Source organism: Empidonax traillii, unplaced genomic scaffold, assembly GCF_003031625.1.
Source record: "Empidonax traillii isolate 1590-97213 ecotype Southwest subspecies unplaced genomic scaffold, ASM303162v1 scaffold325:size649781, whole genome shotgun sequence".
Lineage (NCBI taxonomy): Eukaryota > Metazoa > Chordata > Aves > Passeriformes > Tyrannidae > Empidonax > Empidonax traillii.
The window spans coordinates 118,726-181,268 of NW_020955518.1; the positions used below are offsets into that span (position 1 = coordinate 118,726).

At 43.4% G+C, this 62,543-nt stretch overlaps 2 protein-coding genes across 2 annotated transcripts; both read left to right on the forward strand.

Annotated features, from left to right (window-relative positions):
• The first annotated feature begins 3,194 nt into the window (after window positions 1–3,194).
• On the forward strand, window positions 3,195–27,828 carry ANXA13 (annexin A13). The gene is made up of 11 exons (XM_027891678.1): window positions 3,195–3,300; window positions 16,808–16,886; window positions 19,127–19,221; window positions 20,792–20,962; window positions 21,527–21,560; window positions 21,642–21,721; window positions 22,954–23,022; window positions 23,241–23,342; window positions 25,271–25,346; window positions 26,190–26,302; window positions 27,495–27,828. The coding sequence occupies exons 1-11, from the start codon at window positions 3,286–3,288 to the stop codon at window positions 27,612–27,614; spliced, it is 954 nt and encodes a 317-aa protein (XP_027747479.1). The 5' UTR covers window positions 3,195–3,285; the 3' UTR covers window positions 27,615–27,828.
• A 6,713-nt stretch (window positions 27,829–34,541) lies between these two features.
• On the forward strand, window positions 34,542–41,545 carry KLHL38 (kelch like family member 38). The gene is made up of 4 exons (XM_027891679.1): window positions 34,542–34,696; window positions 35,247–36,722; window positions 38,100–38,205; window positions 39,697–41,545. The coding sequence occupies exons 2-4, from the start codon at window positions 35,376–35,378 to the stop codon at window positions 39,981–39,983; spliced, it is 1,740 nt and encodes a 579-aa protein (XP_027747480.1). The 5' UTR covers window positions 34,542–34,696; window positions 35,247–35,375; the 3' UTR covers window positions 39,984–41,545.
• The last annotated feature ends 20,998 nt before the right edge of the window (window positions 41,546–62,543 follow it).

Here is a 62,543-nt window from a genome sequence, read left to right on the forward strand (position 1 = left end):
TTTGCTTCCAGTTGCTCTCAGCAGCCTTCTTGAACGTCTTGAAATCACCTTATCAAAAAACATTACCTTTTTGCTCACTGACTTTTCAAAAGTCTGCTTTTTTCCTTATTCCAGGTCTTTTGTGCTTTTTCCTTGCAACAAGTTAACTCTGTGTGTCTTCACCACTTTCAAACAAACTGCCTTCCCTTTCTGGATTTTCAACCAGTTCCTCCTTGTTTAAAAACAACAGTAGCATCTTGGCTTCCTCTAGTCACTTCCTTTATTTCCTGCGACAGAAGTTGATTTCCAGTGTGCTCAACAAGCTTTTTGGACTGGTGGGGGCCTGCCAGTAAAAGGTAGTGCTCTGAAAGAGTGAACTCCTCTGAACTGAGCAGCTGCACTGAGATCTCTTATTCACATTTCTTCTGGTCCTGGCTGGCCTGACCAGCTGCACGCCACCTTCACCAGCATAGGAAGAACATTCGTGCTCCAAAATGACTTTTGACTCTTTCTTGTCAGTGGCTTGTGCCTCGCCCCTGAGCTGCCTATTCAGATTGACAACTGCTGATCAGATCTCTAGACTGAAGAGTTTGCAGTGAATTTTCCTTAGAAATAGTAATTTTTTGCTTATCCGGTGATTTCCTTCAAGGACACTGACTTCAAGCTGGAGACAATTTCACTGTAAATGCCTGGTTTTAGCCAAGTTTGTTGATGGGCCGAATTTTTCATCTAGCACTTCCACTCCATTTTTCAAGCCCTTAAATTCCTCTCCAGAGTGAACATTTGAAAGCTTCAGTCCTTCCTGCATCTTAGTAGTAGGTAGTGCCTTTTGATAGTGCCTGATCAATCTCTGGTCAACCCTCTGCCCGATTTGACTGGTCTGGATAAATCTCCAAATACTGTTAAGAATTCTTGTGGTTGTCTACTTTCTAAAAATTCTCAGTCTCACAGAGGTTCATCAGAGGTCAGCAGAGTTGAACAAGAATGCCAGGCTTGTAAGAGCTATTTCACAGTTCATTCCAATGCTGCAGGCAAGGTTGGTGAAGGCATTAATTCTGTTGCCTCTGATGTAATCCACAAGCTGTATTTCTCTGTCACAGAAATCCAGATGCCTGTCTTGTCTCTCGGTGGAAGGTTCTGCCTCTTGCAGACAGACAAAGCACCATCCCACTGCCCATTCATGAGGGCACACTGCTACCACGAATACCCTCTGCAAGAAGGGCAAAGCTCAGCTTCACTTAGTTCTTACCTGTTACTGCTGTGGTGCTTTACTATTTCACTTACTTCACTAGGCTAAAGATTTTCATTGCCTCTTCCATTTAGCCTCAGTTAAGACCCATCAGCTGCAAACAATTCTGTGGTTACTTTTGGAATAAAAAGTAGCTTGGTGATTGCCAGCAATAATCTCCAGAGTGGCAGTGTTATCAATTCACAGTTACATACTGTGGTGTGTGTTGTTTTGCACCTGGGATAATATTTCATCTCCTTTTCATCTTTTTGAATTCTCAGAATGCCCCCATGCCTGGGGTATGTCACCCTCAGGTCCTCATGTCTTCTTCAGGGAGTCAACCCTGTTACTTACAAAGCTGAAAAGTACCATACAACCTTAATTTGTGTTAATTGTACAAACTTTTTAACTCACAGAACATAAGCGTAAGTCAACTAAACTGATCAGTGGCAGTAGCACATAGTTTTCCTACTGATACCGCATTTGCATGTTTAGACAGACCATTTGCATGCACAGCATGGTATAGTAGGACTCAATCTGCTGTTTGTTTTAAATCCTTAATGAGTCACACCTTCTGGGCTGCTGTATTTCATTCACAACCAGTGAATGCAAGCAGTGGGAATGCCAGTCTGTACTTCAGCTTATGAGTGCCCTCATGCTTAGATACAGAGAAACCTTGCAGTTGCTTTCTCTCAAACTGTGGTATATTCTTTAATATCAGTTGGGGTGGCTTTATTCCCAAAAATATTCTGAAAGAAGCGGGTAGTTCCCAGTTCATTAAAGACTTTGAAGATGCATTTGAGACAGTTTGTTACGAAGATCACTGAATCGTTTTTTCATACTTGCATTTGATTTTTGCATTGCGTGTGCTTGAACACCATAACCAAAGCTGATCATTTGTTTGTAAGCGTGTTTGAATGGTAGTAAGGTCTTTGCAGAAAGTATGTCTATCAAACTAAAATTATTACTGTACTTTCAGTAACATAGTGATTTTCCTTTGCTTACTTTTTACAGAATCACATAGGGTTTTTTCTCTGAACTGCTATAACTTCAAGTGTACTTGTTTTGGTCTCTTATTTTCCTCTGGGTAACTTACCCAAGGTCTAAAGGAGGACCTTGGCTGGTTGTCAGTTGTCAACAAAACTGCCCTCTCCTTCCCCATCCTCACAAGGATAAGGGGAGAAAATTAGGTGAAAAGGCTTGTGGGTTGCAATAAAGACAGGAACAATATTCACCAATTACTGTCATGGGCAAAACAGGCTTGACTTAGGGAAATTATTTTGTTGCCAATTAAAAATAGAGCAGGAGAGTGAGAAGCAAAGACAAAAGTAAAAAGACCTCTTTGCCCCCACCTTTCTTCCTAGGCTCAACTTCTCTCCTTCATTCCCACCTTCTCCTTCATTCCTTTCCCCAAGCGGTGCAGGGGAATGGGGGAATGGTGTTTTCAGTCAGTCCATAATACTTTGTCTCTGCTGCTTCTTCCTACTCATGCTCTTTCCATGCTCTTTCCATGCTCTAGTGTGGGTTCTCCACAGATCTCAGACTCCCCTGAAACCCTCCATTACCAAAACCTGGCCACATAAACCAAATAAAAACAGTGAGATTCTGTTCAAAATATTTTGTAGGAGTTGAGGGTCCTCAACGACATATTAAATACCACTAAATCCCATAAGATCCAATATAATCTCTGCAAAGGAAGCATCCTGCTTTCTAAAACGTTTGGAAAGTTAGTGTTGGGTGGTATAATAGTTTTATGCTTTAAATCACTGTAATAACAATTCGATAAATTAGTATGTATGATATCGAGGCTTACATTGTGAAATCCTGATTTTCCTTAGAAAAGCCAGTCAGCTCCATGACACAACAGGATGTGATATTATTAGATAGTAGGTATAATAAAGCCACCATGTAATAATGAATACACCCTACCTTGCAATGACTAGAATTTAAATAGTCATAAGTTATTGATTAACCCAGGGTTGGGTAGGATTTAGCTGCTCTAGTAAGAGTTGACTATTGTTGCATGCTTGTTTTACTGAAGAGAAGAGTTGCATCTTCCACATTCAGGCTAAGCAAAAATGGGCAGTTCACATGTAAGTAGTTATTTAATTTGGATTGTCAAGAATGCAATGATTTCCTGGGTTTGTTTTTGTCAATTTTCACTTTAAATGACATTAATACAGCTGCAAGTGAAGATTTAACCTCAAAATCAACTTTTGGGAGAAACTTGTACGTATCTGGTAACACTGCTTCATTTCAGTACATGAATAATGAAATTATTATAATATACAGGTCCTAAGTGTTTTAATGCTCCTTGTGGCTTAGTTAAACAGGGCAGCACGTTCATTTTGATAAAAAGAAATGATGTGTTGAATGTAATGGGAAAACAAATTTTAGTTAGTTTAGAAAATTTGTGTTGGAACATTCTGAATGCTAAAATAATTCCTTAAAGAAGTATGAAAAAATTCCTGTCCCACAGGCCGATACTTTGAAAATCTGACTGTTTATCACAGAACAGCAGGGACAAGAGTAATCTCAAAGTGTGGTGCTCGCAAAAGGGCCTGATTAAAATCCAGGTGTCAGGATTTACTACATCAAACTACTATATAAATTTTTACTGAGACAATATTGGCGAACATTTGTGTGTCTGCATAATGACATTTAACCTCAAAAACACGATTATCAAAAGCTTGTTTATGATAGCAGTGAATGATTGGTCCCTCTGAAAGATAAGTAGCTTGTGCTGAATAAGCTGGGGGATTTTAGCTCCACTTTTAAAACCAATGGATAAAAGCGATATTTAGTCAGCGATGCATTTTCTCTGTGAATGCTGAAAACCTGTAATTTTACAGTTTGTATGAACAGCCTATTTGCTGATACAGGCTAATGTGACATTAGCTAAGATTTATATTACTTTGTCATGTGACTATTTTTTAATTCAAATTCAGCAAGGCCTTGAGAGATGCCAAAGATCTGATGCTTGTGGACCAGTTCTGCAGGATATTTTCTTTGGCAGACTGAGCAAGAGACCCCATACCATTTGCATAAAGCTGCAGTTATTAATCCAAAGAGCTTTTTGTCTCCCTGTGAATGAGTGGATGGTCCCATCTTGACACCATCTTTTTGCAGACTGGCTGTTTGGATAAGGAGAGAGAAGGGAGCAGTTTAGCAGCTTACCTGTGCATAGGAAACAAGGCCAAGAAGGCTCCTGCTGCACAGCCCCAGGTGTCCATGTAATCACACATCACAGGGCTGTCGGCAGGCATCTAGTGAGGGTCCTGGCCCTGGAGAGCCTTTCAGTGGACTGAATGTACACTGAATGCAGTGTAGAGCAAGCATACTCAATTCAGGTTTCAACCAGCCAGCTGGGGTCTGTCTGTGTCAGGAGTGATCACAGCACTGCATCTCAGGCAGGTTTAGCAGTGTCTGAGCTCTGTGCTGCACTGAGTAGCTGTAGATGTGGGTACAGTACACCAGAGTTGTGCTGTAGGCTACGGTAGGAAGAGGTGTGAGCCCATGTTGAAAGAGGATCCCATGACTCATCTGGGAATTGCACCATTCTGTTTTTCCTATGGAGAAATACCTGCAGCTGTGTCAGAGAACTGCTTCTGGAACAGCTTGAAAATAAAATAATAGAGTTTTCAGCTGCAGTTTGTTCTTTCTCCTAATCTCGTGTCCTGCAACCATAGGCTTATGAGTGTCTTATGTGTTGTGTTTTTCAAACCTCCAGAGCAAGTCTTACAAACTCGCAGAGGATATACGAAAACCAGCCGTAGGGAACACCAGTTTGTCAGCAGATGAGCCAGTAAGCACTTTTTTTATGAAGGATGAAAGGGGCACTGTGATGTTGCAGCACCTGTTGCTGAGGTTTAGGGTGGCTTTGGGAGGCGCTGCAATGCACAGGGGCAGCTGCTCTTTCGTGGTCAATGCTGGCACTACTGGCTGGGTAAAAACGGGTTGTTTCATTCTGTTGAATTGCACATATCTCCAAAACTTTGTCTGCTTTGACATTTCAGAAGCAAAATTTTTTTCAATAGCTTCTGCTGGAAGAAATATAAAATTGAATATCTATATCAAATGAGATATTTTATTTGCTTAAATGGATTTAGGTTTTAAAACTTTTTCTAATGTCATTATTAGATAAAGTTTTCATTGAAAGCTAAGCATTCTTCATTGAAAAAGTTCCACTATGTGAATGTTAAAATGGAACTTTTCAGCTATGACATTTTAAAATGGAGCTTTCATCACAATTAGTATCTCCCTGAACATGTTAATTTGAACAAAAAGTCAAATTTTACTGAAAAAAAATGCTTTCAGTAAAAATTTTCTAATCAACACCAACTCTTAGAAGCTGAGTTCCCAATTAAGAACTACAACTTATGCAACATTACAGCTCAAAATGTGCATAGTTCCATATGCTTTTTGCTCTCTGAACTCAGTCTGGTTCTTTTTTCTACAATCAAGCAGTGTTTTTGATGGCACATCCCTAGAGATTTAAGTTATTTAATTATTTTATTTATTTTCAGTCTTGCCTCAAGCTTATCTGTACTTCTGCTGTCCTTAATATTAAAAGTCAATCCACTTGAAAATCTAGGTGGGTGCTCTGCTGTAAGGAGGATTCGTTGGGGACATTTTGGGAACAGCAGCAATGGTTTTTATTATATGATTTGGAAAGTTTGATGGATTCTTACTTACGTGAAATGGTGTAATTTTTTTAACCTTATGTCTCTCAAAAATACATGAAGACTCTATGCATTATTCTGTGATGTTTAATTAATCTGGGGAGGTGAGTTCTTTGGTTTTAATTTAAACCATTTTTAGAGATTCTCTGGCATACCCTTGAGTTTCGTCTTCTCACTGTAAAGCAGCCTAAACCTTCTGCCAGGGAGGGCTCTGTAATATACGAAGGGGATGGCAGGTGGGTGTTTGAGAACTTTAAGGTAATAAAGTAAGTATAACCTGGAGAACATATTTGGCTGAGGAGTCCTGTTGGACATAAGCTCACAAACATCTCAGGGACTTCTGTGTTGCCTGTGCACATAACTGCCCTTGCAGAAATGTTTCCTTAGTACAAGTATTACCACAGCATGATTTTATTATCTCATCACGAAGCTCAACAATTGCTCTTTGTTGCTTCCCCTGGCAGACCAGTGTTCAGTGACAGTCGATTCTTGTTCAGTCCCTGGCCATCGGCCCACAGTCAGCTGAGGACAGAAATAACTTCTTGTTCAGCCATGCAGCACTGGGAAAGAGCTGTGGCAGATTCTTTTCATTTCCATGGTCCCTTTTTATTCAGGATATTTGCTGTTCCTTTTAGGTCTGAGGCTGTCCTCTGAATGCTGCTGTAATAGGTGTTAACAGGCATCTACACATGAAAAAATTATGATGCATTTGGGGAAAAAAAAAAACAAAAAAGAACCCATCTGAAATATCAAAAGTCATGTATTGATATAAAGAGGTCAAGGAATTATGTTTTACAAAAACATATAAAATTCTGAGGTATCTGGACTCTAATGCTCTTCTCTGTATAAAACAGTTTTAGTATACTCTACCAGCTTCTGTTGTTACTGTTAAGGAGTTTTTTGTCACTAGACTCTCTTCTCCACTGGATGGGTTTATTGGCACAAATCAGTTATGATACCTGGTAGCTCAAGCTTAGGTGCCTCAAAAGAGGGACCCCGAACAAAGAAACCCATTGGGCGATTAAACCCTCACAATCTAAACTCCCCATTGCTCATGCAATAGTCCAGACCAGTAGTAATATCATGGTCTGGGGTCTTGTCCCTCTTTACTGGTTCACTGTTTCATTACCAGATGGTTGCCACATGGTCTTCACATTGGTTTTGGTCAGTTTTGTAGTCCATGTTGTAATATGGTTTGTACAGCTCATATACCACGATCCATGAGCTGTCCACTCTAGCTATTAATTTTTCAGTAATATTTAAGCTGCTCGGTTTGTCTGTTCTAACTATTAATTATGTCCAGCTTGTTCAAGTTTCAGTACAACCCATCTTTACTACTATCAAGGATTAGATTATTACCTCCAGGTTCCACTCTAATCCGTCTTTGACTTAAACAACGTAGCCACATGGTTTAGATAAAACTCAAATTGCAGCCCAGCAGTTCTAGCTACTTATGTCAAACAAGAACTCAGCTACTTCCAAAATAATATAAAATTTTCAACAGTTGCTATCCAGAAAAGTTACTCTACCTTTATGTTAACTATGAGTAGTGGCTGAAGCAATGGATCGATTGCTGCTGCTTTAGGTGACTCAGCTGACCTTGAGAGTATCTTGAAACTTCCTCCACCTCCTTCCTGTGACGTAGAAAGGTGTTAGACACAGAAACCTCCAAGTTCCATAGGCACAGTTGGTTTTTTTTGGACACTAAACATGGATGTCTGCATGTAACAGCCCTTCATGTGTCTATGAATGTATAGATGGTGTTTAGGTAACATGTCTTGCAGAGGAATATTTTAGAAACAATAAAGGGGCCACAGGGAGAAGCATGTCATCTTTGGACTTCCCTGGAGGAGTGCAATGTCATTCAAGTTATTGTCCTTGTAAATAATTGAACTTTAAAATACATGAAGGAGTCAGCATGGTGCTCCCAAAGATTGTGCCCAAGTATTTCAGCCCTCTCTAGGTATACTTAAGTCATGTTAGCTTTCACTCTGGCATACACAAGAATTTACTTCGGTTCCATCGAGGTTAACCTACCAGAACTCATCACAAGTCTTAGTTAAAGTAATGAGTGCAAAATTTTAATAAGACATAAGAACACTTGAGTCAGGGGTTTGGTATCTCAGCTGAAAAAGAGCTAAAATATGCTGGTTTCCAAGTGTTTCCCAACCAGGTATTATGGTCAATAAAATAATAGTAGACAAGCCTGCCCCAACATAACAGAGACTTGAAATACTAGATTTGTCCAAGGTGAATAAAGCCATTTGTTTGCTTTTTTTTATGGCTTCCATTTGCAAGGTAAGTATTAAAAGGAAGTGATGTGAGGCATGACTCATGACTATCCACAGGCATGGTGTCTTTGAGGATTTCTAGCATCCTTTTCTGCCTCGGCTTCAGCTGCTCCACCGGGTGAGTCAGGTCCATGTCCCCTCTGCCAGCCCCATGCAGGTGCTGGGTGTGCTCACACATCTCAAAGGTATTTAAGTATCTGGCTTGAACCCTCTAGAAATAAAAGCTGCAGTTTTGAAACACTGGCATCCCCACTGTGTGGTGCCCTGGTAGCTTACTCTGATTTTAAAAGTACTTTGTGATAATGTGTTCTACCAGCCACAGAAATGTTTGGAAGCGTTAAAACTGGACTGTATAAAATTCAGCCATGAGAGAACCACCCCAAACTTATTTTTTTCTCTTAATTGTGGACTTCTCTGTCATAGTGATGAGCATGAATAAATTGGATAAAAAATTAGTCTTCAGGTATTACAAGATATTAACAGGTACTAGAAAGAGAAGGGATATTGTAGGAGAAAGATGGTTTTAATTTTGCAGTTTAAATAACTATCAGAGCAATTACCTTCACTGTTGCCACTTTTTTGAATAGGAAAAAGTAAATGTGATTAATTCTATTAGGATCATATTGTCACTGTTTAGTCTCAGATAAAGAAAACAGGGTTTGCACCTCTTGGTTTGGAAAGAGTCACAGAGTCATTGCAAAGGCTGTTGAGTAATGAAGTTTAATCCATAAGACTTACATATATTGTTTTTTCCAGTATAGATTCATATAGAAATTGTTTTGATCTTTATAGCAAATAGACTGTCAGGAATAAGCCAGGATGTTGCTGTCATACAGCTGTTAGACATAAAGCAGCCACAAGGATTTGGGAGAGTGACAGCCTGGCTGGCAGATGGTGGATGGCATCGGAGAGGCTGATACCATTCTCTGAGCAGTCAAGGAGGCAGATGGTAATTTTCCAGTTGCATATTGTGATTGACAAAAATGTGATTGACAAAAACACTCAAAAAAACCAAAAAAGACAGGACAAAAATGACAGGTACGTTTTACAAAACAGGAGAAGAAGGAACCTTGTGGTCAAAAGGACACATTGTCTTAAGGTAGCACTTGCTAATTGATACGTCAAAAAGGTGTTTGTCAACCCCACCTTTTTATTACCACAGCACAAGCCCCGGTGCTTTTTGATACTGCCCTGCTGCAACGTGTTGCAGCTGTTTGCTTCTGTTTGGTTTTAAATGTTAGTGCCCATCTACTCTCACCTGTGTACTAAAAGCCTTCACATTTCACATAAATTCCTACCTGAATAATTAAGCCCACTTATTTGAATCGTACAGAAGACAGAACTTGCAGAAGAACCTCTTACTCTGATGCAAGGATGATAGGAGATGGTGAGCACAGCATCCGCTAATGATGAGATATCCTCACCTTGAATGGCCTTTCCCAGCTAAATGAGACCTGACCTTGCCTACCAGCAATGGCTCTTTGTCTCTTTTGCTTCTCCACTATATTAAAGTGCTCTAATATTTGGAAGTTTTTCTTATGGTAGTACCCCCACACTGAAATTAAATAGGCATTATCTCATTTCCTGCCCTTTCTGGTTGGTGGTCTGGAGCTTTCTGAGCAAGTCCACCCTTTATCCCCCAGGAATGTTTGCAGCCCCACGCCCGGCTGGCTAACATGGACCAGAGCAGGGCTGTGTGTCCCAGGGCCCTGCTGCCACAGATCACCAGGCACCAAGGCCCTCATCCATCCCATGGGAAAGCTGGAGGCTCCTGGTGGAACAGCAATCTTCTGCCTCAGAGAGCTCTCCCGTCCACAGTTCTGAGATGTGTGATATGTGTCTCCAGGCTCTTTGCCATGGGTGAAGCAGATGTTGCTTGTCAGGCAGGCTGGATGCTACCACTGAGCTGGCTTGTCCTCCTCTCTCTTATTGTTGATTCCAGTCTCAACTGCATTGTTAGCTGACACAGGCAGGAAGAAATATTTTCTATTTTTCTATATTTTCTATATTTTCTGTATTTTCTATATTTTCTCTATATATTTCTATATATTCTATATTTTCCATTAGAAATGCAAAGGTTTAAATAAGGTGACATTATTGTTTTTATATAAGAATAATACACCTTATCTAGAGGTGGGAGGCTGTGTACTAAAAGCTGTCTATTGTTATAGAATCACAAAATAGTTTGAGTTGGTTGTGCTCATACCTTCTGCTGTGATCCAGAAAAATTGACCCGGGTCAAAGGGGCCCAAGGTTCCACTGTGATAGGGTGAAAAACATCTTTCTGACTGGCAACATCTGTTTTAGTAACTCAGACTATTGATGAAGTACAAATATAGCATTAGGTTTTCAGTTCATCTGTAGAAGTAGATCAGAATTAAAATACAGCAGCCTACTCCCATGTTTGTTCTTGTGTTTTATTCTTAACAGACAGAAATGCTTGAAATTAGTGATGAGGTTTGGGCTGTCATTGAGACTATGGCTTTGGGTGGGAGTTTAGAGTTTGTTCTGCTAACAGGATGTTATCCTGACAATGTGTGATGTACTTTAAGGTTTTAATCATAAGATCTAAGACAACATGTCCTTTTTTCCCCCCCCATCCATTACTGTTAGTCTAGTTAATCTTGGATTCCAGTTGCATTATAGCTCATTAAAGACTTCTGCCAGGATAAATAATTAATCTTAGATATGTGTGTGTTGATAAAAAATTAATCATGTAGGTGCTGATTTGCCAGAAGCTGTCTTCTGTGATCCTAGTGTGTTAGGTACAGTTTAACTAATGAGATGCACACCCCGGTACTGTTGTTTCTTATGTTAACAAGGTGACTACACTGTTTTGGACATTTCCTGGTAGACAGAGAAAATAAATTTTTCTTCTCCATACAAAAGAGAAAGAAAATCCTAGAACTGGAAGGCACCTTGAGGTGTCAGCCCATTTATCCACTGCCTACAGGAAGATCAGCTCTGCCTAAACCAATCCTGACAGCTCTAGCTGTGCTGAGCTGGAAGAGAACTGGTTCATTAGCGTGAGACTGGGCTCCCTGAAGGTCTTTGAACCGGTGCCTCAATGACTATGCATAGTAAGAACTGAGAAATCTCAACAGGTTCCATAGCTTCCTATCTGTGATGGGTTGTCAACTGTGTTGACTTGTCTATTTGATTTCTGGTGTTCCTGTCCTTACCTTTGGGACATTAGGGATTGTTTGGGAGTTGGCTTCCTAAAGAAACGGAATGCAAGAGGGTGTAGAGGAATGCAGTATGTATGGATCTGTCACCCTAGAAAAAAACATTTGAACCCGCTGGATAATTTTAGATTAATTTACCAGCAGGTTGTTAATCTCAAAATTAATACTACCTGTTACATTTCTTGAAAATCTTGAGAGAAGAGAGACTATGTTAGAAATCCCCTGAACAAAAGACCAAGGCATGAGCTCAACCCTTATAAGACACCAAAGAATCCACACAGTGATGGGCCATTATGCCTGTGCCCATCACAGGAATTGGTTCAGCTGCAGTTGGCAGTAGAGGCACCAAAATGAGCCAGTCAGGAGATGTAAATCTGTGGGAAACCAGGCAGAGGGGCTGCTGATGCTCACCTGCTTGGTAGAGAGAAAGCTCAGATTGTTGCACACAGAACTAGTTTATGTCATTCTTTTTAAAACCTCGGTTTTCTCCAATCCATTTTTCTGAACACAATTAAATATATGTGAAGCATAAGAAAATGCCTGGGAAAACTCTGGCATGTTTGTGTTGCCCACCTCCAGTGTGCACTGGTGATGCTCTCAGGTATGGGAGACATCCACAACGCATTAATAGGTGCTGGCCCACAGGAGACCACACATGTCTGATGGGCAGCAGGCAGCTTACCCTGGGACATCCCTAACAGCACCAGAGACCTATTTAGACAACTGAATACTGCCCAGAATTTTATTCCAGACTCCACTCAAGTGCATGAGTGAATGCTCTTTACAAGAGCATGGCTGGCTCAGTCTGCCCTTTGTGTGAGATTTAATTTTTATTNAAAAACAAAAAAAAAAAAAAAAAAAAAAAAAAAAAAAAAAAAAAAAAAAAAAAAAAACAAAACAAAACAAACGAAAAACACAAACCAAAGAAGCTCGAAGTTAGACATCCACTAAATAAAGTACATAAAATGGATCTGGCAAAAATGAAGAGCAGGTAGGCACCCAACATGCCTGGATAAATCCTGCCCTTTTCAGAGCTCTGCCCAAAGCTACTTAAGCTGCATCTTGATGATTCTGGTCCGCCACATTCCTGCTGGCTCTTCCTAATGATTTCTTTTATCCATGTACTTTATCAGCGCTGATCTGTGTTAGAGCTGCAGCAGGTGACCAGCACCCTGAGCAGCTGCTCTTTCCATCGTTCTGAGAGTACTCCTCCAAAAACCTCTGTTCCTGAGTGTGCTCGTGGCACCTGCATGAGATGATGGAACTGGAAAAATAGCTTTGATTTTTCAAGCTGCATTATCAGCTGTTTTCAGGGAGGGCACACTGTGTCTCTTTTGCAGTATGGAAAGATACCTGACGTGTTCATGATAGCGTTTCTTCTGTTACTGTCTACTGACAGAGGAGCACTTTGTTTCTTCTGCAAGGTTTATTGTCTTTTGCTTGAGGAAGATATTAGATTTTGTTTTCAGAAATGTCTGCAATGTATTGCAGTGTCCCACCAATTTGAAATACTGATGTCTTGATTCCATCAGAGTTCAGTCCCACCCCCTACCCCTCTATCTTTCTTGGGTTTGCTGACATCTTTGTTGAACAGTTTATTTGTGCTCCATAAGGACTCTACATGCAAAAACATCAAAGAAAAATCTCCAAATGCTTCTCTAAGCATTGCAGACCATCTTCAACTATAAACTCATCTTACAGCTCCTTAAAGTAAAATGTAATTTACAGTGTAAATTGGTGTGCTTTACAAGTTAGAAGTGTTAGTTTTAGATCAGTTATAATCTGTCCAGTTTAATAGAAATAAATCTGTGGCAATTCTAGCCAAAGTTTCAAAGGAAAAGGATTATTGTCCAAAATATGCTTGAGTAAGGCAAAAACTATTCAGGTTAAGTTAAAACGAGCCTTGACACAGGCCGTAAATACAGCTATGGTGGAAGTAAAAAGATTTCTTACTACCAGAACTCTGGTTACACTAATTAATATAGAACTATTAGGGAGAAATAAGAAGAAAATTAAATCAGTAGATGGAACTAGACTGATTTTTGAAAGCAGGTTCTCTCACATCCTCTGTCCAGCTGCAAAGTCTGTGTTCAGACTGTCCACCTGATATTTCAAATCTAATCTAAGATCCTAACTCCAAAACAAGAACTATATTAAAGTGATTCTGCCCATATTTTTAAAATAAAAATACCTACAGGTTACAAATGGTATTAAACATCAACTTATTTTCCCATATATCCCTGACAGGAAAATTCACCTGTCAGAATCCACAGGGTAAGAAGCAGTACAGTTCTGAAAGGGCTCTCCCTCTCCAGCTTGAGAACACTACATCAGTGGGCAAGGTCAAGGCTGGGACTCAGCAAGTAGTGGATATCCACTCACAAGTAGTGGATATTAGCCAGGGCTTTTCAGTGACCCAGACCCTGGCCCTGACAGTCACTTACCCAGAGTATCAGATTTCCTGTCTATACAGCTGAGGTACATTAGTATTACACACAGTACTATAAGAATGGTAACTCCCAGGCTCATCACTTAATGTTCTGCAGTGATTTATTTGAAGACACAGGCTTTAGCAGAGCTTAAATTCCTCAGTAAATTCCTCTGGTGCTTTAAAACAAACATGCCCTGAACATCATTAAGAAACAGGCCTTCCTTCCCTCCCGCACAATTTTTCCCTTGAAGAGAAATGTTTCTGTATACATATCTTTATGAATCCTCACAAACCTGTAATGTTATTTCGGTCTCTGGTGTTACCATTTTCCTGCCTGCTTCACCTGTGCTACACACAAACACAGCACCTTCAATGACAGGTTGTATCTAGGAGTTAAGGACTCATTCACCTGAGGATACCTGACCAGCCATCAAGACATGAGAGAGCAAATCACACTCTCAATATCCTCTCATGACATTACCAGGACATTACAGGTGCATCTGGGGTAGGTTTGGGGCAGCGGGAGCCACAGAGGCAACAGCATTGGCATGGTAAGGGCAATTCCCACAGCCCAGCACTGCTGAGGGGCAAGGCAAGGCAGTACAAACCAGTTCTTGCCTTTCAGAGTTTGTGTCGGTGTTTCTGTCCAGGTTGAATGACTGAAAAGCACAAGTGAATGTCAGATGAAGCCTTTTTCTTCTCACTTCTCACCAGTGCATCTCCTGCCCCAGGTCAGGAGGCAGTGAATGTGAAGCAATAGTGTTCAACTCACATTAATGGAGTGAATCTGAGAGTCTATAAATTAGAATAGCACTTGGATAATTGCAAAGTAGTCAAATGTCTCCATTTGATATGTAGCACTTTTCTCTGTACTTTGTGCCACAGAACTTTCCCTTTTTTTCTGATTTTTCAGCTGCTTCCTTGGTCCTTACACTTACAAAGAAACCCTTTGCAAACAGCTCTGGGATAACTTCAATAGCAGCTGCCTAACCAGGAAGCAAGATCAACCATAAACATACTGACACTACAGGGCCAAAATAATGATATCTCCCTGTAGCTTTGTCTGCTCCAGGCTGAACAGTCCCAGCTCTCCCAGCCTGCTAGTCCATATCCTTTGTACATGATGCCACCAAAGGAGAAGCACCTACACCCCAACACCATACAAGAGTGTGAATGCAATTCATTTTGGATACTAATCAGTGCATCAGTTTTCTAACTTTGTGTTTTTCCCTTTGCATTTTGACCACTTTTCTGGGAAATGCAAAGACTGTTAAATAAAATCTCCCTTTGGTATCCATATTGGTTACCTATAAGCATCTATTTCTGTGTTGTTTGAAAGGTTTAGAGAAGCTTGTGTGTGAGTACACAGTAGGATACATCTTTAAAAGCAACATTTGTCACAATGATGTGGTAATTAAAGTGTTAGCTTGTGCTGTAGAGATGAAGAGAAATTATTGCATTGTTATTGTACCTTACTAATTGTTACAGTTGTAAAAATGACTTTCAGTTTCAGTGAGATGGCTGCACTACAGCAGTGAGTTGTATCCCAGCTGCTCACTGCATTGGAAAAGCCAGGTACCCAAATGGCCTTTAGTCCATCACAAAGGTACATTAGTAAAGCAGTGCAGGGACTGGATTTGGGTTTTCTCTGTGAGAACTGACCCTGAGGGAGGACCCCTTTAGCCAGAGATGTAGCTCTTTCACCAGAACAGGTGACAGCATGAAACTTTTTCGGAATACCAATAAACAGACTTTCAGGCTGTATCTCTACTTCTAAATAAAACACATTTCCTGGCCACATGGGTACATGGCAGACCATGGCCCACAGCCATATGGCTAAATTCTCTTTATCCCACCAGCTCAATGATGTTGTGCCTTAAGTCTTTCAGGAATTGTCTCTACCCTGTGCTATGCCCAAAGAAAAGGAGGTTAATCAGCCATTTAACCTCTTCTGCTCCTCAGTAGTCCTATGGCAATTTCAGAAAGGCTTAAAAGCAGACTGCCATACCCTGGGGTATCATAATCCTTAATTAACAGGGGTGGTGCCAGTGCCTGGCAGCCCTGCCAAGCAAGTAGCCTGGTGCTCATGTTGCTATTTGAATGGAAATGCCAAAGCACTTACAGTTCCCATTTAGACCCCCTGGAGTCCATGGTCTGTCTATAGTTTGACTTGATTTAGGAGCCTAGGACCTATTTTTTAGTACTATTTTAGAGTTTAGGCATTTAAGAGATCTGATTAATAATATTACGGGGGTTGAAATTGTTGCTGACCTTGTGGTCTCAGATAATTCTATCCTTGTCTGAGAAACAGCAGAATAGAAGATATAGGAGCATTTCAACCTTTGTGATTCACAGCTTGTCAGATTAGAAGCGCACACAGTTTTCTGTTTACATTGATATGTCAGGCTGTAAACTGCTGCTATGGCTGTGGACTTTGAGTTATTCTCCCAAATAGGTTTAGCTGAAGGTAGCCACATGCACTAATTTTCCAAAATAATAAAAATGCAAATAAATAAAAATAAAAAACAAACACTCAAAAAAAAAAAAAAAGAAACAAACAAACAAAAAAAACCCACACCAGCTTTAGCATGTCATATATCTCCAATTATCTTGTTTGCATGAATGCATCAACACAGGGCCAGTTTTTGTTCAGGGCCTGGCTCTGTATGCACCTGATAAGGCTTTTGTATTTGCCTGTCGTTAAAGTGGTACAAACAAATAATATTTGATCTGGCATGAAGATGCCTAATATGAAGCTATTACCCTTAATTATTTGCATAAGACAGAAATGGCAGAACAGAGTTATATAGATTCAGCACTGTGTGTCACGTGGTGACAGCTATTTGCAGGTCCTTTCAAGGAGCCCTAGTGACAGGTACAGTGTTTCAGCAAAGCTCGGTGTGAACTTCAAGGTTTGGATGAACAAAGATCAAGCAAAAACCAGGCCCAAACTGCTGTCATTCTAACGTAAAATTGTTTCCCATGTGTCTGTTGTGCCTCTGTCTTCCTAGTCAACCCATAAACACCATCATCACGGTTTTGATGCAGACCGAGACGCCAAGAAAATACACAGTGCCTGCAAAGGAGCAGGTAAGAAAGCTCTCGGGTTTTGTACAAAGGGCAATTTAATATTATAAAGGGGATGTACATGAACTTAAGGCAAAACAGCTGTTCCAATGAGTTTTAGGCAATCTTTATGCTTTCTGTCACTTACTGACTCCAAGAACATTCACACCCATGAAGATAAAAGGGAAGGGAAGCCAGCTTGTTCCTCAAAGACTGGTAAGATCTAGTTTGTTAATTGCTTGGCTCCAGAGGATTGGGGTAAACATACTATTTGTTCCCTGTGATAGGAATATGAAGCTGCCATGACTGATATCACAGTCATGAGGTTCTACTGTCGGGGCAGATTTAGGTCGTGGTTATATGTCCTTTCCCAGGCTTTCAAAGAACCACTAAAAAACATCACCACCTCTATCTTCACCACCATCTCCTGTTCAGCAGAGCCAACTCCAACTCTATCAACTGAAAGGAATATACAGGTCTTTCAATCTGCACCAGTGATTTTTAACAAAAAAATATTGGCTCCCACCATCTTCTGAGGTGGTTTGAAGTAAGCTGCCTGACTGTGCTCTGATGTGAGTGAGGAATGCACAGCGTTTCAGGGGATCCTCAGGTCCATGGAGGTGACAATGTCCAGTAGAGGAAGAACAGCCAGGCAGCAGACGAGACCAAGAAGTTATTAATTCACTCCAGGTCTTTGCACAGTAAACATGTATTTAACCTATTTTTCCTGGTACAGCACCGACATTAAGAATCAGCTAGTCAAGTGCTGAATTTCAGAAACTGTTCCTGTCTTATCAATTGAGCCCCTTCAAGAAGTTCCCAGAGGACTCTCCTCCTACTGAGAGCTTAACCCCACGTTGTCAGATAGGAGCATACTTCCTTCTAAAATTGAACCATACCTTCTGCCTCAGTTCTAAACAGGAAGAACTGGGCAATATGTCCAGCTGGCAAAAGCTGCCCTTCATGTAGTGGTGATATGAGGCATGAAAATGAATCAGCTGTTGCTGAATGCCAGTATCATTTGTAATTTTATCCTTTGTGCTGGTTGCTACTCAGAAACCCTTGTTGGTCCCTGCTTCCAAAGCACTGAGGCACAGCACAAAGTGCAGTAGGTGGGTGCAACAGATGGAAGAGCACAAGGAGAGCATGGGGCAGTGTCCACCAGCAGGATGTGCATCAGCAGACCTGGAATATGGCTTGATGCCTTTGATCTGCTGTCTGAATCCTTTGCTTGCTATGGGCATTTTGGCAGTGCCCATCACATGCTGGGTCATACGCCTCTCCTGAAGCAAATTCTCCATTTCAATACTTGTCTTGAAGAAATAATGTCTGAGTTGAGCTGCTGGCCCTTAAAGGGAAGTGCACCAGGACACCTGTGTTAATGCAATAGCTGCTCTGTTGTGTCTTTTGGATATCCAGGTAACATGACCGTCCAAGCCACAGAATGCCTTCCAGAAGCTTGTTCAGTTCAACATATGTTTATATGGCTGAGGGCAAGGAAAGTACAAGAACAAGGTCATTGCCTTTAGTAAGCTTTTCCCACCACTTGCATAAGTTACAGCTCAAAGCTGACTGAAGGCTTTTCTCCTGTAGGGGTGCTGCATGTTCAGTTCCCCTGTGTGAGAGGCACCACATCAACTGCATCTCTCTGGACATCCCACACTCCCACTGCACTCTTTTTGTCAAGCAAAGCAGCATCAGCAGACTCAGACTATCAAGGCTGGTTCTGGCTCCTCTCGCTGATTCCATTTAGCAAAAAGAAAAACTGGTTTTATACAGGATGTACATCCTGGCAGTGGGTTAATGAAGCTGATTCAAAGACATCCTCATCTACCCCAGCCTCTCACCACACACCCCTCATTCTGTTGTTCCAGCACAACAGTTCACACACTTAATAAACTGGGTCTGGTGACTGATCCTTTGGGACTACTCAAACAAGTATTGTCACCAAAAACTTGTATGCCTATGGGCAGTGGCATAATGCTGATTTTAGGAGCAGTGTCTGTCTGATCTTCTCAAACTGAAGACTCAATTTCCCTGATAAAATATGAACAGCATGAGATGGTGAATTTTTATTTTATGATCTGAACGTTGTAGCTAAGTTAAATTTATCCTCAAAAGAATCTTAGATGCTACAAATCCTAAGGGTGGAGCCAGTGGGGATATATGTACAGCAATTTTTTTTTTATCTTTAGAGATCACATTTTCTTTCTTCTGCATTAGATTCCTGATAAAATAATTCCTATGCACAACTTCTTTTCCAGGAACTGATGAAAAGAAAATTATTGAAGTCTTGTCAAGTCGAACATCGGAGCAGAGACAACAAATAAAACAGAAGTACAAGGCTCTGTATAACAAGGTATTTTGAAATAAATGGCCTCTGCTTCAAGCCTCATGCCTCTAAAAATACATCATATAGGCCTGCTTTAGAAAATACCAAGGGCACAGGGGATTTAAGGAGGACACCAGTTAGTTTCTGATTCAGCAATTTTTTTATCTCCTAAAATACTGATTATATTTCTAATATTATGCCTCAGTCTTCTTGAAATCAGCTTTAACCAGATCAGAGCATTTTAATCAAAATTGGGAGAGCTATGAAATAATTTATAGCTGAAATAGAAAATACTTCAGCTCATGCTCATCTTCAGCACATTCAGAAAAAAAAGTTAATGTAAAAGGGAAATTTTAAGTCAGAGTTCCACTTAGACCAGATGCAAATTCAAAGGAACTATGTGATCTTGTACAATTATATTTTATTCCTGTCTTGAAGTAGAACATGTTGCAAAACTAAGAAGTCTCATTAGGCACTCGATTTCTGCAGGAGGAAGCATAGACTGCTTTAATGATTTTGCGTGTAAGATAAAGCTTCCAAAATATTATTTCAGTAAACAGCTGAATCCTGCAGAGCTCATTACTAAATTGGTATTTTCCTAAGGTCTGCTTGCTCATTAATCAGTGTCAATAAGACAGCACTGAATCTAAAAGCCTTCTATATGGAAAATTTACATCAAGCATGATACGTATTTTCATTCCATAACTACTATAGACTTAGTTCTATAATGAGGATTAATAAAAATAAGCATCAGAAATGAGCAAATGGCATGGGACATCCCAGTTACATCCACATGTATCAACCCTTCTGCCTTGCCTGGGCAACCTGAATCTCTCGGGAAGGAGACACAAGTTGTACCATTTCACTCTCCTGATGCTCCAGGAACTTGCAGGGTTCATTGCTGGCAGCCTCTGACTTGAACAGATGAGTGTTCACTTGGGGTTGTGTAAGAGGGAATTTAGTAACTTCTCGTTCATTGTTCTGAACTTGTCAAGTGCTTCCCATTCTAGAGGAAATGTTAACTGCAGACACATTGCCAGCAGGCATCCTCAGCATACACACACTGGCTAGTCCTTTTCCAGGGTCTCTAAATTTTGAATTAAGTAGATCACATCAAAGAAGGTTGATTTTTTTTTTTTTTTAAATGCTGATTGCTTGGCACCAAAGCACTTTGCAAAAATGTGTTGCTTTTTCCAGTAAGCCAGTTTTAACCAAAACTGAAAGAGAAGGTTCCTAAGTTTGATCCTTTCTGTGGCAGCTCTTTCCAAGCAGGAAGCTTCTGTGTTTTGTTTCAGTGTAAACGTCTGCTGAGCTTTTAAAAACACTACTTTATATTTGTTTAGACAAATAAGAGTAAAAACTGGACTGATATTGACTGGTATTTGAAGATGGGACAATCATTTCATTCAATCCGAAACCAAAACTTTTAGGGAATTTATTTTGCAAGAAAATTGAGTATTTTAAGGCCTTTTTAAAATTTTTTTGTCCCTTTGTGGTACAGAAGAAGCTTTTAAATCACTGAATTCCCTCAAACAAATTAAGAAACCCTCTAATCCCATCTCAGGTTTTGCACTAACCATCCTGTCTGTCCCTGCAGGAGATGGAAGAGGTCCTAAAGGGAGACCTGAGTGGGAATTTTGAAAAGGCTGTGCTGGCTTTGCTGGACCTGCCCTGTGAGTACGAGGCCCGAGAGCTCCGGAAGGCAATGAAGGGCGCCGGGACGGACGAGTCGCTGCTGATTGAGATTCTCTGCACACGAAACAACAAGGTTGGGACACCAAAGTGTGTCACCTTCCTCAGGTAGCAGGGCAAAGAGCTCGCCAGGAGTATCCACCTGGGAGGAGAAGGAGGGATCAGCCCAGCTTGCACAGCTGAAATGCCTCTTGTCAGTGGCTGCAGTAATAAGATTGCCATACAAAACCCTTGCAGGAGTTAAGAGCAATATAATTCAGATTTCTTTCTTGGTCCTACTCCTCTCTCCCATGGGTGGCATGGAGGCAACACTGATGAGAGAAAAATCCCTGTATATGTGTTAAAGGCAGCTTTGGCACTGCTCTGGTGGTTCAGAGGTACAGGAATGAAATCCTATTGAAAAAGCCCTTTAGCTCTCATTTAGATGCAGGGGAAAGCAGAGGAACACCTGCATGAGTCAGACATCCCTCAAAGTGCTGTCCTGAACCAGGGAATGGGAATCCACGGCTTCTCCCACCCCTGTGGTTGCTACACCTCACACAATATGGGCATGGTACTGCCTTGCTGTTGTTTTGTTTGCTTATTTATTAATTAATAAAATTTATTTATATTTCTTTTTCTTTTTTTTTTATTTGCCCAGGAAATTGTAAACATAAAGGAGGCCTACAAACGGTGTAAGTAGTTTTGTCTTTCAAATACCTTCACTTAAAGCCTTTATCACTGGGTGAGCCCTCACAGATTTTTTTTCTTCCCAGTGTTTGATAGGGATCTAGAGTCTGATGTAAAAAGTGACACAAGTGGCTCCTTACGGAAGATATTAGTCATGGTGCTGGAGGTAAGGCTGGGGGCTTTCCTCTTATGGAGCCACCTGACAGAGATATTTCCTTTTTTCGATCCTATCTTCCCTAAGTAATCATAATAAGCATTAGCTGGTATTTATAATAGTGCAGTTATGATATGTAGTAGAATAATGAGGTGATTGCAATAAACAAAAGGCATTCTTCATTATAAAAACTTGCAGCTTTTTAATATATAGCCAGAAGTTATAAAGGCAGAAGTAATTTTATAAATTTTGATACTTTGAAAATAATGGCATTATTTTATTATTATTTATAGCATGGTAATGGCTAGAATACTCATTTGAGGTCATGGCCCCATTATGCTGATTTTTTTCCCCAAACCATCAAAATCTTATTTCCATCTCAGCTAAATATTTTAGAATTCAGATAGATACAGAACAAGTAAGATAGAGATTGCTGTTATGTTAGTTTTTCCTTCACTAAAAAAGCATATTTTCTATTAGAACACACTTTATTTTAAAGCCCTTTCATTAAATAAAGCAAAAAAACCAGTATCTTCATAAAAACATACTATAACTCAGAAAAATAAGATCACACCTAGAAATGCAGTGTGGTAGCCAGTCAGATCAGACAGCCCTGGGAAATGAAAAGACTGGATAAATATAAGAAACTTTAAAGACGTAACAGTCACATCACTAAATACATCACAGTTAAGATTCTTATTCTGGAAAGTATGAATACACCTCTTCTCAGTCTCCTGGAGTATATTTTCAGGAGTGGCAAATACATTTTTTTTTTTTTTCATAGATCAGTCCTTCATATTTTCTCCCAGGACTTACAGTGCTGGTGAACACTCAGAGTATATAAGTTAGTCAGGAAAACATTTTGCAGCTGTTGGGGCACATCCAGCACTGTGAAAACCGTCTGCACTTCACTGCAGGTACTGGGAACCCTCCTGCTCCAGAGACATCAGCGTTTGCAATGTCATTAGGGCCCCAGCACACAGGAAAGAAAAGTGGGAGATAAACTCCACCCCACAGGCAGCAAAAAGTCGGTGAAAGCAGGGGCTATGGTGAGCAGGATCAGATGGTTCAAGCAGCAGCACCGAGTTCCACCATGCCTATCACCAGGCATTTGTCAGCAGATGGCAGCAAAACTATAACCAAAATATTTGTGAGGCCCACAAGCCGACCATCTTCCCTTCCACGAAGAAATGTAACCAGCGCTTGTTTGTTTTTTTTTCCTACGGTCATCCCTCTCTCTGTAGGCAACCCGAGATGAGACCCAACAGGTCAATGCAGAGCTCGCTGAGCAAGATGCCTCAGATCTGTATAAAGTAAGTGCACTTGTGGAAAAATCCCCATTTGCCCCCTGCTGTGCAGCAAGGGCTGCCTCGGGATGACTAAACACACCAAGCATGGGAGCAATGACAGCGTGAGGACACGAGCAAGGGGGGCTCAGGCTGGAAGCTCGGTGGATCAAGGGCTCTGGCTGACTTCTCGTCTCTGCTGTGAATAAACAAGTGCTTCAAAAACATAACATGTAATTTTGAAGGCAGGAGAAGGCCGCTGGGGGACAGAGGAGCTGGCTTTCAATGTGGTCCTAGCAAAGAGAAGCTACAGCCAGCTGAGAGCTACTTTTCAAGCCTATGAAAAGGTGAGTTTTTATCTTCTGCAATGTGGGTTGCAGTAGGGAGTGACATGTAGGTGCAGACCCTAAAACGACATGTAATGATCTGAAGGATCTTTTTCAACCTAAATAATTCTGTGTGGAGTGGACAATCCATTCTTTGCTATTTTATAACTTCTTGAATGCTTTAAGAATTTTGGAAAACATTTTTATGCAACTGTATCCTGAGTTTAGAGAAATAGCAGCTAAAAGCTGTATCTTTTGCCAGTGCAAAACCTATTCCCCTTCATAACCTACACAACATCCAGCCAAACAAATGTCACACTTGTTTCCTTCCCACAGCTGCACAGCAGTAGGTGATCCCAATCCTACAGCAAAGTTCACAAACTGCTGCCTTGAAGCAAGGTTTTGCTTTTCTGGTCTTTTCCTCTCCTTCTCCTAAGAAGAGCCTGTCAAGGTCTCTCCTCCTGGCCTCCCCACCTCATATTGGCTGGGCAGAAGCACAGCAGAAGCTTCCTATCTGTCCACGCTGGGCAGTCAGCCTGTGCAGGTGCTTTGCTGTGCTTTCCTCTGTCCCTGAGCACAAGGCAAAATAGGCAGCAGGATCCCCATGGAACTTTTCCCCATGGAAAAAGTACCCTCCAGGGCATTTTACACATGCTTTGGCCTGGACTCCCACTGAGATATCTTGCCTGGAAATTACCCCAGAAGGAAAAAGCTGTGGGAGATCCATGGTTCTTCTTCTAGCAGAGAGGTGGAAGCTCAGCAGTGATGTTTATTCTCAGGAAAGGGTCCTCCTCCAGCCTCTGGTTCACAGTCCTGAACTTCCGTGGGATGACTCAGAGTTCATCAGAAAACTGTAACCCTGGGCACTGAGGATGAAAAAAGCTCCAGTCAAGGCCATATTTCAGTGTCAGCATAATAAGGAACCAATAGTTGGAAAAATATTTGCAGCTTAATCCAAGTCTTGGTTTCTTGCTGGCAGGAGAACAAACCCAGTTACAAACTAATACTTTCTCCCTTGGAGTGGCCCAAACCCTGGGGATTCATTTAAATGCTCCACTAGCCAAGCTACCTTGGGTTTTTGATTCCTAAAGCCAAGCAGATTGGGTTGCCCAAACCAATTCACCACATCCTGCCTGGCTGTACTTGAAGTAAAAGTGGGACAAGATTAGAGCCATGCAAACATCAGTCCTCCTTTGCAGCTGGAGACATAAATAGGGCAAGATCTAAACCAGGTTGGTTGCTTGCAGAAAAGCCTAAATCCTCAGAAGGTGTCCTTGCTGCCTCGTATGCATGGTCTCCCAGCTCTGACCTAAAAGTTTACTGGAGTCTTGAATCATGCAGGGCCATCCTGATAAGCAAAACTGAGCAAAGTAAAAGACTTTGAGGTTCCTCAAGTTCATAAAAGTCAGGATAAACTCTGTTTTGAAGTGGTAGTCTGCTTTTCCCCTTTCCTAAAGAATAACACAAAAACTTGGGGACAACTGCAGTGCTTGTAAACTTTCCCTGGGAAGCCAAAGACAATAAGTAACAAAACTTCACAGAGCTGGTAAAGCTCCAAAAATTATCTTATTTGTGTGGGAGCCATCCAGAGCCTTTGACAGAGGGGTAGAGAAAGCTCAAACAGTTTCTCCTGACCAGGGGTCACTCAAGAAGAAGCTGCAGTTTCTTTGTCCTAGAAGCTGCCAGACACATGAGACTGATATAGGTTATCCATCTCTCAACCACTGTGCCTTGCCTGGCTGTGTAGACCTTCCCTTGGTGCAAGTGGCTCTGCGAGCACTTACACCAGAGAAGAACTTCATTTATCCTTGAATTACTCCCCTGGAAAGACTATAAAGGATCTGGACTGGCCTTTTTCCACTGGGTCCCAAATCTGATGCTGGTTTTATGGCAGTGGGATGACATGTACAGGCAGAAGCTCTTATGGCTTCTTTTTGTTGTCCTCGTAGGTGTGTGGGAAGGACATAGAAGAATCCATTAAAAGTGAAACGTCTGGAGATCTGGAGAAGGCTTATCTGACTCTTGGTAAAAAAAAAAAAAAAAAAAAAAAAAAAAAAAAAAAAAAAAAAAGTTTCAAGACCTTTCTTTTGTAGTTCTTGCCATGACCTGACATTGCTTGTTGGGGGTCTGTGTACAGCTTGGCAACAGTCATCAAAATAGCCCTAAATTGAGCTGACATATCCACCAGGGCAAAAAAGAGGCAGTTTTCAGTAGTGATTTGGACTCCTTGGTTTCAGAAACAAACCAGCTAAATGGTTCTCTCTCCACACTGCTAAATTATTTGCTCTCTAACACAGAGCAACCACCTCCAAGCTGCCCCTGAGACCATGGCTGTGATAACTTCCAGCAGATTCCTGGGCATCACAGAAGAGTGCTAACCAGCCACCAGAGAAATGTGCAGGGTCCTCAACAGCAATTTAGCACTAGGGTTAACTGTGACTGGTATTTAAGCCTGTGCCCTGTCTCTGGTTGGCTTACTGGTTTTGCTGCTATCCATCTGGATCTAGGCTCTCCCACATCTTCCCCCTGTGATCTGCAGAATGAGCAGCTACCCCAAGAATAGATGGGCAAGAGGAACCCCAAAGGGGAAAATGCTCATTCTCATTCATGTCATTTTCACTGTGGAATGGCAGAACTCAGTGCTGATCTCCCTGTGGAAAGATGTATGTCCCTGTTCAGACTCCAAGATTTCTCCTTGCATACTGATAGGGGACCAGCCTCAGAATTAAAGCCCTGCCAGCTCATATGTCTGAGCATAAACCCTAGAGAGTTTCCTTTATTTCTCCCATATTTATTTACTGCTGCTTGAAGATGTATTACAAACTATAAATATGCAAGTATAATGAGGCCTCTTACTGTTTTCTCTAGTCAGCTGTGCCAAAGACTGCCCAGGTTACTTTGCCACACTTCTGCACAAGTCGATGAAAGGAGCTGGGACTGATGAAGAGACCTTGATTCGCATCCTTGTGACCAGGGCTGAGGTAGGGTACCCTGCATCCTATAGTGCCTCACATCAGCTCTGGGAGAAAAACAAACATAGAGGGTATGGAGTGAGTCCTGATAGATCATGTGCTCAGTAAACCCTTTTCAGCCCAATGACATCAGTGGTCACACTCTGCATTTGTACCCAGGCAACTCTAGTTTTGATATTGAATCTATTTCTGTTTTCAAAAGAACTAAAGCAGGAAGCATGCAGGCAATTTCAAGTGGAGTCAACTGTACCTGGTTAAAACTAACCCATGGGGAGGTCTGGCCCCAACAGAATGTATAAAAGTAAATACCTAGTTAAGTAATGATAAAGCAGCAGTTCCCAAACTGAGAATTGCTTATAAACATATGCTGCCAATTTTCTCTTATTCCAGCTGGGAAAAACAGATGGGGAGGAGGGAATTAAAATAAAAAGCCAAGGGAGGTAACTGTCATTTTAAAAAGCACAAAACTTCACAAGACGTTTGAAATCTTGAGCACAATCTTTAGGTCTTCCTTGTAAACGGTCTAGGTTGTAACTCCAGGTCTGTTTCAGTCGACACAGAGGAAGAGCCTTTCACAGCAACAAGGAAGGCATGTTTCCCAATGATTCACATTGTGAGAAGTTAGGCTCCAGGGTATTCTCTCTGTTAAGACACAGCCCAATCATTATAACATTTAAAACCTGCAGTGATAGAGATCAGATCTGTGCCCTAGGTGCCTTTCCACAGGAAATCTCAAGACAAGGACTTTACTTCTCCCCCTCTCTCCCCCCGCCCCCAGTAGTAACCAGAGTGGGCAGAACAAAACCCTCTTTTAGCCACACTCCTGGAAGTGCCTCTTTCCCTGCTTGCCACCATGGAATGGCCTCAGGAGTTCACAGCAACCTGTGTGTGTTTTTCTGGTACCAACACTGTGCTGGCACAGCACCTCTGGGCAGAGATTCCCCAGCCACCTGGCATGGCTTTCCACACAAGCCCTCTTCTCAGTTAGCATCCCCTCACCACACCATCTGACATGGGCTTACCTCAAATCTGAATGTTAAGCTGAAAGTCCTCCAAGATTTTTAGACCTCCTGCTTTCTCCTCTCCTCCTCCCACCGGGTGTGGTGGACCTTGGATCAGACCCCCGGGGTCCTGGTAAGGGCAGGGCATATTACTCAAAGCATGCCTTTCTCTTCTAAAGAGGCTCTTGTTGTCTCCTCAGAGCGACCTGCCAGCAATAAAGGAGAAGTTCCAGCAAATGTACAAGAAGCCGTTAGCTGAAGCTGTCCGATCTGATACCTCTGGGGACTTCAGAAAGCTGCTCCTGGCAATTTTGCATTAAAAAGCCACCAAGAATGAAGAGGCATGCTGAGCAGCCACCTCTTGATTAGTTTCCAAAATAGCATCCAAAAAATGTGGCATTAGCACAGAGAAAAAAATCCAATTTATTTTCTTTCCAACTGGGAAATGTGTTGCCAAGTAATGTTGGATGTGAGGTTTATGTTATGGCTATCTTGCCAAATGTCCTTAAGCAATAAAGACGTGTTAAAAAAATGAATCTAAATTGACCTCTTTGTGTTTGCATATGTGGAGGAATCTTCTGTCATTGTTTCTTCTGGGTAGATTTTCTGTCTTTCTCTCATTCTGAATATTATCCCTGTTCTCTCCTCAATTCAGTGGATGTCATGTCATGCCGTTACCGTCCTGCCAAGAGAAAATGGATGGTAATTTCTTCTCAGCTCATTATAACAGCTCTTTAAACAACCTGAGGGCTTGTGAATTAATGATTTAAGTCAGGATGTGATTAAAATCCTGCTGTCAACAGGGGAGGCCAGAGTGATTTCCCTGGCTGTGAGCCGCATTTTCAGCATAGTCACCTCCTAAGTTTTCCCATGAAGGAGATAAGAACTTGCGGTCACCATCAGCACCACCTCCTGGGATATGGTGCAGGAGAACAGCAGGGACAGAGATAGGGCTTTTCTGAGGTGGATCAGTCAGGCAGCGAAATGCTGTTCCCAAAACGGCAGACATGGGCCTCAGGACAGCTGTGTGGTCTTCATCCTGGGACACTTCCCAGGTCTGACTGGATAAAACTCCGAGCAACCTGGTCTGATCTCATGGCTCACCCTGCTTCGAGCAGGAGCTTGACCTAGAGACCACTGGATGTCCCTTTCCTCCTGAATTACCCTAAAATTCTATAATTATATGAGAGAAGGTGTAGATGAAAAATAATAAAATAGCACCTGATAAATAAGAAGAGGAGAGTGAAGAGTTTTGGTCAAGGAGATGGGCTTGTGAGTTTTTTTGTGTGTCTGGCCCCTTCCCCCTTTTGAGTGTATCACTCTGCAATGGGAAGGGTCTTTCACACCCAGATCCTCAGAGGTAGGGTGTCTGATGGCATCAATTTCCCATTGAAAACAGTATTTCTGAAGCACTGGACCTGTTTGTCCCTGCTTGGATCAATGTCTCAGCAGCAGTATGTGGCTGTCTAGTTACAAGATGGGGCAATATAAATGGGAGATGGGAAAGACAGGTGGCTTTGAAGAACAATGATCGGTGTGTCACACAGGATGTTCTGGCATTTTAGAGCCCTGATCCTCCTCTGGCAACATTTCTAGCCACCTAAAAATATCAGGGGGAAATCCTGAATCTGAATGCCTAAATGCCTTTAATCAGAGACATTTAAACATTCAGACCAAGAAAGAGCAGAGCAATGTAGGATCTGCGTATCTTCTTGTTGCTGTTGCCATGGGTTTTTTGTAACCAGAGACTACAGAAAGGATAGATGAATAATCTACTTCGGTGTCCAGTGTTCCTGGTGATATTTTATCCTCCAGAGGTCACACTGTGTGTTCAGTCCACGATAAGCTGGCAGAGACCCATTCTCAAACGATGTAGTTGGAAGAAAAAGCCAACAGGTGTTTGAAACACACATGAAGTATCTGGTTTGGGCAAAGGATTTGTTTTAAAATATTGCAACAAGAGTGCCCAAAGCTATATGAGTGGTTTCTATGAAACCTCTAGAAGATCAGCAGTCTTTAAGCCAGCTATGTCCTTATTTAATGTGAAGCAGATAACTTTGGCAGCCAAATTTATTTTCGCCTGAAGACTGTTTTAATTAAGACTGGGAGGTCATTCTGACTAAAAGAAGGAAGAGTGCTATTGCTTTCATCCTAGTCTTCTACTCTTTAATTAAAGATTGGGCTGAAACCAAGCCAGGAGCCCACACATCTTCACACCCACGTATATTGGGCAAAGTCATTATTGAATTACATGCTCTATCTCTCTATCTGTACACAATACAAATAGTGATGGCAGTGACTCTTGGGAAGTTGCTCCGTGACTCCAATGCTGTAAAACACGGAGACCTACATGCCTCCAGAAGTTTAAGTCAGGGGTTTAAAATTCAAGTTCAGATTTCAAGACCAGTATCTATAGATGTAGCCTATCACCTTGCCTACAAAACCAAGCCCAGATTCAATCAAGTCTTCAAATAAGCCTTAGCACAATACTAAATATCATACCAATGAGTATGACAGCTGTGGTGATAGGGCATTCGGTGAATCATGTTTGTTGAGCAGCTAGATAGAAAATCAATAATAGTTACAGAGGAATGGGAGAGAGGGATCATATGGATATCTGGACTTAAAGAATAGGAAGATCAGATAGTTGGCAACTAACAGCAGCAGAAGGGAGTTAGCAGACTTTTCTGTAGGTGAGAGACAGCATTCACAAGTTGCAGCAAAGGAAATTCCTTTCAGGCATATGGGAGCAGGGATGCAGAGAAGTTGTGAAATTTCCATCTTTCAAGATTTCAGAAGTTCAACTGGACAAGTCCCTGAGCAATCTAATGTAACTCTGAGGTTAGTGCTGCCCTGAGCAGGAGGTTATACTAGGTGAGTTCCCAGGGGCTTCCCAACACAATCTTCCTGTGATGGTAGGAGAATTTGTGAGCGAGAGAGCACTCCTGGCAGCGCTGTGTGGAAGTGCCTGAAGTAACACAAAGGGCTTCCTGTTATTGCCATGTACGATTGTCCCTCAATTCCCCCTATTCACAATAGACATCATCTTCACTCCTTCTGAGCTTGGGGAGTTTTATTGCCTTCAGTGAACCTGAGAGGTCAACCAGGGAGGTAGAGGACAGGTCCAAAGGGCTATTTTCCCAATCCAGCAAATATTATATCCACACTAGGCTCTGCCTGAGCACAGACAGGACTCAGGGAGGCTGCTTCACTGGGAAGAACCAGGATGAGTCCAAAACCAGACTGCACATTCATAGTTAGGTCTCCTGATGGTGTTGTCAGCTGGGTGAGAAACAGATGTACATATCGAACAGAAAGGTCCCTATCCATACTGTGTCTTCATAGTAATTTGCTAGTTTAGACATATCTTTACTCTTTCAATGCACATATTCATTATATACATTTACATGCATGTGTAAATATGCAACACATAAATCTAATAATTCCCCAACGCATCAGTCTTTCTTTCTGCTCCCATATTTCTCACCCCTTCAGCTTGTAGTAAGCAAAATTATGTTAAGTGCTCATCTTACCCTGGTCAGTGCCCACCGACCAAGCTCCACACTGCCAGGGCATGCAGCATCCCAGGCAGACTGGCTGCACTCCCAGCCTGGGCTGAAGGCTGTCATCCCAACCAACCACCACTGGTGCTTGGAGAAACATTCTTCCCATCCTCCCCAACTCATGGCATCTGATTAATTATGATCTCTGTAATTGTCTCTTTATACAGTGAGGAATGTTAATCCTGGGGTTTGTTTCTTCTCCCAGTTTTAAGACCTTAATAAGGAATATTTTTTCTTATCCTCTGTCAACTTAGTCTGCAAATTTGGGGAAAGGGATGATCTCTTTCTCTCGATAACTGTGGGGGCTGGTAGTCATCGAGACAGCACACGTAATACTGAATAAGCTCAGTGAAGTACATGCCTGGAACAGTCCTTTCTCTTTATCCATATTTGTTCATTTTCACCTGAATTGTAATAGGATCAGTGTATGTGTTTTAGAAGTTGTCTGACATCACCAGTCTTCTCTGTGCACCTGCCTACTGGCCGATCAGATTACATCTTTTTTCCATTCTGTTGCTTAGTGCATGATAATAGATGTTCTAGCATCTCATCACATTAACACATAAGAAAAGCTGCACTGGGTCAGATCAAAGGTTCAGTCATCCTAATTCCAAAACGGAATGACCCCAAAATCTTGAGAAAGAACAGAAGGAGAAGGATGAGTATGCAGCATTGCAGCAACATGTGTGTTCTTTGGTAGACATTCAATTTTCTAGAAACTCCCATGGACAGAGTTTGTACAACAGCAGTTGTAAAGGGTCACTTTTTTTAATAGCCCTCAATGGCTCCAGTCCATTAAGGGTTTTGGGAGACCTGCAGCATCACATTCCACAGTGCTGTTGGGTCATATACCCTGCAAAGGAGCCCACTTTCCCATTTGCACACGTTGTTCAGTCCAGACTATGATCTGTGCAACATCCCACTCCCATTATAATGAATAATTCAGTTCTCCCAAAAGAAGACCACTCAGGTCTGTTTCAGTCAACAGCATGCTATCCTTGGAAAGCTGCCTCAAGAACTCATTCAGAAATGGATTTTATCAAACAAGTTAGACTGTCCCACAGCAGAAATGGCTCCACCCTCTCACCAGGGCTCATTCTGCAGGGCTGATGTATGTCCTGTGCAGTGGGACATACTATTCTAGACTGTGCCATGAAAAATGATTTCTGGCTTATTTATATAGAAAATCCTAACTAAGCGGTGCTGATGTGCCCACTTGGTTGTAGATGTGTCTGAAATCGTAATCTCTGGGAAAAAAAAAGAAGAGAGAGTCGTAAAGCAGGAAGCAGGAGCTCCATTGCTCAGGAGCCCTGGCCCCAAATTGGCAGGGACCTGTGTGGGGACTCAGCAGGGAGAAGCAACCCTCCCGAGAGCAATAAGCTATTTAAACAGCACATTCTGTACTCTGGGTTAGCAGGAATTTGCATAACTGTGCAAAGCCCTCGAGCCTGGGATCTTCTAAATAAATGCCACATTTATCACTATCTAAAGCAGAAGAACACCCCACCTACCCTTCCCCAACCCCATAAGCCAGTGTCATTAGTGAAGTCAGATCATCATTTGTTTCTTTAAGGGTTAAGAAAATAATCCACAGCTGCTGCCAGGAAAAGGCAGAACTAAACAGGCAGCAAAGAGTTAGAGCCAGAACAGAGAGATAAATTTAAATCAATCATCAAAACGGACCACAACAAGAGCATATACATACAGAGCAAGAAAGTAAGCGACAGGGTGTTTTGTTTGGGTAGCTAATGTTCCCTGGACAAGAAGAGAGAGAAATTCTCCTCTGGGTTTTTAATGCCACTCTAAATATTTATAGCAAGATCATGGCCAGCTGGTGAGGCAGCGGCGGGGAGTAGGGAGGGGAGGGCACGTTTTCCCCAGCACCCCAACATCATTCTTCAAGTTGTTTCTTTACTTAAGGGGAGGGAAAAGGCTGCACATTACCATGTTTACCCTCGAAGTGACTCATCTGCAGGAGTCAAGTCCAGTGGCTCCTGGTCATCCCCTCTCCCATCTCGCCTGGCACACATGCACACATTCATGCACAGATTGTGTGGGAAGCCTCCACCCTGCCTATGGCATGGGTCTGAGTCTTCAGGGTTTTACCTGGCTTTCAGGCATTTCACCACATTTTATGCTGCACTGAAAAGCCTTTGGGAAAGGCCATCCACAGCACAGCCCGTGATGCAAAATTTCTGTTTTTAGAGGAACAGGCTGCCCCCATCCCCATGATCTGCTTGTCCATGGACACAGTGGCAGGAGCACATGGAGGACTGCAAACACCAGCACAGCATGGGGGTTGACTTAAGGGCGCTGTGGCTCCCAATGATTTTTGCTCATCTGCCTTGCTCTGACCAGACGCAGACATGACTCACCCGCGAGCTTTGGCTTTGAAAATAAGAGAAGGAGTTTTGCTTTAACCTTGTGTTTCCCTGTGGTAGAAATGCTTAGAAATTACATTTTGGATTGAATCCCACCCCAGAACAAAGGGAGAAATTTCAGCAGAGAGGAGGGACCCAATCCAGTTATCCAGGCATGGGTAGCCAATGCTATTTCTCTTGAACCACCCAGGAACTTGGCACAGAGATGGGACACATCACAGTGGGGACCAGCTGGGGTTCTGGAGGATCCTCCACTGGCACAAGGTGTTTGACTGATCCCAGCCCTAAGGATGGATTTAGGCTCATCATCATAGATGATGGGAGTGTTAAATATGGGCACCTTCATATGACTGAGGCAACTGAGCACCTGTGGACACCCAGCAATGCCTGGAGGACTGTCCACCTGCCCAAATACAGGTGGCACATACTGGTGACCTGAATAACTTGTCAGACTCAGTTGTATTGATTGGAACCCACTGGCTGCAAAAGGAGGTCAGATGCCTTGTTCATCTGCAGTCAGAGACCCCATTGAGGTGTCTTCCCTGGGCAGCTCAGTGCCACCTTGGGACTTGCCACTCTGGGACCCACTCACTGCAGCAGCCTGCTCCAGTCGAGCTTCCTCAAGCCACCTGCTTGAGCCGTTCTTTGCTAAGGGTTTCAGAGAGCTGAGGTCCTTATACAAAAGGCCACACCCTGGTATTTTCTGTATGAATTATCAAGCACCATCAGAAAAATAAACTACTCCAAGGGTGAACTTCATTTTTTGCTTGGCAAAGGTAGTTGGGCTCTCCATGTCCACCTTGGAGCAGTGCTGGATGCAGGAGTCCCAGCGCCTCAGCATCTCCCACCACACTGCAACGGGCTGATGCTCCCCAGATCTCTCCATAAGGTGGAGACACGGTCCATCCCACCAGAGTCCCAGGGAGCTCTTCTCTCTCCCCCCTTCTCCATGAAACTGTGGTATTACCTAGCGCGAGGCATTGCAGACTGTTTACAGCCTTCTAGAGTTCCCAGGCACTTTAGGACAGGGTCCTGCCGCTGTTTCCAAACGGACAGCCAGGACTTTTATAAGTGAACTTTCCTCTCCGTGTCTATTTATTATATGTAAACATTTGCCAAAAAAACACCACTCGGGCATGCTCAGAACCAGCCAGGTCATTGCAAAAGGCAGCGGCGGCGTCACATGTGATAACAGCGAGCAGCCCTTGTGCTCCTATTCTTAGCGCTGGAATGTGCACGATGCCCCGCCGCCCCGCCGCTCCTGCGCACAGCACCCGGGAGCGGCAAAACTGACTTCAGAATAAACACGTCCAGAAATCACCCTCTATGAATCACCCTACCTACTGAAAGAAACGTCCTGTGGGTTTATAGGGTTTTTTATCCAGGCTCTAGCTATGGAAAATCTCAGCAGAGAATAAGCGGCAGAGAGTAAGTGCATGCAGTGAAGGACGGCAGAAGGTAAACGTTTCTACCTTACGGTTCCACTGCAGGTTGAGCAGTTAGTCATGACAATAGATATTCATCATATTGTTCTGCCTGGCACTTAATTTAGTCATTGTGTGTCTGATTAACATTAAGAAAAACACAGCTAAGCAAAGTTAATAAATAACGGGTTTAATGCAGATTCCCAGTCTCTAGGGTTCCGTTTGCCCTGCTGCAGAGTTCAGCTCTGCCAGATTTGCATTCCTTGGGAGTGACTAACTCTAGGGGAAAGAGGCGCAAGCTACTAAACTGCTAATACTTTAAAATTGTGAATAAATGTCTAAGAGCATTTATTCAATGTGATTAAAATGAACAAACCAATTGCTTCAGCCATCCAGCTTTAATCCCAAATCAGTGAGATAACTTCAGTGCTTTTGCTTCTTGCCAGGGACGCAGGCAGTACTGACCTCAGAGCTGCAACCTATCTGATAACTTTATGAAAATTTTAAAGGGTCTTAGCGACCTTTTGACTTCTCTATTATTTTCCCACTGTGCTTAACCCGTGTTCCATTTTTATACGTAACAGTGAACGGATATTTAGAGCAACATCAAAGTCCCGATTTGTTCCCTTGAAGCTGGATATTTCAATAAAAGCTGCTAAAAATTTGGGGTTTTTTTCTGCCAAGTCCAGAATTCATCTCTCTCCTACTTTGCTATGGAGGAGGGATCCACTGAAGAGTTTCTCTTCAAAGACCAGGACTTCTCCTCCGAACTGCTGAGGCAGCTGAATGCTCTGCGACAGAGCGGGATGCTGACTGATGTTACCCTCTGTTCCGGGGGCTTTGAAATCCCCTGCCACCGAAATGTGCTGGCCTCCAGCAGTCCCTACTTCAAGGCAATGTTCTGTAATGACTTCAGAGAGAGTCGCCAGGCTAAAGTCATCCTGAAGGGCATCGATGCCAACATTTTGGATCAGATTATCCTTTATGTTTACACAGGGGAGATTCTTATATCCAATGAGAATGTCCTTTGCCTGTTGGAGACTGCCTCCATGCTGCAGTACACCAAGCTGTTTGAGGCCTGCTCTGCCTACCTTCAAGACAAGCTGACTCCTGATAATTGTCTGAGCATGATTAGATTGGCAAAAATCTTGAACTGCCAAAGCCTGAATAAGAAAGCCAGGGCTATGGCTTTGAAATGTTTTCCTGTGGTGGCCTCTTCTGAGGACTTGAAGGACCTTTGTCCCTTGGAGCTCATCGATTACCTTGGGGACGATGAACTCTGTGGGGAGGAGGAGCAGGTCTTTGAGGCACTGATGGCCTGGGTGCGGCACGACCTCCAGGCACGACAAGGCTACATCCAAGAGTTGTTCAAGAAAGTCCGGCTTCAGTACGTCCATCCAACTTTCCTCTTCCACTTCATTGCCAATGACTCACTCGTTCAGTCTTCACCCACTTGCAGGAGCATCCTTGAGTCAACCTGGAGACATATGTTTTCCCTGTACAGCACCAACACACCTGACATCAAACCCATGATGCATGTTCCTCGCCGGTACTCCAGCCAAGAGTTCCTCGTCATCATTGGTGGCAGGAAGGACAGCCAGCAGACAAGGGATGTCCTGCTCTATGATGACAGGACGAACCAGTGGCTGAGCCTGGCCAAACTTCCCATGCGCCTGTACAAAGCCTCTGCAGTGAGTTTACACAGCAACATTTACGTGCTCGGAGGGATGCCTGTTAGCAACAAGAAGAGCCTGGTCAGTGGTAATATTTACATTTACTCCCTCAAACTCAATCAGTGGAGGTTGATTGAGCACATGTTAGTCCCACGTTACTCCCACAGAAGTTTGGCCTATAAAAATTATATTTTATCATTTGGTGGAATTGGTGAAAACCAGGAAATCCTGAATTCTGTGGAAAGATATGATAGCGTCTACAACACCTGTGAGAGCATGGCAAACATGCCTGTTGCTGTTCTTCACCCTGCTGTTGCTGCCAAAGATCAGAGGGTCTACCTCTTTGGCGGAGAAGACATTATGCAAAATCCTGTTCGGCTGATCCAGGTAATGATCAGTCCTGCTTATCTTAAGCAATGTCTTCTAAGGTATTCAGCAGTCCATCACCCTCATGAGAAAATCAAACCACCTAGAAAAGTTTATTGTGAGTTGCAGCAAGGAGCAAGTTGTTGACACACGGCTTCAAGGACCATTGCAGCCCTTTCATTTTCCCCTTCTGAACGTTTTTCAGGCACAAGCCCTGAGATATTTCTTTGGCTGTCAGTCAGCTGTGCCTCTGGTGAGCACTAGGGCCACGGTTGCTGCAAGTAATGCTATGGCAGGCAGCAGCAGCCCCCCTTGCCCAGCTTCATGCCTGTAGCCAATATCACCAAAGCCAGTGCTTTCCCCTTGGCAGCTGAGCTGGGGTCTCAGCTGTGCCCCTGCTCGCTCGCAGCAAACGCCAACACTCACCATCATTAGAGCGATTAGATACCCACTCATCAAAGGGCCAGGACTTAAACTGACAGTCATTTCGTATAAACACTTGTGTTAAAAATGGGGGTCCTGCCACATGTTGCTGGCTCTGTGCCTGCTTTCAGCAGTTGCACTCTATTAAGAGGAAAAAATACATTCATTTTTTCTTATCTGATTTGATGCTTTAGTAACATTGTAGTGTTTCTTTCCCCGTGAGTGTTTTTCACAGGTTGAGGTGTTTTAACTAAGAAGAGTCATTACAAGCTAAGATGGCAACCAGGACATGAGCAATACTTTGCGATTATAATGGTGCTTGATTATCAGGGGGAAGGAAATGTATTTATCTGTTAATGGGGAGTTGCCCTGGAGATATTTACTATATTGAGAACCGGATGATATGACAGAAATGTTTGTGTCACCCAGATATGGATGACTGAATGATCATCATCTGGCAACAGCTCTTTTTCTCACATAAACTGATGACTTAGATACCCCTCTAAGTCCCCTTGCCAGCCACCAGCACAAATACAGCAGCTGGGAAAATATGGTGGCTGCCAGCAAAGCTAGGTGAAGTTGAGTTTTTTTGCCCAGGAAATTGCTAAGACCAAGGCAGGAATACACAGAATAACTGGTGAATGTAATGAATGGGCTTGCACTTCGGCAGAGCAAGTTACAGTGATTTAATAGCTGTGCAAAGATTTACAGCCAAGAAGCTTGGATATGGCAGACACACTTTGCCTTAGTGCATGTGCTAGCATCTCCTGAGCACACAAGCTTGGGGAACTAGAATTCTTTCCAAGGAGACATATTAGGAAAAAAGAAGTGGGTAGATTCTCAGATTTCCAGGACGTTGAGCCAGAGGATTGTATTTATTAGGGCAAAATAAAACCTATAAATTCCTCTGTAATTACAAATGCCAGTTGAAATGCAACATAAACAGCTGTGTGTGTATCTTTATTTTTCTGTCAGGTTTACCATGTCTCCAGGAATACATGGTTTCGGATGGAGACCAGAGTGGTGAAGAATGTCTGTGCGCCAGCTGTCACAATTGGAGACCAGATTATCATCATAGGTGGTAAGAGCTCTGTTTCACCTTCCTTCTGCCTCCCCCTGCCCAGATCTTGTGGGTTTTCACAGCCTTCCTGTGGGTTTTGAGGGGGTGCTCCCTCAAAAAGTACCTGGAACTTGGTAAAGAAAGGAAGGCTATGCCCAAGCTCCATGCACTTCTCTTATGGGGTCCTACGGCAATGGAAGCAGAGATAGGTTCTCCATGAGGCCCCTTCTTACTCCAAGTAGCAGGACTCGGGTGGGGGAAACTGAGGAAAAGCCAATGCAAGTTACTGGTCTGCTGAAGGAAGGATGCCAAGAGCATGGGGATCCCGCTTCTCCCCTGCTGACTCACAACCTGGTCCTCCCTGTCTGCTCTTCTTGGGAGAACAGGGAATGCAGTTCCACACTTGTTGGGATGGGTGGGCTATAGGTCTGTGAGGTGTTGGTTGGTCCTGTAGCTGCCTCCTGGGGGTAATCATGAAATGTCCTGAAAGGGGTGTGAAACACCTGGAAAGAAGAAACTTCTCAGTGTCTTTTTCAACCTGAGGACCAACCTCTGCCCACTGGCACTTTGGTGTGTTATGTTATTGGTAGTTTCGCTCTCTACAGTCCTTAACGCAGCTCCCCTGATCACGGACTGGCAAGAGGAAGCTTGAGCTAGATTATTTAAGAGAAAATGAGACACATAGTAGCTTTGGCAAAGCAGTGGACTGAACACAAATCACACAGGACTCAAATGTGGTGTCACCCCTTACGGGGAGGCCACTGCTACCCTTTGCAGTAAGAACAAAGGAGAGCTGAGTCCAAAGGTGCAAGACTATCCCATGTGGCAGATTACCCTTACCTCAGACCCCACTCTTTTTTTTTACCTGGGCAAGGTAGTGCTGGGTACCAAGCTGCCACACCTCCTTTGCTCCAGGGCAATGGCCCTTTTGCCAGGCCTTACCTCTCAGCCGATGCAAGATTCCCTCAGTGGAAGAGCTGTACACTGGGTCACTGGCATGGTGGCTGGCACAGATATGGCACTGTGAACTTTGATAGTGGAGCACCAGTGGCACTGTGCTGTTGAGTACCCAGCTCCATTCAGTAGACAGCCACACTCCAACTAAGGCACTATTGTCCATTTACCATGTACCATTTAGGTTTCTGTATTACCAAGTGAAGTTCTAGGAGTCTGTTGGGTGAAAAGAAGTATTTTGGAATGTTTGAAGGCACGTGCAGGTAACTACAAGCTCCAACTGTGTTGGACAGGTTGGTTGCCTGATCTGATGGGTCTTATGGTGCTCATTGAGCCTTGGCTGCCACCGTGCTACGAGACAGGGTGAGGACAAACAGGAAGGGAAGATAGATAGGTATTCCTGTGACACATCATCACTTCTTAGCTTAGAGATCTTAATTCTGACAAATTATGTACTGTATAATAGGTTTTATTGAAGACTATCAGGAAATATCATTCCTTCTGCTGGCTGTAAGCTCTAATTCCATCTGTCTCTTACACCTCTGGCTTTACATTCAGGGTACACCAGGAGAATCATTGCTTATGATACACAAGGCAACAAGTTTGTTAAATGTGCAGACATGAAGGACAGGCGCATGCATCATGGGGCCACTGTCATCAAGAACAAGCTGTATGTCACAGGAGGACGATGTCTCACCACAGACAATGTCATCAAGGACCTGGATTCCTTGGACTGCTATGATCCAGAGACTGACACATGGACACCAAAGGGAAAACTGCCACACAAACTCTTTGACCATGGATGCCTTACACTCCAGTGTGTCCCCTGTTCTAACCTTCTCTAAACAATCTTCGGTACTTCCTTGATATTTTGGCTTTCCTTCCCAGAAAGGACCTACGTCTCTCTGCAGAGAGCACATGGGGAATCCTTATGGGGTCATGCAAACTCTTGACTTTGAAGGCACGAGCAGTGCTAATCCTTCCCAGACCCTGTGCCAGAAGGGTCATAAGCTCTGTGCTTGTACCTGTTAACCTGACTGGTACTGCTTGTGGTGCTGCTGAGTCCAATCTGGAGGCCTTACCCAGTGTCTCCATAGAAAACATGAAAAAGATATGGGGTAAGAACGCAGTGCAGGATTTGGCCTTGTACAAATTGTAAAAGCAAAAGTGAATAGGGATGCTGGTATCTCCAGGGAAAGTAAGATCTGGATAACCTGCCTTTGTTGACATGCAAACTCAGTTGCATCAGCAGCTTGTTGCTGCTCGGTGCTGACCAAGCTTTCTGTTTCCAGTGATGGGAGCATTTAGAATAGGAAGCCCTGAGCTCCAGTCTTGTAGCCAGCCCAGCAGCAGCTGCCTGCATTACCTATGGTAGTCATCTCGTAAGAAATAAAATTTAATGTTCCTAACAGCAAATTAGAAATAAGCAAAAGACTGATGCTTTGATCTGAACTCTCATATTGCAACAAAATGCAGATTTTACTTTTCTGAGCTAACACTCTTTCACAGTGAAGGGAAGATTTTTGTTCCCCCTGCCTGCCCTCTTAAGGAGCAGGAGAAGGTGGGATGGAAATGGTCTGCATCTTCTTTTTCAAGGGATCTTGTTTTGCAGGGATCTTCTCCTTTTGCATCAGTAATAGCAGTGGGGTTAGTTATGAAGACTTTGGCTGATGGAATTCCTGAAATCTGGAATAGCAGAGAGGACATAAGGAGGAAAGGAGATATAAAATAAAAGAGGTATTTGGGAGGAACAGTTTCTTTTTCCCTTTCTCCTCTTACCAAACCACTGGGAAAAAAACCATGAGACCAAGCCAGTGACAGGAAGCCAGCTTTCCAAGAAGAGCAAGTCTAAATCTGCCACTTGGCAAAGCAGCTCTGGCTCCACCAATATTTTTGTGGAGTTCTGCCACTAAGTGCATACTTTTAGAGGGAGGGGATTAATCATCAGATACTGAACAGACTGTGAACTGCTGTTAGGTCACCAGGCTTGGTAAGATTGCTGAGATAGCAAGGAGCTTCAAAGATAGCACTGATGTCCACAATCCTGAGAAATGATGGCAGAAAGAACACCTCTTTTTGAAAGAAAGTGGACTTTTCTAAGGGTACAGGGTGGCATGAGCAAACCACACTCAAGCTCCCTCTTCACAGGAGGCTGCACAGCCATGTGGTCACCACCACACTGCAATAAACCAACTCCAGATCCTAAGATCCCCTCTCATAAATCTGTGTCTGGGAGCAGAAGGGTGACTGAAATAGTTAATGAAGTGGAGGGCTGGAAGAAAGTATTTGGTATCAACTGCTCTTGTAACAATGTGGAATAAAAGGGTTATTATTGTTTGTACAAGCTTTGTGTTCAGGAGTCCCTATTGTTCCCTCTGAATTGTTGATAAAGGGAATTGTTTTTGTACCAGTGGGTATTGCCAGGGTTTCCTTCTAAGGATCGGAGTAAACCTGCAAAAAATGAGTGGGAACCCAAACTCATCTCCCACTCAGAAGCCTTTGGCTACATTTCTCTTCTGTCGTTCAGTCCATATCATCATCTCCTCCCTGTGCAAAGCAGAGCTAAATCACAGCACTTGCCAAGTTGGACTGCAGCAGTGATTCATCCTGCTTCCTCACAGACCATCTCCAGCTCTCTGGAGAAAGAAGCCTTGTCATGGCCAATTATGGAATGTCTGCCCCAGGGAGATGTTTATTGCTAACCCTGCAGTGCTGCCTTCCCGAACTCCTTCCTGTTGCGACCCCGCTCAGCTCCAAACTCTGGGAGACGCCAGTTGCTGCCATGCATTTTAGCTGACACGGATTCCTGCCAGGCTCGTGACTGTACCCAAAACCAAGGGGATAAAAAAGTTGACTTGGGGCCATAACCCCATGTTTGCAAACCATTGCCACAGTCGATGGTTTATGCTTAGAAGCAAACAGATTTTTTTTTAATTCCCGTATCATATAACTAGTGATTTTCTCCATGTTCTTGTGGGCACCAAGTAGTACCTTGCACAGCTGCAGCTGGGCAGAAAATGGGGAGTGCAAAGAAGAGGCAGGGTTGCAGCAGCATTCCCCTCAGCATCTTTCTTCCATCCCTTAGGGAGCCCTCCCATCACCCCCAAGTCCTTGGAGATGCCAAGGACTATTGCCAGCTCTGCTCTGGCTGCAGCCCTGTGCTCCTTCTCTTCACAAACTCCTCGCCTCGTGCTCATAATTCAAGGAATTTGGAGTCACTTGGAAGTAAATTCATACACTGGTGGTTTATGATAGACTTCTGTCTTGTGGTCAGTTTTGATGCAAACTGACCAAAGATTTTGGTGCCCTTCACAGAAAAAGGGTTCAAATCAGAGAACAGGGTTGAGCCTTTTCAAGGCAGAGGAGGGATGGCGGAGTCACTGGGTCACAGAGAGGCAGCAGGACATGCAGCTACAGGACAGGGGATACTCAGCAGTGGGACAGGCACTATGGGAAGAAGGGATGTTACCTTCCTAATTGCTGACCACCACCTGGCCCACCTAGAGCAGCACCTAATACCACCCTGACGCTTTGCAGTTGTTGTATGGGTAAAAGCACTCCTACCAAAGGTACTTCTTTCTCCAGTGTCAGGAGGGGACTTTTCTGAGCAGAATCTGCAAGGCCGCCACTACGTGATACACTTTCTGAGTCATTACATGCTTTTTCAGAGGTCTCATCATTCTAATAGTCAAACATTTGAGTGCTTGCTTAGATGGGAATCCCCCATGAGAGCAGCAAGGCACTTCACAAATAAAGTGATGGTCCAGTGAAAAGGTGTGAATTTGTTGCTCTTCCTTTAGTAATCATGAAAGCCAAGGAAAAGAGGCTTTTAAAAAAGGATTGTTGATTGGAGGTCAGCCCTCAGAAGGGTTGATCACCTGCCACCTTTTTTCAAATCAGGGAGTGCTCTAAAAGCTCATCACCTCCAAGATCTCATTTTCAAGTATCTGAACTCAGTCACCAGATTATGGAAACCATAGGATCACATGGCTGAAAGCAGCCTGTTCCATGGGACGGTGAGTTACCCAGTTCGTCATGGCAGGTACTTGTCCAGTACCACAGAAAAACTCCCATGAGAGAGGCTCTGATCCCTCCCCAAGTAATGTACTTGAGTGCATTATTAACCTCAGAGCTTTCAATACTGTCTATACTAAATCTTCTTTGCTGTACCTTCTGCCATCCCCACAGAGATTAGGGGCAATCGATTACCCTTTTAGATACTGTGTATTTTTTTAAATCTTTAAAGTTTATTAGGATGTTTCAAATTCTCTAGACTAAACAAACCCAGCCCTTTCAATCTTTCCTCATAAGTCATGTTTTCTAGACCTCTGATCATTTTTGTTGCTCTCCTCTGGACAATTTCCAGTTTGTCTGTCGGTAGTTTTTTATTTATTTAAGCGCAGGGCCGTGGCTCAGCCTCACAGTGCTGAGAAGGGCAGTAAACCTGGTCTGCATCTTACCTACAGCATTCCTGGTCTTGCAGACCAAAAGGACTTTTGCTTTTCACAGCAGCAGCAGATCACTGACTGGGGTTCTGCTGTGCTCACCATTAAGGAATGCTTGCAAGTTTGGGCAAGGTCACATGGAAAGACTGCAGGACATCCAGGATCTCCCAGGGATATTCCGTAGCTCTCCATCTTTGCTTTGGCTCACCAGAATCCCAAGTCAGATCCCTTTGAAAACAATAAGTTTCTCCATAAACTTCAACACCGAGCTTTGGACTGGGCCCTAATTATTGTGTTCTCAGCTGGGTTCATCACTAAATCTATTAATTTTAAAAACAAATATTTAGTGTTTGAGGGCTCTTTTTTTTATACTAAAAGAAAAATTTCAGGCAAAAAAAAAAGTAAAAAAGGAAGAGAAGAGATTGCGTTTTCTTTTCCACTTTCTTTAACTTGCCTTGCTGCAAACCCAGAGCTGAGTCCTGCTGCACAGGCAGCCTGTGGCGGGCGGGCAGCTTTGCTTTGATCTCAGCAAAGATCTTCGCAGGTTAAGCCTGTGTTTTTTCATTGTAACCATTTATCAAACAACACAGTCCTTTCCAAGGGCAGCCTTTTTCTTGTGCAGTAATATGTTTATAATTATAATGCATTTCCTGCTTCTCTTTGATTAAACACACCTGACAAAGTAGGAAAGATGTCAATGCATAAATAAATGGGCACACCGAGTTCATCGCTTAGTCCTTTTTTTCCAAAAGCCAAGGAGTTCATTGTGAGGTGAATCTTCCAGTTGAGAAGGAAACAATCGGGGAGAGCATATATGAATAGCATACAGGGTAATTTATCCCTGGCATTGTTCCGTAGCCTGACCTGAGAGCCATTAATAATTGACAGCAGCAAAAACAATCCCTTTTTAAAAATATAAACATCCATACTTTTTTTCCAGCTGCTTGAAAGCTCCCCCGCAGAAGTTAAACAGTCATATTCTCCATGGCACAATGAGCATGAATTCCTCAGTGCAAGGTTGCACCCGCAAAGGAGCTGAGACCTGCTAATTAGTGAACTGCTAATAATGTTTTCAGCAGCTAAACCTGATGAGTTTCCCCTGGGGTCCAAACGAAGCAGAGTTCATATGGAGGAACTGGTGCCTTAGTCTGCCGGTGCCACCGAAGTCCACGGGGCTCCTCATGGTTTGTGTCGGAGCCCTGAGAGATTGATCTGGCCTCTTCTGTTTATTGAAGTTTCCAAAATAGTAGCAGAGTAGCGAGGAGCCCAACTGTTCTGTCACTCGGCAAGTCACCCACAGGTTCCAGCTGCCTCCTGTCACTTCTCTCCCCAGAGCTCTTTGTTTGCTTGCACTTCTTTCATGTTGCAAGAACCCTTTCCGAGAAAAGCAAGCGGCAGCACATCCCGAGCAGCCCCGGGCCATCAGGCGGGTCTTGTGGCTGCTTTAAACACAAGGCATCCTCACAGCTGCTGGAGACATTTGGCTCTAGGCTTGGGGGTGAGCCATGAGTAAAATACTGCTGAAGGTGGGAAAAGGGGACAGAATCTGGACCACTTCTTCATCTGGTCAGGAAGATGTTTGTAAACCACCCTCCTATATCTAATCCTCCATGTCGAGTTCTCTGAAGTTTGTTTCTTGACCAGGTTGTATCTTCTGATGAGTAAGCCACGTCCCACCACCCCTCCCTAAAGCAGACATGCTGGGACAAGGACAAAGGCAAGACCACTTCTTCAGATCCCAGTGCCACAAGTGTAATGACATCCCCTGAGTTTTGCCCTGGTCTTGGCACGTTGCTGAGTTTTCCCTATGCTCTCGAACACATTCTCAGGCCAAACAAATGGGCAGATGTGCCCTGAAACGACATTTGGAAGTGGCACTGAGCACACAGAGCACCAGGATGTGACACCCAGGACTATCAAGTCCAAATTTTCAAGCTGATGAGATGCTCCTGGTCTGTAAAATCAGCCAATTAAAATCAACCAATTAAAATCAGCCAAATTATGAAAACAATCTGAGCCTTAGAGTAGAGCCCTTAGAGCTCTGTGTAAGGGCTGGGAATATGTAGGGGAATCTGTTCAGCCCCGAGGAGCTGAGCGAGAACTTCAGGGAGAGTGCTGCCATGTGAAACTTGGCTACAAAGTTTCAGTGCTGGGAAAGGGCAGTGTTTTATCCAGATCAGCAGCAAGCCCTGGAATTAATAGGGTTGATTAAACCATCTTGATGTGCATGGTATGTGGAGATAAAGGCCCAGTTCCCCAGGGCTTCTAGTGAAAATTATATGTTAACCATAACAGTACGTGACATTCCCCGAAAGGGGTGAGGGACTCTGCTGGAAGAAGAGAGACAAGTACAAACCAAGGGGGCTAAAGAGGCAGCTCTTGGGAGAGCAAAGTTACCACGAACTTGCTGGATCTGTTTCAGTGCTGAAATGACGTGGACCCTGGCACCAGGCAGATCGAAAGCAAGGGAACTATGCCTGCTTTGTGTTGTTATGACACATATATTTCCCTGAAAATGACATTAAAGAGTACCAGAGGCTCAAACATTGTTCTGTTTATCTGTTCCCTGGGTAGGGCTCTTACTCTTAGAGACAGCCTGAATGCTGCAGAGTATGGCCCCTGTCAAAACTTTGCCTCTGTCATGGGGACCATCAGCAAGTGTGAAATGAGAAGCCAGCCCGGGGAGTCAGGGCATACACGGCTGTTGCCTGCTGCCGCCTGGCAGGACAGCATCCCTTTGAGACACACAAAGGGATGAGCTGTGGGAGGACACTCCCCTGCCATGCACTGAGGTTTGCCAGATAGGAAGCAGATGACATAGGACGATTCCTCCCCGTGGTGTTGACTCTGGGTTCATCCTGTGCAGAAACACGGAAAGACTCCTCATCACCCAGGCTGTGTCAATGGTGCATCAATGAGCTTCAGGCCGTATTTCAGCCCTGGGGCTCCCTTGCAGTGGAGATGGCACACAAGTTGCCCATTAATTCACGGAGAAAACTAACCCATGCTTTTGCAAGCAATACACAAATAGCCATGGCATCCTAAAAAGAAGACTCCAAGCAGCTTAACTGAGTGCCAGCTCAAGCCTTGACCAAAGAGGAAAGCAGAGAGGTCCTATGGACGTTCTTCAAGATGCTGTGATATTTAATGGATGATTCAGACCTTTTTAAAAGAAGGCAGTTTTTGGGCTTAGGATGTGCCAGTTGAAGGCTTCTATTTGAAAGATCCTGTTTAGAGCCTACAGGAGTTGTCTTTCTGCTCATAATAACTTGGAACAAATGTCAGTAAATAGAGTCTGTTTCTTCTCCAGGCAGAGAGGGCTCTGGAAATTTTCTCAAGAGAAAAACAGCAACACACAGTGAAAGAAGTGGTGCAGGCAAACTGAAATACAAATGGCAGAGAAGCCAAAAGCCTGTTCACCCTTCCAACCTTGAGCTCATGTTTTTCATGGCATGAAATGCGACATGCAGAGTCAGTCACGGATTTCAAGCTGAGAGTCTGTTATTTGTGATGGCAGTGTAAAATACACGGGCCCTTACTCCAAAGAGCTTATGAGAGACTGAGAGCAGAGGACACAGATGGCCCTCAAAGCATCATAAGCTGGAGTTTCAAAGCATCCAGCTCATTCATTAGGCAAGCGCAACACCTTATGCCATAAGCTGGATAACTGAAGTAGACCTAAAAAAAAAAACACTTTGACTCTTTCCATCCCAGTCCACAGCCTATCCCACAGATCAGCACACAAATACAATTGAACAAGTACCAAGGCCCAGGACTTTCTGGAAACTTGGGCAACACTGGTGCACCAATCTGTTCTATCCCCAAGTGCCTCATAGGCAGAAGAGCACCATTACCCTAAAACTTACCTAGGATAGGAGCTTTTTCCCTGATTTTTCACATCTAGATTTTTCCCTTCCCCAGGAAAAGTAGCAGGAGGTTTGGGACAATCTAGAAATGGGCACACACCTGGGAAAGTGTATCCCTTCTGCTTTTAAAAACAAATGATTTATAGAGTAAGGACAGAACATTCAGACAGCTCAGTACACTCTGATTTCCAGGAACAAGCTATAAAAGCCATTTAGATTGCCTGAAGATACTTTGGCATTTCCTTTTCATATTTCCAAAGCAATTTCAAAGGTAAGGTGATAGGCAGGGCAGACCAACTTTCCTAGGACTGCCACCAGTGAAGGGAAATGTAGCCAGGGAAATGATTACATGGATCAATAGGATTTTGCCTTTATCATATTTGTTTAACGCTAGAACACATTCTCCTCTGCTAATTTGTGGCTGGGCTAATGCAAATACATAGATTTTCATGTAAGTACAACATACTGCTTTATGGCTGCAGGATGTTGGTGAGCTCATCTTGATCAAGAGAAAATCCCTGCCCAGGTTTTAGTAGAAACCTGCAGACACACTGATAGCAGAATCGTGGTGCTGCCAGCCTCAGTGGGATGTGGCACTTGCAAACAGCATGAGTCATTTGCCCTGGAGCTGTAGTAGCAGAGAAGATCTGAAGATCTAGATCAAATTGGTGAATCTGCAGCATCTGACACAGTTTAAGAGGTTAAGCCTATTTGTAGACAAATGAGGGTAATTTTCATAGCTGAAGGGATTGTATTTTTTTTTTTAATAAATTCATAATAAACTCTGGGGAGGAGAATACTGAGATTTGTACTCAGATAACTCTGTGGAGATGAGAGGAAGTTTGTCCAAGACAGGGATGGAGTCAAAGGAGCCAGAAACTCAAGAGTGCATTATCCTCAGCGCTTTGTTTTTTATCCACTCACAGGATTAAGTTATGCCTTCAGGACAGTACAAAGCATCCCTCTGGAGCCAGACCTTGATCTCCCTGCCTGGTGCATAGGTGAGACCCATAGAAGTGCATTTGAGGGGGCAAACTGAGAGAGACAGAATGAATGTGCATCCACAGGGAAAACAAGTCCCTTCTTTTCAGTGGAATTTCTATTCATCGTTTCTTGTCTTACTTCTTCTTTAGTCAAATATAACATTTCATATTATTCAAAGAGGGACAACATTTTGCTCTTTTAATGACATGAAATACTTGAACAGACAAATTATAAACTACTAGCCTTACAGTTCTTTGGTAGTTCACACCACTTCTCATTCTGGTCATGTCATTTTTCTGTGTCTGTGAATTACATCTCACAGCAGAATCAACTCAAAGCCAACTTAGAATTTTGTCTAACTCCAGGAAACCCTCTTGGTTATCACTAATGGTGAACATGAGAGTCAGTTTGCCAGTGGGCATCAGCAGTGCAGACATGTGGCATCATCAGGAACTGAGAAAGGATGGGACTGGCTGAGTGACTGTGGGTAAAACATTATTTCTTTTATATCTCCAATGCCATGTCATTAAAATAGCAATGATACCAACTCCTCAAGAGTATTTCACATGAATCCACTAAAGCCTAAAAAACACTGCCTTTTGTGAATTGACAAAGATTGTTTTTTTACAATCCCACTGCAGCTACTTGCACTTCAGGAAGTAACCACACCTCTAGAAACAGTGTTCTTAAATTAACATAATTTTGATCTTAAATGAACTAGTAATCATCTGGATAAGCACAGAGACTTATAAAATGAATAAGGGACAGATTTTGACTGGGACTATCCCTACCCCAAAAAAAAAAAAGACAAAAAAGACAAAAGCAATGAAGTTAGCCCCTACTTCCTCTTCCTAAAATGTGGTAGGTTTACACTGCTTTCCATAGAAATCCAGGATGGATTGAATATGGAGTTGTATAGACCCACTGGGTAAACAGGGCCTTATGAAAAGGACACAAACACTAGCATGGTTTGCAGGTGGATTGTGCCCATGGACTAGTGATGCTTTCACTTAAGCAAAGGGTCTTCTGCTTGGAGGCAACCTCCCAAGGAAGCCTGAAGATTTGAAAATCATTCCTTTGAGGTCATCTGAAACTTTTTTCCAAATTCAGAGTAATAATGTATGGAGCACTCCATGCACTCATTTCATTCCCAATTGCCTGCAAGTTCAGATCATGCCAAAACATGGCATTTACATAACGTAATGTATGGACAATTACATACATGCATTATATTGATTTATACATTCAAGTTCTGTAGGACCAAGTCCTTGCATGTTCTCCTGGAAAAAGCAAGTTTTTCAGTTCTTTCAATGTTTTTACACCAGTCTTTCTGAGACGTCTTCTTGCAACGTCCCCTCAGCATCTGTTTTATTTTAAAAGGATAAAAACGTATCAGTCTCACATATTCTTGCTACTTTCAAGCTTCTCCATTTACATTATTTATATGAATCTATTCCCTTTTTTTGTTAGGATTTTTTTATTCTTAGTTTAAGTTTCATATACCCAGTGGCAAGGACAGAGACCTGCAGGGTGTGTTGTTTTTAAAAACCATTTTATTTTGTCTGCTCTGTGATGAAAATATCTCTGCAAATGTAGGATTGCAAGGATGTTTGGGCACCTGCCATCACTCTTATTAACTTTAAGCTGATCCTAGGAACTGGCAGTACTTGACTATCCGGTTCCCAAGTAGCACTTGTGAACTGCAGGAGTCCTTCAGTCTTGTCTTCCAAGTATGACTCCTCGGGTCCCTGCACTTACCACCTGTCTTGGTAAGCTCAGCTTATTCTGAAATCTTAAAGTTAACGTGAGACGTCTCCATTCTTCAGCCTCTGCGTGTCTGTCTTGGTACAAAAGGGGACACAGCGTGAAGATGCCCAAGCTGGCAACCCAGGACACTCAACAGGGTACATTTCATCTGCACTTGTGCAAGTCAGAATTCCCTAACTTTTGCCCTGGACCTTGATCTGACAGTAGATGGGTCAAATGCTTCAAAGCAGCCTTGTGGCATTGGTTAAGCCTCCCAGGACTAGCACGGGGCTCCTTAGTGCTCCACTGTTTCTCACACGTTCCCAAGAGTGGCTCCACTCAGTAGAGGCTAGCAAATCATTTAACTGCCTTTGAAAGTTCTGGCCTTGGTCTTTATGATGAGATCCTCTTGATAACAGCACTGCCTGGAGTGAGCAAAGAGCCTTCCTTGTTTTCCTCGATCAGAATTGAAGCAAACTTCTGCTGACCTCTTCATTTTGGCCATTTGATTTCAATGGGAAATGGACTGCACAGGGAACTTGGACCTCAAGCCTTGTATATTTTCTCTAATATTCTTTTATCTTCACTAAAAAACATTTACTAATATATTAAGCTAATGTTTCTCCACAGAGGGTCACATACAGTTCAGCATGCATCTTGCATCCAGAGATTTCTCCAGTCTCTAGTGTTAAGTTTTTCTAAACAGGTCAGGTATTTACTTGCTTTTACTGAAGGGAACAAGCAGAGCCCTTCTAGTTGACATCTAAAATAATGAAAGGAAAACCATATGTAAACCATACTTTCTGGAAATAAACTAACCCTTCTACATTTACAGGGTCAGGGGAGTACAAGTGACCCCACATATCCCCATGTGACTGCCCAAGTTGCTACATAGCAGAGGAAAACAGGTCACACAGATGTAGTTACAGAAGCTGAAACGGGGATGCAGGGGAGATGAGGAAATGCTGCCAGATTTAGAGTAACAGGTGGCTCCTCTGTGGCATCCATGAGGGACGCGTGGAGCTGGGTGCTGAGAGCAACCTCTGCCGAGGTGCCTGCATGACATGGGGTGGAAAAGTGTCTGCAGGGATGGGGCACCATGGAAAATAAACAGAGGAACCAGCATATGCAGCATCAGCCCTTTCCTATAATTGGTCCTGCAAGGAGCTTTGGAGAAACCCGACCCTGCGATAAAGTCTGTACCTTAGGACTTTGGAAACATGGGGTTTAGGCACCTGCTGTCCCAGGCTGTGCCTGACTATCAGCAAACAGCTTGGCCACGATGCACGGATCCCAGTGAGGGCTTAAATACCTTCATAGATGTGGGTGTTGCTGTCTCAGTTCTCCCATTTCCTTTCCATGCTGGATGAAGAAATAGCTGTTCTCTACCTCGCATGCTGGAAAAAACAAATATATTCTGTTGTGTCAAATGCTATTTGAAATGAGGTTCTTATTTCGGGGGCCCACTCAACTCAGAAGAAATAACCCGTTCCCATATTTCCAGCTCAGCAGAGGCACCTCATGTGACCCTGCAAGTTTCTGCCCAGCAGAGGACAGGTCACACAGAGGCAGTGACAGAAATCCAAGCAGAGCACTGTGATCCAGAGAAGATTATCAAGCCCCAGCAGCTATGAGAGTGAACTCATAGCAGGTCAAGAAGAAAACAATTAGCATAAGGTTCGAAACAGTCTCTGGCAAAGCTCAGGAAGACTTCCCATAGACATCTCAACGTCTCACGTGGACATCTTATCCCTCATGTGGGCACTGGCACATAATGTGCACTGAAATACTATCTAGCTTTAGGTCACAGTTTACCTGCAATTCATGTTCTTGAGCCTGTCCAAGAGAAGGAAGAGCTGTGTTTTTACGTATTAAGCTTACAGGATTACATTGCTGCCACGTGCCAGGGCTTTCAAAAGATGTAGCCAGACCCTCCCTAGTCCCACTGACCTTTTTCCGTCAATGACTAACCTCAGGCCTGCATGTATGAGCAGAGAGCAAACGAGTCCACAGTGACAGTTCCTTGGCAGTGACTTTATTCACCTTTCAGTGCCGCATTTAATAACTCTGGATGGCACTTATTGGAATAGATTTTCCAGTAAGTGGCATGCCAAAGTCTTGATGAAATCAGGCCTTCTGTCTGATGTCTATCACCTACCTTTTGCCAATTCAAAAGTGATATCCATGCTGGAAAAGCAAGTTCCAAGGAGCACTTCAGCCCAGAGTACACAGCTAAGCCTGGCCTAATAATAGGCTGTAGTAAAAAGAGATCATCAGTGCATGGTCTTCAACCTGTTCTTCTATGCTTTGCATTGAACAACAGACTCAGAAAACTACTGGATGTACTTCCAAGTGTCTTCCTATCTGTTTTATGGGAACCCTTTCACGGTCATTGGAGCTGGAATGTGCACAGGCATGGATATATGCTGAGGGGCAACAAAATAGAAGTGCATCCACCACCTTATTTTGCAGACATTACATAGTCTTTACCCAAACAACTGATTACATACATGTGAAGATTTTAGGGTGTGAGCAAAGCTAGTTCTCAGCCCATGGCCTAAGCCTGCCCTTGCTAAATATGCAAAAGTAGACATTGTTCTCAGCCTAGATTAGGTTATAGTTTCAGTTCTTGTTGTTCCCTGGTGTCAATAGGAAGTATGTTCTCTGGCATCTGCATCAGGCGCATTTGCACCAGTCCCCGATGGCTGCAGAGCTGCAAATTCTGCTTGTGGGTGGTGACTTTGCCTCCAGATCTTTTGTTTTCAAAATGCAGCTGCAGAGGAGAGGAACATGGCATCATTATTGCTATGAAAGGTCTTTTCATCCCCTGTGGTTTCCGGGTTAGAGCTGTGTTGGCTGAGGATTCCTCCCCCAGGGTGGAGGAGTAATGGAAATGCAGCCTAAAACAGGATCAGGAGGAAGATGTGAAAATGAGCACAAATGCACAGGGTATGAGTCAGTGCCACAAGGAATCTCTATCCCGTAAGTCAAGATCACACCTCCCCTTGGTACAGCAGAGCTGTTCCCACACAAGGAGAAGGCATCATGTGGTGTTCAACATCTTTAAAAGGACTTATTTCCTGACTCTAAGTTTAATAGTGGGAAAATATTTTCAGGTCAGTAACATTTCAGCTTCAGAGAAGGGTAGGAAAATCAAGCATGACATGCTGCATTCATTATCTACTGTAAAATAATATGGACCAGGCACTGAGGCCAAATCCCTTGCGTGGTGCAAATCAACCTCCTGATGCTAAACTGATGCTGAACTGATTAACTCTGCTGATGAGCTGGCCTTTGTCATCAAAACCAGTTCTCGTACTCTCATGGGGTATTATATTTTAAGTTTCTTGTTAACAGCCTCACCTCAGACTGCTCAGAGGAATCAAACTATTAGCTCTAGCACCAGGAGTAGGCAATATAGGCTGAGAAATACCCAAAACAACAGCTCCATTGTCAAGTGTCTCCAGACCCCTAGGGCCTGTAAATCCGCAATCCATGGCAGCCTGGTGTTGCTGATGGCTGGAATCAGACCTGAGCCTATGGGTTCTCCAAGGCAGACACCACGTCCATCAGAAATTGTTCCCCAAGGAAAGAGGCAAGGCCCAACAGAGAAAGACCTTCTCCTCTTGGGCAAGCATGAGCAGGGCAAGACAGAGTAAAACCCAAGGAGCAAGGCCAGGTTTGAGCCCAGCCAGGATAAGGATGTTAATATTCAAGGCAGCCCCAGGGCAGACTAGAGAAGCTGCAGTGATCTCTGAACCAGAGGTCCAGGGGACTGGCGTAGTTCAGGTCAAGGAGCAGTGTAAAAAGAGTTATTTTTATTGCTGTGCATGTCTTGAGGGCCAGACTAAAGCAGAAGTGGGATGTGAAGGGGCAGAATGGAGCACAGAAACAACGAGTGGGACTGCTCCATAGGCCTGACCACTGGGCAAGCATCAGCCCCCTTCACCACCTTCTAGAGAAGCTTTCCAAGTCCTACCTCTCCCAAGGAGCTGGCTGCAGTCAGGGAGCAGAGCTGGAAACCCAGGTAGGTCTCGTGGTCCATCCATCCGGACATCCTGCTTGACACCAGCCCATCGCTCCTCCGGATGGGCTGAGGAGCAGCCACGTGACACAGCACCTGCTCACCTGTCATGTGCAGGCAGAGCAATCTGTGGCATTGTGCAACTGTGCAGCAGCACAGCAGCAAGCCTGCCCACAGGCAACCTCAAAGCCTAGGGAGGCACCTCACATTCTCCTGCCATGACTGTGGCTTGTCTGGCCGCACCCAGCTCCCTGCCACGTCACAGCAGGTGTTCCAGTGCCAACCCTCCTTCCAGCAGCTCTCCTGGGCAAAGCAGGAGGAGCTTCTCCAGGAGAGAAGGTGCTCACAGAGGTGATGGATGGCAGGTGTCACTCCCCACTAGCTTGGGCAGATGGTTTTGGGACAATCACCACAAGATGAGGACAATTCAGCTGTCCCTGCATGCTCAAACATCCTACCAGCCTGGGAGACACCCTGGAAAAACCAGGACAGCAGAGGCCCAGGACTCAGACCAGGATGGCAGCCTGGGCCATAGCTGTGCCCTTGGCACCCATTTCCCAGCTGGTTCCTCAGAGGTGTCCCTGCAGATGTGCACCTGCACACACAGAGGGACACTTGTCACCCCCTGGATCAGTAGGACATGGCCAAAGGCAGGCTCTGAGCCATAATGGGTACACTTTCCATGTCTCCTGTTTTGGGGGTGGGCTGTTTTGGGTGAAAAGCCTTTGTGTAATTTCCCACAGTAGCTGGTCTGCTGTGTTCAGTTTATAAGTACTTCAGTTTATAAGCACTTTTTTCCTAAGTGCTGGACTGACGAATGCCACTGGTATCTGAGGTTCAGGATGTTCCCAATAAAAATCATGTTTCCAAGGACACATGCACATCTTCCTCTCTTCCATAAATTTGCACAGATAGAACCTGGTGAACTGCTGACAAGGCACAAGGACGAGTAGGATGCAGGTTATCCTCTGGAATCCATCCTGGCTTATTTGAAAGCAGTTTCAAATGCAAAATGCTAAGTAGAAGATGCCATTTGTCACTCTCAGGAGCAGATTTTCACTGTAATGGCCCCAGTCTCATTTACAATAAATTGCCTCATAATGTGCAGGTGATTTATGCCATTCTTCAACTGTAAATTATACTTACATCCACTCTGTGGTCTCTTTACATTGCTGAAGTGTAGTAATGTGACTGTAGGATAAGTGATAGGGATAATTTGTCTACAAGGAGAAATTCATCAGAATAACTGTGTGCAAGAAGAAGAGTCTTTTTCATCTGTCTGTTTTCCTCATGTGAAAAAAACACTCACAACACAGATTTGATCTGCAGGCGTTGTTTCCCGTGACCCGAACACCACAGATATGTGCTGTATCTTCCTCTGAAATGGGGTCAGGAGTTATGAATCTATTCTGCAACTAGCATCATTTTTATTCGCTGTATTTATCCAAAGATCCCAAGCAGAGAGTAGAAAGCAATTGGAGTTGTGAATGAGGATAAATTTGTCCTGTTTGCTTTTTTAGGTTTGCTTTTCCAGCATCCGGAGAATATATCTCTTCCTATTATAAGCTATTTTTCCAGGGTGATTTTACTTACAGTCAAAAATGAGCATTGTGAAATCAACTGTTAAATTTAGATCTTTGGGCTGTTTTCATCAGAAGAAAAACACAGGGATTTGTAGCTGTCAGCTTCCCTAAAACTGATTCATACAGAAAGACCAAATCCTGAGCTCAATTAATTTAAGGTGGTTTCCAGTGATACCAGAGACACAGGCATGAAACTGAGGTGCCTTTGGACCTTAGGATGTGGATCTTTTAAGCATTTCAGGCAATGACCAAATCAGGAGAGGTAGTTGGGAGAGAGCCACTTTAGTGGTTTCTCACTGCTAGCTTCCTGCTGAAACTTTTGAAAGAGGAAAACATTTCTGGTTTCTCATTTTTCTTTCTATTTTAGGATATTACTTTGGCTACAGTTGGAGCTTTCTAGCTTTGAGAGCCAAATTCTACCATTAGATCAGCAGGGCATTTTATCTGGGAGAAGAACATTGGCTGGGACATGTAATGGAGGACCAGCAGGATTCTTCTGCACTGTGGTCTTGGTGGATCTATGCTGACTCTGTGCTTGGGATAATGTTGTATGTTCTTGTATGTTCTTCGAGAGGGAGCAGTTCTAGTACTACCTACACTACTGAAAACAGATGCCGCTTCTGTCTGTATTAGGGGCTAAGTCCTCCCAGGAACTGTCTGATAGCTTTTGAGCCCAGATTGCTTAATATGCTAAATTACAGACAATTACTTTATTATTCTGAATAGAGTATTTTTGTCCAATATGTCAGGGAGATGATCACTCTACATAACATAATGCTTCTGAAGTTCTCAGCAGTGCTTTCTTGAAAAGATGTCCTTCTGGTTCACTGGTAAAAGCGACATCTTCCCAGCAGAGTGAATCAACTAGTTACTGGATAAGCTCCTGCCTTCAGAGCTGTACTTAAGTCTTGGGATTTAGTCCAAGAACTAAATTTGGGGGCAAAAAATCTGGTATCTGCCAGCTTGAGTTTTTATCCTCCTCTGTTGGTCTAGCAAACCAGAACAGTGGTCTGACTGATACTGTTTATTTGCAGGAATCAGTTATATCACTTAAAGCTTTTATGTGCAAGCTCATTTTATTTTGTTATTTTGAATGTCCTTTACATCAGGTTAGTTTGTTCCAGCCATGATCCTGTGTCACCTCTGTGTGGCTTTTCCTAGGGGGGAAAAACCTACAGACTGACTGCTGCTGATAGCCTGTACAGGATAAAGTCAATTAAAACCACACATGTGGTTGGTCAGAAAATTAGATTTACATGTGAAGAGGCATAATTCTAGTGCCACCTTTTTGTACTCCTGTTAAACATCATGGAACCTGTTGTTAACACATTTTGTGTTGCCATTTGACTGGTGAAGACCAAAATCCCCGGAATCATTGAAGCTGTCCTCCCAGAGAAGGAAAATGGCATGTTATGAGTCACTGATGCTGGTGCACCACAGAAGACTTTCAGTGGTTCAGAAGTTCATCCCATAGAAAAGGACAAAAAAGCAGAGAAACAAAAATCCCGCCTCCTGAGGCACACTGAGGTAACATGACTGTAAGGAGCAAACTCTTGGCGTTTCTAAACACAGAGTTTGCCTGGAAAGAAGACACTTCATGAAAAAACGTCATACACTTGAATTTAACCTTTTCCTGCTCCAAACATTGCAGCCAGACATTTTGCCTGCTGAGCAGTATTGACAGTGCATGTGCTACAGTTGGGGGAAAGTGAGAATTTGGGAGGCGATGTCCTCTTCTGCCCTTTGTGCTATCCATGCCTGGGGAACAGGGGGATATTTTTGGAATATTATTTTAAATATCAGGGAGGGGCTATCAGGTTTCATTTCATCTGTTGGTTCTGATCTGTGGTGCCAATCAAGCTATAATTTTAAATTATAAAATGGAGTCCTATGTGATGAGGAGCACAAAAAGAGGCAATGCCCTTCTTCACAGTTGGAGTGTACCTGTGGCAATCTTCGCTTTCACCACTATGTCCATGTTCCTGCAATGACTGTCTGCCTTGGACTTATTGATGTGAAGCCTATTATGTCAGCTTAGCCCATCAGATCAGAGCAGTAATGCTCTGTTCTCCATACCTCAGCCCCCAGAGGGAGAGAAAATGGACTCCTCTTCCTAGAGGGACTGTGAATTTTCTGACAGTGTGTGATGGCACACAAACTGATGGCAGAGCTGACATCCTCTAAATCCTCAAGTCTTTACCCAAGGCTCCCTCATTAAGATACATCCAGATCCCATACACTCCAGTAAAGAAGGATCAATATGGAGCACGAATTACCCCCCTATGCATTCCCCTCCACTCTGGGAATACCATCCATCTGTGCTTTGCATTTTGTCCCTTCTTTACAGCCTACAAATCTTTCAGACGTTTTGCTTTTACACCAACTAATGCTGAAACAGCTGATGATCGTGGAGTGTGACCATGCAGAGAAGATGGCCCAGAGATGAACTGAGCATATCTGTTTATATCCAGATAAGACCGGGTATCGGGATGGGGAATGTCTTTGAAGGTCCATCGAGATAAGGGAGTGGAGTGGTATCCCCAGCTGACTTTTCTTGAGAAATACATTTGACTGTAATCTTGCAAAATCCCAGCACTGGGGAAGGGTGAAAAGGGATCAACTGTTCTCATGGTATCAGCCATTTTTCAAGACTTCAGCTACAGTGAAACCACACCAGAAGATAAGGTGGTTTCCGACTCTGATGACATGAACACTTTGGGGTTGATCTTGTCTCTGAAGATTTTAAGTTAAATTTACCTTCCCTTTCTTCCTTCATCTTAAATGTTCTCTTCAAAAGACAGCAGGCTTGTCCCAAAGACATTGTGAAATTAGTTGTATGGGAAAAGTAATAAATTTCCATTCTGGCTTGCAGGGTTGTATATTGTCTACACTGCTACAATGATCTAATGTAGCTGGAGGAGTCACACTCCAATATGATGACAAAGGCTGTTTCTGCACAGGCTGAACAGTAACAATTGTGCACAAGGTAAACTGCAGTGCCTGGGAACAGTGGGGGAAAAAATGGATTCAGGCAGTTTAAGGTAGCTGTCTTATGATGTATCTCTGCATTTCAAATAGCTCACAGATCTAAAACTTCAGCTGTTTAATCAGCTGTCACCTCTTCAAGGTTTCCTTATTCTCCTACGCCATGCATGCTGCCTCGGATGATACGTATTTTCCACAGACACATGATGAGACCTCCGTTAGGGCCCATGTGTCTGTCATTACCCTCCCACACCAGAGCTAATGTCCTTCCCGTAATGGATATTGATATATAGATATACACAACACATCCCCTTCCAGAAAAGCTTTCCAGGCTTTTTCTCCATCAAGTTAACCTCTATTGTATTATCTGAAATTAATTTTGCTGCATGTTGAATGTTAGATGTTCAGCTGAAAGATGAACGCTGTTAAATTTCATGTTCAGTGGAATAGCTGGTCACTAAACTTGGATCTAGAAGCATTTTCCTTCCCTGTGCTCCAGCTGGTGTACCTACAGCGGACACTTTGAAAGTCAGCAAACACTTCACAGTGCTCGGCACCCTCCAATACACAGCACAGTATCTGCTGGGAAGTCTTTTGTCTTTACCACCAGCTCTGCCTCCAGACAGCAGGGCTGGAGGAAAGATACTACAGCCATCAGCAAAATGCCTCATTGGAACCACCACAGAGTTTCAAGCAAGAATATTCCTTAGGGACACACACTGCAAATTTAAGAACAGAATCTGCTGCACTATTATCAGTGGGAAAATGGCCAACAGCAGCTGGCAGATGCCAAATTAGCTGTTCTGGCAGCAGAAGACTATTTTGCACTACTAGATGGATACAGCTACTGTGTCCCACCTAGCCTGGGCAAACACCTGTAGTGAGTTAGAGCAGAAGAACCTTAAAATTAAGTACAAACTTAGTCCCTTTTTTTTGATGCAATATGGGCGGAAAACCACATTAAAGAATACAGCTCTGAGAAAAAGGCAACTCCTGCTCCCAGGGACCTGCAAGCTAAAGAACAGGCTGAAACAGACTCAGCAGATAAAACTTGTTCTTGCAGTCAATTACTGAAATTTAACAATTTCCTGCCTGTGAGCTGAGTCAGGGTAACTGTTCCAGAGCACACTTCTGACTCCAGTGGAACGAGGTAACCTGACCTCGTGTACCGCGTGGGAGGCCAATTGCATCACCCCACAGCTGGTGCACGCAAGGAGCAAGGAACCACGGGTTCCTGCAGCTCTCCTCGTGCCCAGGGACTTGTTTAATCCAGGCATTTGGATTGTGCATCTTGGCTACCAAAAAAACCAGAAGAAAAGTTCTCTCCTGGGCCAGGTGATGCATTTTGGATCAGCAGGACAAAATTTTCTCCTGAACTGGCCTTCAGCTGTAATGCGGCAGCTCACATATCTTACCATGAGCCAAGGAATGAAGTCAGGTAACTCTTTTTTCCCTTTAGGATTGATTTGCAATGTCTGGGTAGAGCACCTAACTGCTTCTGCAGAGCTCAGAGGCTCTTCATGAACACCAGCTCTTGCCAATAAGAAACCCAAAATCGATGTTCCAGCCACACAGGTGGCCTGCTTGGACTTCTGAATTATTACCCCTCTGAGTTTGCTGAGTTATTCAGGGTCCTGCAGTTCCATATCCCAATTTTATTATGTCTGAGTTTAATTACTTTTTCCATCAACCCCAACCACCTGAACCCCTGTCAAAGTATAAAGGGGGTCTTTTTCTGACTTTGAGATACTGCCACGGCTTGTTCCTCACCCTTTGGGAAAGGACCTTGTGATACTCTCTATAAAATGCTTCTGCCCATCAGCCAAGTGCTGAGACGAGCAGCTCAGCAGTAGGCTGTGTAACTGTAGTGAGTAAGAGACAGGACTCGTCTTCTGAATGGGAAGATCCTCAAAGCAGCAGTTTTTTATTTCCTGCAGTTTTAACTATAATTTAAAATTTAAAAATCAAGACACTAGATATGTATTTATAAAGATAGATCTGCTACTAATTAAATCTTCCTTCTGTTTTACAAGGACAAGACTGCGTCTTTCCCAGCTAAATCTTGGAAAAGATATAACTGCATCCAAAGAAATAGACTTATTCTGAATTCATTCCTCCTGTTGCAGGTACCGGTGTTGTGCCCTTTCCTTGCAGCTACTAACGCTGGACTGAAGAAAAACACCTTGGAGAGTATCTCTCCTGGGCTGTCTCTGGGCTGCCTCCCCTTTTCCAGGATGTTCTAGGAACTGGGTTCCCACTGCATGCAGAAAGACTAAGAGATCCCAAAAATGCAGTAGCCACCCATCATCATTTCAGCACAGCATGTGCTGAAAAGTCCCTGCTTGTAATAGCAGTGATTCTGCTGTGACTCCTTGGCACTTTCTCTGCAAATCCACTTGCTTCCTGGAAAAATCAGGCACAGTCCACTCCATGCCTGGCCAAGAAAGTCCAGATGCTTTATTGCTTCATTCTCATGCTGCGTTTAGATTTTTAATGCTTTCATGTGAAAACACATGGGAACCCTAAGTCAATACTCTATTTATTTCTTCTGTAAAGTCACTTCTTGGTGCGAGAGTTAAAGGTTACAAGCAGTGAATGGCTGTTGACTCCAGGGGTTACTCTTATAAAGCAAACCAACACTGATTTTTATTTCTGTTTATCTGATGCTTGCAGAACACTACACAGCATGTAAACATCACAAGGCACCAAGGGGGAAGTTGAAAGCGAGGACTGACCACTGTGGTTAAGTCTGCACACAGCATAGGCAAGCACAAAAAACTGGATTAAAAACTGTTATTACTGAGCCACAAAGTGTTTGCCTCTACTGGAGCAATTCCAAGCCTGAGAGAGATGAAGCCAAAGCCCCTAAGTTATGTCTCTAATATCTACTTGAAGGGGAAACTCAGATGTGCAGTGGCCTGCAGCAGGAGGTCTGATATGACAAAGTTCAGTTTCCATGCAACTGTTCATAGAAAAAGAAAAGGATTATAAAAATATCTTACTTATATGTATTCAGACTAAGAGCACTGGCGTTAAGGTTGCCTGTGGGCAGTGACAGGCAGAAAAAGGGAAAGGAGCCAGCCTGGTATGATCCCTTCTATCTGCTCCTCTAAAAGGCCCTGGGCAGGAGAGGTGGCCCACTGAGCAGCTGTGCCCTTCTAAGAACTTCCTAGGAGGGAAGGGAAGAGTTTGTCACCTTTTCCAGGACATTCCAGAAATCCCTGCAGTCCTGGTTCTCAAAATCATGCATAAACTTCTCTGTAACAAAAAGGCCTGGTACACTGGCATTGTTCCCTGAAATTGCCAGTGCCAAGTACTCAAGGATCAGTACATAGCCTTAAAAACCGTAAAATTCCTTCTTGATTGTCTCCTTAACCAAAACACAGGGTAACTTGCATTTTCTGAGTCACAGGAGCATGCTTGGAAGTCACTTTTTAGCTACTCTGCAACTATCAGGGCTCCAAATGTGCATTCTGGATTTAAACCCCAAAACTATGCTCCGGATATTGTGCTGTCAACAGAAAGGTAGCTTTCACAAGGCTTATGATAAAAATCAGAAAGCCAGCGGCCATCCTTCCAGCAAAGCATTCTTTGTGGCTACGAATATCCAGCTGAATCTCAGCTATGTGGTTTAAGAGACAGAAATTAGTATCTCTGGCTGCATGACAACAAGCCTTAACTATATTAACTCAAGAAGGTGGCTCCACCAGTGTCCCTGCTCACTGGCACCCATGCTGGCCCAATGGGCAGCCCAATAGAGGGCAGTGATACA

Excerpts from the sequence above, each read along its gene's own strand:
- ANXA13 (XM_027891678.1), top strand. Across the intron at positions 20,963-21,526 it reads TCTGCACACGAAACAACAAG|GAAATTGTAAACATAAAGGA; the intron begins GTTGGGACACCA and ends TTATTTGCCCAG. Across the intron at positions 25,347-26,189 it reads GAAGGCTTATCTGACTCTTG|TCAGCTGTGCCAAAGACTGC; the intron begins GTAAAAAAAAAA and ends TGTTTTCTCTAG.
- KLHL38 (XM_027891679.1), top strand. The coding sequence starts at position 35,376 with ATGGAGGAGGGATCCACTGAAGAGTTTCTCTTCAAAGACCAGGACTTC. Across the intron at positions 36,723-38,099 it reads ATCCTGTTCGGCTGATCCAG|GTTTACCATGTCTCCAGGAA; the intron begins GTAATGATCAGT and ends TTTTTCTGTCAG. Across the intron at positions 38,206-39,696 it reads CCAGATTATCATCATAGGTG|GGTACACCAGGAGAATCATT; the intron begins GTAAGAGCTCTG and ends CTTTACATTCAG.